This window comes from Natator depressus, chromosome 11 (assembly GCF_965152275.1).
Source record: "Natator depressus isolate rNatDep1 chromosome 11, rNatDep2.hap1, whole genome shotgun sequence".
Classification (NCBI taxonomy): Eukaryota; Metazoa; Chordata; order Testudines; family Cheloniidae; genus Natator; species Natator depressus.
The window spans coordinates 52,805,287-52,877,375 of record NC_134244.1 but is presented as its reverse complement, the minus strand read 5'-3'; the positions used below and the strand labels follow the sequence as shown (position 1 = coordinate 52,877,375).

General features: G+C 43.0%; 1 protein-coding gene across 1 annotated transcript; it reads left to right on the top strand.

Annotated features, from left to right (window-relative positions):
- The first annotated feature begins 24,990 nt into the window (after positions 1–24,990).
- Positions 24,991–38,790, top strand: CAVIN2 (caveolae associated protein 2). The gene is made up of 2 exons (XM_074967792.1): positions 24,991–25,485; positions 36,090–38,790. The coding sequence occupies exons 1-2, from the start codon at positions 25,006–25,008 to the stop codon at positions 36,879–36,881; spliced, it is 1,272 nt and encodes a 423-aa protein (XP_074823893.1). The 5' UTR covers positions 24,991–25,005; the 3' UTR covers positions 36,882–38,790.
- The last annotated feature ends 33,299 nt before the right edge of the window (positions 38,791–72,089 follow it).

The following is a 72,089-nucleotide window of genomic DNA, read 5'->3' as shown; positions in this document are numbered from 1 at the left end:
GATTTGGACCCAAGTCACTCAAAAAAAAAAGGACTTAGGAGCCTAAATCACTTAGGTACTTTTGCAAAATATGATTGTTAATCTCTTTGTACCAAATATGATTGTTAATCTCTTCCCGTCTGTAAAATGGGGATGCAAATATTTCCCTTCTCCTACTCTATTTAGATTGCAAGCTTTTCAGGGCAGCTACAGTCCCTTACTTTGTGATTGTACAAGGCCTAATGCTAATCTCAGTTGGGGACATTTATGTACTAAAGTAAGTAATACAAAAAGAAACAATGGGTGGAATTTTGAAATTCAATAAAGATTTGGGTGCCGAACTTCTAAGCGCCTTTGAAAATTCCAGTCTATAATAACAGGCTGCAGACAAACATACAATCAATAATGAAAAATCCCAGGTTAGACAAGGGAATGTTTAAACTCTTTGGGCATGCCTTCTTTTGTGTTTGGAAAGCATACTGTGGGCATGCCTGGAAATAAAGTAATAATAAATTATAATAATAATTTTATGTTAGAGGGATGCTATAAGAAAATAGGGTGGTACTTTCTTGCTGTATGAAGGAGTGCTAATATGAAAGGTTAAGAATTCCCTGTTGCTGGGAACTGGTTCGATTCATTCCAAGTTTTTTGTTTCTCTAAGTATGCCTGTTCAGTCAGCCAAATCTTCGATTTAGCTCTCTGCTTCTCACCAAAGACAACCTTATGTACCGGTGAAATTCATCGCTTTTTAGGCTCCTGGTTCCAAGGAGGAACTCTCCTCAGTCCAGTTTGTTTTGGTGTTTGTTTGTTTTTAATCTGGAAAACAAAAGGGAGAAGATCGTGTGCTTTGGGTTCACAGAAATTCCAGGCTGCATTCTCCCAATTTCAGCAACAATTTGTGCTCTATACCCACTTTCCTTCCCTCTCAGGCAGAATCAAAACACATTTTTCTTCCATGATGTCAGTGCACTCACAGTGATGGTGGGTTAAACAGTCAAGGAAAACTAAAAAGCAGGAAGGAGTACAGCAAAAACTGTATCTCAGAGCCCAGCTGTTCTCTGATGGTTACTGTTTCTTACAGGGCTGCAGAGCTTGGCCCCAAAAACTTTCCTTGATCACTTGCTTGAAAAAGTGCTCCAGGATATGTATTCAGAATCTGTTTTCCTTTCATCCCTCTTCATGCCATCTTCTCCCATCGTCTCTGTTAAGCAGAAATGGTAACTCAGGTTGACATCACTTCTACAAGAGATGTGGAGCTATTGAATTATCTAAGGACAATCCTAAATACCAGCTTTTAAAGGATAACTGATCCACTAAAAGCAAGAATTGTTTTAGACATGCCATGTCACATTTATAACGCTTCATTTTGCATTGCATTATGTTATGTCTTGCAATGTTATTTTAACAAATGTAAAGTGGCATCACACAACATGACAGGTGCCTCAGAGACTGAAGGAAAGCCACTATCCAGATCCAGTATCCATTATATCTTATTCTATATAAAGGATATAAGAGAAATAAACGGTAAGATATTTACAGGATATGCAGATTGAAAGAGGCCAGAGTCTTCCTCAATTACCTAATGAAAATGCATCTCTTACATTTTCTCTCTCTTTGCAGTTAATATTTTATTTGCATTGGTTAAATCCTCTCTTCTTTTCTTCTAAATTTGGTAACAAGATAAGATGAATCCCTTTGTTTAGCCTTTTAATTAGTACTGACAATCTTAGGGAATGTATGAAACCAGGACAGTTTCCTTAGCGTACCACTCTTAAAGAAAATAATTTCCCTGGATTATAGTAAAAAAACATTCTGTCTGTTCAAATAGACTTCAAATCAAGTAGCATCCCAAATGATACTACGGCAGCATTCTGCAAAAGTTGTCTGTCATGGTAGATCACCTTCCTTGCTCACTCCAGATATGAATCCCAGTTAGAACCGGTCTGAAAAAAAAGGTATTTTCCTTAAAAACCATTCACTCCCCCTTCCCCCCCCCCAAAAAAAAATTAAAGGTTTTGTTGGATTCAACAGTTTCCACAGAAGTTTCTAATTTTCATTTAATTTCAGATCAAAAAGTTTTGTTTCCGTTTCAAAATCCAAACCATTTTTGGTATAGAGAACTCTTTGTAGGGGGGGAATGGTTCTCCATTTCTCTCCCTCCTACACACACACACTTTTTCAGGAACACCTAAAAAAAACAAAACACAAAAATGTTTCGGTTTTGAATAGCAAAATTAAACAAATGCTTCTATTCAAAACTAAGTGAAAACTTTGCTTTCCTCAACAAAACTGGAATGTTTTGAAGGAATTGAAAATTGTTGGCACACATTTTCATTTTACTTCAAACAGGCTTTTTTCTGGTCAGAAAACCCTTTCCCCAACTCTAGGGAACCCCTGCAGCCTTACACAAAAAATGATTGGCTTCCTCTGGGCACAGGCATCCAATTGCACTGAATTCACTGCAGCTCAATCCCAGACCAGGGTCTCCATTCCAAAAGAGAAGCTAGGGTTCCCATGACTAGGATTATACTATACTAATATTTAATGGGTTTGCTTACCCAACTACCTGGTTCTCTGCATACTTACTGGATGAATATAATAATTGGCAAGTGATGTCTGACTAGCCATATGTTGTTCAATTTGTATCCATTGGTGCCCTGAACTTGCCATTGTCCAAGCTGCTAAATATTCTATCTGGGAGGCCTTTTTTATTTAATCAAAGGAAAATACTTTTTCTCTCTCTCATGGAAATTTCATTCATTTTTAGATGAAAAATGAGTTTTATTATTGTGCTCTTCAGATGTGTGAGGACAATACACTGGTAATGCCTGGCATGTATGTGGCTTATTTTTTATTTGGCTACAACTCTTCACAGAATTATTGCTGTTCAGAACACACCAAAAGGAAGTCTCGTGTGCAAAATAGGATTTAGGCTGGCTGATAAAGATGAAGTATTTCTTCTTTTAATATTAATTTCTACTGGATACCATTCTCACCAGAGTAGAATTGTAGCTTGATGTTCTTTTAGGGTCACACAGTTCCTGTCAGACCCTCCCATCTTTTTTTTTTTAATTCCCAAGTTTTCAATTTTCATTTAGTAGTGACACTACAGCTTTAGCTTTTAAAATATTGCTAGAGTATTGTTACTTCTTTTGGACCTGAACAGCTGGCCAAATTTGGGATCGTGTGGATTGTTTCCTCTAGTAGGAGGAGTTGATAATGGAGTCAGATATTTCTTTGATGCAATCCTGTTTATCTACAAAGAACGTACAAAGTCCTGTCTCCCTGAACACAGTAAGAATCAAACACCAGGAGTCAGTCTTTTTGCACACAGTCCCAAGCCTCTTTCCAGCCAGTGCTTTTCCCACCAGTTTTCTCTCTCCGCTATTCTTAAAATCACTCTACAAGTGCATTTCTGGCTGTGTCATGACTTCCTTGCTGCCCTCTCTGTGTGCTTCTCCGGAGTTTCTGCTGTTTGTCTCACTCACCCAAACACACATCTGCAATCCAATCAATTCCCTATTACTGCATTTGTTCTCAGACCTCCAGGGAACCCCTTGGACTGCATAGCCCAGCCACAGCCCAAGCTAGCATGTGGCCTAATCCTTGGTCAATGGTTTTCCATTGTTTCAGCTATCACTAAATAAGGGAGCACTTAAATGTTCCCTCATTTAACCTGCACAGAAGAAAGCTGTCACGCCCGGGAGCTTCAATGTGATTACCCAACCCCCAGTACAACAGCATTAATACAGATTTACAACCTGAATACGGGATCAGTTTTAGTGCATCAGAATATATAGCAGCTGTAGAAAGTTTAACTTAGTCCTATGACATTTCTAGATTATCAGTTTCCCAAATCTTACACAGTGAGAAATCTGGTTGATAGACAAGTGGCAACCATGCTGACAGTCTCGATTTGTAATCGTCAGCCAATAAAGGACACAGCTTTACAACCACTGCATCCAACTCAGGCCACAACTGCATTATGGCACAGGCACTATAGGCTCACACTTAGGACCCCCGCTGCCTGAGTCTGCAAAGAGGCTGAAGCGATAGCTCTGAGAGTTGTGAATGCACCCAGGTCTCTCAGTTTGTGTCCACTGGTGCCCTGAACTTGCTTTTGTCCAAGCTGCTAAATATTCTATCTGGGAGGCCCAAATACTAATCACATTAGTGTTAATCACAGCCAGGAATAGTGGGGGCCCTGACAATACTAGAGGACTGTGTGTAGGGCAGGAGGAGAAGAGTGCAGCAGGCCTCACCCAAGCATCTGAGCTAAGTCCTGAGGTGGGGAGAAAGGACCCATGCTGCCACCTCTGCTGCTCCTGAGGGGAGTAGAAGACCAGCTGCCCTTCCTGAGGACAGAAAGGGGCACTGCCCCTGCCTCTCAGGGATAGAAACCACCTGCCACACCAAGTTGGTGGCAATGCTCCCGGGGCAGCGCTATGGGGGGAACCTGTGTCATGGTGTGCCAAGGGCCCCAGATCGTCTTAATCCAGCCCTTAAACGGGGTCCATTTTTGCTGCAGCCGGTCCCTACAGCTGAGGTTTTTGTCTGTTTACACGGGTTAGGTGTTCTGTTATGACTTTGCTGTGAACTTCTGGTCTGAAATATCTCTTTGAGAGGGAGGCCCAGCGCTTCGCACACAGGATGGGGAGCACTGGCTTCTGTTTCTGACTCCACCACAGACTCTCCGGGTAAAACCCAGGCTGCACTGAAGTCAATGGAAGTTTTGTCAGCCATTTCACTGGGGCCAGGATTTCATCTTCTGGGTGACACTTGACTTCTCAGTGCAATTCATGCTACCTCTCTGTGCCTCGTCTCTAAACTGAGTGTACCGACAGCAAGGGGGGCAGGGAGGCTTCATGAATGAACAGCCGTAAGACTCAATGAAAGCCTTGGCTATAAGGCACCACAGAGGAGTCAAATATTATTAATAATTATGGCTATTCATAAAAAGAGACCAAAGCTGCACATGTTGGCACACCCAGAGTTTGCGAGTGTTTGGGCTCACACCCATGCCTGATGATTTGTCCTTGTTATTATTAATAACCCCCTCAACATTTATGCACATGCACTAAGCTCCATTGTACCAGCCTCCATCAAAGACTGCAAGGAGCTGGAGCTGGCCAACGGGGATTCCAGGAGCCAGCCTGGATTTTGCACCAGATACACATTGTTCTAGTGCAGGATGCAGAGTAAGAGACACGTCGCTGTTGTGGTTTTCCTGGGCCGGTTCGAAACCAAGAAATCTGTGAAAAATATTGGATCTGACCTAGTGGCAACTAGTGACCAAATGTAGGGGTAGGGTAGGGCTGCATATGCCAAAGTACCCCTTGCCCCTCTCCCCCAATCTCCCTCTCCTGTATCTCCCCACGCAGAGTGACATCCTCATTTAAATCCATCCTATTTGCATGCACACACACATCCTCTTTCGCCCACTCTCCAGTCCTGTCAGCCTACCCCTTCTAGCTCAGATCTCCTCAAGTTCCTCCTCCCCCTCTTTCCAACCCAACCTCCTCCTCAGAGACCCCTTCCATCCAATCTTTCAAGGGTCCTTCCCAACACCACTAGATGCTGAACCCCTCAGCTCAGAAACTCCCACCCCAGCCGAGTAGCACGGCCCCCTTTTCTCTCCAAAGCTCAGAACCTACAAACTGCTCAGTTTCCACGGCGCAGAACCCCCTCCTCTTTCGGCTGTCCCTGCTCAAAACCCTTCTGCTCCCACTTGATCCCCCTAAGATCCACCCCCACAGAACAATCCATCTTCAGACTCAGGGGGCTTCTCTCTTCCAGCTGAACCCCCAACCTGCCCACACAGAAGCCCTCCTCCCAGGCTCAGACTGAGCCCCTCTGCACCCACTAAAAAGCCTTCATCCTCCCACCTGACCTTCCCATTCCCAGACATACCTGCAGCACAGAAACCCACCCTACCTCTCGCTGGAACAGGAGAAGCAGGTGCAGAGGAGCAGGGAGTACAAGGGCAGACCAAGGAGCCCTATAGCCTGTGGTTGTGAGGCTGACCTGGATTAACTCCGCACAGGCTGGGAATCCCTGTTGAGTGAGTGCTCCCTCTGTTGTCTGCAGTGGAGGAGCCGTGCCCTCGAGCCTCCAGCAGCTGGAGAAGCTTCGCCCACCAGAAATCCCCCGCTGGCAGCAGAATGGTACTGCACTCAGCATTTCAGTAGCCAGCCCACTATAGCACCCAGCTAGCCTAATTCCACGCCACTGCACCCGCTATACACCAGAGTAACTCATTTGAATTCCAGGGCACCCAAGCTGGTGGAAGGGAGTGGCGATTCAGGCCCAAACACTACAGTGTGGCAGATACCTGCAGCTGGGACTTAGCCTGACCAGCACCTATTGACCTATTAGTCCTTGTGCGCTACAGTCCGGTGCCTTCCCCAGTGAGCATGAACTGACAGAAACTTATCAACCTTTTAAATGAGCTCTGACTCACCTCCAGGACATTTTGCCTATGTTCCATCCTGCCGCGGATATTAACTTTTAAAAATTTAATTATTAATATTTATCATTCAAGGGAGGTTTTATTTACCGGATCTCATGTGATGTGCTGAGATCTACAGCCATCTAATCTACTGGCACTTAAAACTGTCATTGCACCCCAAATGGTGCATGCACCCAAATGGAACCAGCAAGGACAACAGTTTCCTGAAGAACCCTGTAGCGCAATTGCCTCTCATTCTCCAAATATAGGTACTCTGCTCCGAATGGAGGTAAGGGTGAAACTCCCACTGACTTCAAGGGGAACGGAAATAGGGCAATGGTGAGTTCTTCTGAAAAGCCCACGCAACATCGTTATTAGTATTATTATTTAATACTTACATTGCAGTAGCACCCAGTACCCACGGCGAGGATTGGGTCCCAATTGTGCTAATCACTGTACAAACACAAAGACACAGACCCCGCCACGAATACTTACACTTTTTAAAAACAAGTGACATCCAAAGGCTGGGGATAGAGGAATACAATCAAATGTAGACACTGTTTCTTAACAGCATTTAAAACATGACGGTACCCAATGTTGGATTATTTACACTGTTTCAGAAGAAGTTGTGTTTTTCAGGCTAGACGCTCCGTTTTCCATAAGGTTTGGGGCCCAATTCTGGCTGTGATGTGTCTCAGCACATGCCAGAAAATCTGCAGCCACAATGGAAACACAGCAGTTTACTATCCTGACTCTGTTGAGAGGCCACTTCTCAGGCCCCTCGTCACAGAGAAAACTTCTGGGGAGAGGCCACGGTGTGATCTGCACACATATGCTTTGCCTGTCTTTATAATGGCAATTATACACCTCCCCTCACACAGCTTATTGCTGTTTCGAGCAGACTCAATCTGCTGGGGGTGTCTGCCTGAGGGCACTCTCCATGTGAGAATCTGTGCACACTGTAGCAGTCACAAACTTAAAATGCACCCATTTGGAGGCCATTTCTGCAGTGATCCAGAATTTGCCTCACTGAGTTGACGTAAAATCCCTTTCTACCTGTAATAACAAACAATGTTACAACATCTAATAAGCAATCATATGGCGGGCAGAATTCACAGAGTTCAGAAATAACTTCAGACTCACAAATCATGGGAAAGAAAGTTATTCCTGGAGACCAACAGTAGGCCAGACTCACCAATACAATCTGCCTGCTTTGTGCCATTCTGGCAATGCCACACTATTGTATACCCATTTAACTAGCCAGCTAATCCTATTTTTGCAGCTGCTTTGTATCAGCTGAGCAGCAAACAGTGGATGGTGCCAGTGATCATGGCCCAGAATGAATTCAAATTTGTAAAAATCAAAGGCAGCGTGTGGGACTGGCACATTAACTTCAAGCTATTTTTCTGTACCCTACTTAATGCCTCCTTCAAATTGGGACAAACCAAAATAGATTCTGACGTAGTGTGAAGAAAAAAAAACTCAACACCTTTCTATTTTGTAACTGTGGTGTTTCTTAAAGCATGAGGCTTTATACAAGTAGGTGATGTGTAAGCTCTCCACACGGAGCATTGTAGGTGACCCCCTGAGCAGTACAGCAGCAAATATTCTAGTCTAAGGGCCAGACCAGGACAGGGAGGAAGGCAAGGGGCTTTAATTGATATAGGTCTCTTCAATTTTTTTAAAATTCAGAACAGTTACTGGCTGACTTAACTCGTGACCAAGACCTGAATTGTTAGGAAGTTTTCTAATTATTTATAATTGGGGCTGCATAAAAACCATGCATCACGTAATCTCTTGGGGGCAGGGACTGTACCGTGTTTGTACAGCACCAACCCCAGTGGGGTTCTGATCGATGACTGGCGCTTCTACATGCTACCGCATTACAAATAAATAATAATTGTTATAATAATTTTAGGCTATTTCTTATTCTTCTACCTGAAGTTTTAACAAACAGTTCTAGCCATGATTACCGCATTTCTGTGGGCAAGATCTCTTCTCCAGATCTACACTTGGAAAGAACACTCATGCATAGATCTCCCCGGCTCACATTGAAGGGGACATTAGCCATCGTCATGGTATTCTCCCTTCTCTATTGGGAGCTCTTTGCCCCTGTCCCCCATATACATCCCTGCCTCAACTTTCATGAATTGTCCTACAGTTAGATGGCTTCAGATCGGCCCTGAACCTGCACCACTGAAGTCAATAGGAGTACGTCTAAACTTCAACGTAATCCCCGAGTCAGCTGACCTGTGTTAGGGAGCACTGGGCTTGAGTGTATACGTTGTATTTTGACCCTAGATTAAGAATTTTCTGACCTGTGCTCAAACCTAGGGCTCAGACATCGACATTGCAGTGTGCCACTCAAGTCAAAGCAACCATAGCCCAGAGTCCATTGACCGCCTATCCCTGCCCATCCTGGACCGTGATGCACTGTGGGAAAACTTTACTGCCCGCCCTGCACATTACCAGGAAGCAGCTCACTTCGCTCTCCATTGCGAACCCAGGAGGCTCTCTGAGACTGTGCTTTCAGATCTGTGCTTTCAGATCGGTGATCAGAACAGAATGGGTTAACGCTGAGCTGCTCTTGTTTGCCAACCAGAGTGGGGGGGCTTCCATTTTTAATAGAGTGGATTGCAGGTTGTTGCAATAGAGAGGACTAAAGAAGTTGTCCCATGGAATTGTGGGATACTTCCAGATGACTTCCGGGACCTGAGTCAAGCAGGGCTGTGGCTTCCCTGCAAAGCAATAGGACTCAGACCCTGAGTCCTACCTTGATTTGGGCTCAGACCCTCTAGCCCTGCAGGGTCCTGGGACCCTGGGTTTGTGCATTTGCAGTGTAGACACCAAGGGGGGAGGTTAGCCCTGAGGCTGGGCTCAAGCATGGGTTTACATGCAGTGGAGACATATCCTAGGAGTTTTATCATTAACTACAATGAAAATAGGGCGAAGCCCATAGTCGCTACAGCTCTTCTTTCCCCACTTAACACTCCCTCTTTTCCTTCCACATAATATCAGTTTACCTATTACTCCCTGCCTAATAAATCATCACTAATGCTCTGGCATAAAACATTTATTATCCTGAGCATCATGTGACCAATGAGCAACTGTACATTTCTGTCCATATAATTCTCACACATTGATTTCACATGAAAACAGCCCTTGACTTGTATTGCAGTGATCCTGATAAATTAAACATGTTTAATGACTTTAAAATATATATAAAAAATGTTTTCTAAAGCAAAATTTCTCACTGGTTAAAAAACCTGTTATGCCACTTAGTAAAAAAAATACAACAAAATTACTAAATAAAACTAAAAAAATAACGACATACAAAATATCTTCCTCAAATATCAGCCAGTGCAGCCAGGTGATAGCTTAAGTTACTGGTGCAATGTGCTGCCAAAGGAAATCACCAACTGGATTTCTGCTCCTGGATAGTTGGAAGCTGGAGGAAGTACTGTTTTTTGTCTCTGGGGAGAGATGCAAGGGTGCATATTTATCACTGCTATAAACCCGGGTCTGTATTACCTTTCTCCTGGAACTTCCTCCATGGTGCCAAAGGATCCACATTACCAGAGAGTGGAAGGGTCAGCAGCCCCCAAGCTGGCACAGAAGCAGAAAGCCCCTGAATGGATGATCCTGGGATCTGCACATATCTATACGGATTCTCCAAGCCTGTGGGTAGGCCTTGCAACTCATTCCTCACTGAGACTTCCTTTCCCTTGTCCTCTCCCAGGCGTTTTACCATGCTGGTGGACAGCAGATGAGATGATAGTTTTTATCTTACACTGGCTTCAATGGGACTTCAATTCGATTTCACAGGGTATAAATCAGGCTAGAGGTTTTTAAAAGCCCAAGGACTTTTCTCAGATCTGTGGCAGGTTCACAAGTACGCAGGCACAATATATGTAGCCTTTAAGAAATGGAAGAGAGAGGATCAAGGACTTTATTTTTTAAAACAATGGGCCACATTCTGGTTGGCCTTACCACTACGCAATCAAATCAGCATAAAAGAGTTAGACTCTTCAGTATTGATTTTGTTGGGATAAATGGGCCCAAAGCGTCAAAGGGGTTAGCATGACCCTGTCACTGTCCCACATTAAACCGTGTTAAACAAGCTTCAGGGGTTGTTATACAGAGACCTCAGCCTGCTTAGTCCCATAGCAAACACATCATTCAACTTTTTAACCTCGCATTTAAGCTTCAGCAAAAGGAGGGGAAAACAGTAAAAGCATTTGCAATATACAGTATTAAGTAAAGCTTTCGTTTTAACGCCATCTGTTGTTCCCTTTCTCTGTAGAGTCTTTAGAAGGAAAAAATACCTTGTCTGACAGTCTCTTAAATGGTAATAATGGTCCTTTGGGGGAAAAGAGAAAAATTTGGGCTGGAGCTGTTGTTAAAGTCCAGTCCCATTGCCCAGAAGCCAAAACAAGATAAACGTACGCAAGAGGGGAAACAAAAGAATAGCAAAGATAGAAAATGCAGCTTCTGTCTCTGGCGCTGACGTTCGCTGGCAGCCTTACTGATGGAGCAGCCACACACAGAGCACACAGTCTTATCCGCCACTCCAAGGCTTGGCAAACTCATACCAGCATCGGGCTGTTTAGGGCATTGCTTTTAGATGCCTCTGTCTGGTCACAAGATGCCAAAAATATTTAAATTATACAGTCTTGGCCAGCTAAGTCAGACTCTTATTAGACAAGAGGAAAAAAAGCTGATGGATAGGAAAGAGAAAAAGTAAGGTGGGGAAGGCAAAGGACAGCAAGTGGGTGGGGCTGGGAGCCGGGGACAAAGTCTCACATCCCACGTGGGGTTCGGGATTCAGGTAAGCCAGTAGAGGTGGCAATGTCATCTGTGTCCCGCTCTCTGGCTCAGTCTGCTCAGGACATTTCTCAGGATCAGGACCACAAAAGCCCAGTGATGTTATGGTAAATCCCGGGATCCAGGAAAAGGTGCGGGGGCACAGCCATGATGGTGGAAGTCACTCCTTCCCCTTATTTCAGTCAACAATAGTCATGCTTCACTTTACCTCTGCTAATTTTCCCCCCAAAGACAGTTATTTTTAAGGATCCCAAAAGGGAGTGGTAGGTGGAATAGCCCATCCCCTCATTATTTTGCACCCCCTGTGACAGCGTGCAAGGTGTGAACAGGCGTGCCTGCACTCTGATCACTCAGATGTTAATTAGTTCCCCTTGAGAATGCTGATGGGGGTAATTAGACAATCAGGCTGGCTGCATGGATGGTCTAAGGAGCCCATTACCACGTCAGCCCAAGGCTGATAAAGCAGCAGGAAGGAAGTACCATAGCAGGGAGGGGTGGGGAAGAGGGGACCAGGACTAGGTGAGCTCTGTTACACAGAGGCCTCAGGGGAGGAAGACCTCGGTTCCCCTCAGGTCCTGGCGAAAGGGCCAAAAAGTGCTGTTGGTGCAGTAAATAGCTTGTTGCATGGGGATTATTGTGGAAATGGTGACGGGAACTTAAAATAAAAAGGGTACAGTGAAGACACAACCACTGGAGTCGATGCAGTTTCTGCAGGAAGAAGGCAGGAGAGGAGCCACGCCCCGTAACACATCCGTTAACCTAATTTCTGGCACATCCATGTTGGCTCATTGATTTCCAGTCCAACATTTTTCTTGTTTAACAGGCATGATCTTAACACAGTCCTTGAATTATAGCAGCAGGTTTTTTTTTTTGTACTAACTCAGTCAGTCTGCCCAGTGATTTCAGCACAGGACTAGTCAGGGTTCCTGGGAGTCTACCTCCAACCCAGGCATTGCCAGGGCAGGGGTTAAAGAAAGAGCACCAGAAACTAAGCACCTCTCCTGCGTAGGTGAGGTGGGAGTTCTGCCTCCTGTTTCAACAGATTTTAACTCCTGCACAAGTCACTGAATTCCCCTAGGCTTCAATTTTGCTCTCTGTGAACTGGGTGTAATAACAACACAAGTGCTGTGAAGAGTTAATGAGCTTCACAGCAAGTTCAACACCTTAGATGAAAGACGGAATAGAAGTGCCATTGTTATTCTTTAGCTGAATGCTAACAGGGCACAGAAAAAAGTAACAAGGTATGGCATAAAACTCGGTGGGTTTGTGAAAAGGATGGTGAAATAGATCAGTGACAGAGACCTACATAAGGGGAAGAGCATGGGCAAGAGTTGGCTTATGAGAGTCAGCATATAGCCATGGGGTTAGGGATTAAACAAGCTAGGATATACTGTACCTTATGTGATTGCTGGAAATTGTCAGTCTATCTCCTGAATGAACTTCACTGGATTAAGTTAAACCTTATTGAATTACAGTTAACACCTTTGGGGTACTTTGAATAAAAATACAATTGTCTACATGTTATTGTATGTACCTTCTCTGGTGGGGAGAGGGGATGCTAATGTACTTCCTCCATTACCAACCCTTTGAAGCACTGCCCTGAAGAGGTTCACATATACTAGTTCAAACTGGATTCTCCAGGGACTAACAGACAAAGACAGGATTTTTGGATAAATAGCCTGGTTTTAAATTGGCCCAGGGCCTTCCCCCTGTTCCAGCACATGGACAGGACCTCTGGGTCCATGGAGGGTAAGGGTGGAATGACTGGGCCTACTAAGACCTCATAAGACTGAGTGCTAGATCTGAGCTGAGGCTGTGAAGAATTTGTGACCACAAAGAAGACCCTGGGGGTGGGGTGCTGAACGACTGTCCTGCTAGAGCCTATGTTAGAGTTGGGGCAATGTCTGATAAGCTTATAGCATGTGTGTAGGTTCAATTATTGTTTTCTCTGTAATACTTTTTACCTTAGGAATTGCAGTGCTGCATGGTACCTTATTACTGGAGCAATTACACCTGTTAACCATCTCTGAAGATGTCCTTGGGCAAAGCAAGCAGATGTCCTTGGGCAACCTGTCTGAGCTGGGAATAACACAGTGAAGGCAGGGAACTGTGCAGCCTGGAACTACCCTGGTCAGAAGGGGGAGAGACACTGGTCTCCACCCAGAAAGGCAGTGGCTTGGGAGCTGGAAGCTTGAGGATTGGTACCCTGGCTGGCCCACGGAGGGAAATATAGGTGCAGTTGCCCTGAACTGTGACACACCTTAAATAAGCAAACCCTACAGGAGACAAAGCAGAAGGGTCTGGGCCTGACAGCGGACACCATCAGGGAACCATTAGCACAAAGTGGCTGTAAGGTAAAAATGCAAAATGAATGTTGGGAATATGTCAGTAGAAACATGGGGTAAAAAAAAAAGAGAGAGAGACCTAGAACAGTTGTGGCCTGGAAGGGAACAGTGGATAATTAGTGTTGAATTCCAGCCAAGTCTCCCCAACAAACTATAATGTTCATACTCCATGACACTCCAGGGGGATCCCCTGCACTCTGACCTCCAGAGAGGCATTCCAGGCTGGGGCTAATAGATGGGTCGGGGTATATCTTTTCCTCCACAGCCGGGATAATTAAGGGGACCAGAGAAATAATTTATGTGGAAAGACTGTCAAAAGGGAGCCTCAGGGAGGAGTCTTGACCCCAGGAGAAGGGAGGGTAGAGAATGATCACTATTTTAAAAATCCAGTATCTATGATGTCAGTAATTGGACATTACGCAGCATTCTTCTAATGGCCACAGAAAGCAGACAAAGGCAGAACTGTATCATTTCTGTCACTTCTTTTAAAATATGTCCACTCCCATCTGAGTCTGCATATTTTACAGTCTCAGCATATTTTCCAGAAGTTTCAACGTTTGGCCGACGTGGTGAGATTTTTTTTCTTAAGTACATTTACTCACCACACAGATTACTCACATTCTCACAGCTCTACATCTTGAAAGTTTTCATCTGAGAAACAGAAAAGTAACAGCAAGTGTGGATATTATCAGTAACCCGCCAGAAAATGCAGGCACTTGAAACTGCTCTCTCAAATGTGTTGGATGTATTTAAGTCACTAATTCTCATGGGTTGTGTGATAACATTACTAACATTGTTTTCTGAAGAAGAAAAAATGGTAACAGCTACTTTGGCTCCAAATTTATTATTATTTCTAGAATGTAGGTAATGATTTACATGTATCTTATGAATGGAGCATCTGTATTTTAGCAAAAATTCTTCCACTATTCAGCACGGTTTATTGGTAAAGATGAAATATAGTGTTATACAAAAAGTCTTCTATGGGGGTTGCAAAATGTCATTTTATGGGTCCTGACCTAAAGTCTATGGGATTATTTTCACTGACTTCAGTGGGTGTTGGATCAGGTCCATGAAGCAGTATTATTAGAAAACAGAGTGCTGTTTAAAGAGTAGCTCTTGCTGGTACAATCTTACGGGAAAACTTGACAATATCTGATCTCCACAGTCACGCAGTTACCACTGTTGCTCCTGTTTGTTATTCTAGAAATAAAGACTTACATGGTGCTGAGAATCCATTAACACAATTATAATGCCCAATTAATCTTTGCAACTTGGGTGATGAATCATATCTCTAGGTGCACCTTTGACAGAGCAGAAATTCACTCCAGTTTTAGACTATCATTTTAATGCTTAATTTAACCTCTCCAGATTAAGCTGGAGGCGATACAGTGAAAGAGTTTAACTCAGATCCATATCCATAAATAACTTTCCCCAGGCATCAGTGTGAACGCCTTGGTACCCTGTGAGCCACATTTTATTACGAAGGCTCAGCAGGAAGAAAGTTATGTGCCTTCCTTTACATCTCCAATTGGATTTAGTGGTATCTCCTGCCATCTACTGATAGTTTAAATAAAAGAAAAAAAAAGAGCAGAGGCTGGCTTTTCTGATTCATTTGTCAGTTGAACAACACGGTCAATGATCATTAGATTTTGCTAAAATGCCATAAATAATCTATTGAAGCTGGAATCCATTAGCTTTTAAAATAACTAGCGTCTATTTTTAGTCTTTCATCTTTTCTTTTTTCATCACGGCCATTGCTGGGTTTCATCTGATCTCTCAAATCATTGTCTTTTTATATATTACATATTTTTTCACCTTAACTTGAAAATTGCTCAGCAAGGCCTACTAAGCATTAGTTAGTTTTAGTATTGTGCATGGTCTAAGTATAGCCTGCAGCCTTGGGGGAAGAACAATTGCCAGCTTAAGCCCCTAGAGAGAATGAAATACATGAGTATTTGCTATAGCTACAGATTTAAGGATCTGTTTGCTACAGTTCCTGTAAATCTCTCATTTTTCTTATTTGTAAATACAGCCTTTTAATAAAATAGTCAAAATTACTACAGTATGATGGATAAAATTCAAAGTGATCTTGATACTTCAACCTGGATTTCAACATTATACTTCCTGTTGTATACTCTTACAATGTCCTTTATCAGTCAGGTGGTTCCAATCCTGCCATCAAGTCAAATGCAGGACTCTTACAGAAGGTGATGGGAGTTTTTTGTGATGGCACATTTGGACGTAGTTGGGTAGTAATATCTGCAAGATCCTGGACTTCAAAGGCGCATTTTAAGGCAAGACAAATATTTTATAAGTGATGCACAGGCTTAAAAAATATCAAATATTTTGAAGAGAACTGAAGTAAAATAAACATGTAGCTGTTTCCTTGCAGTTTAATGTGTCCCTATTACTGCAGTTACTAGAGTCTAGAGACACACCCCAGGAGGAATTTGACCTATTCTGCATGGGTTGAAGCAAGTTTCCAATAGTAAGAGATGACTCACATCCCATAGTTCATACTGTGCAGTGGAAATATGCTCTGTTCCTCCAAATCACAAGCCCAGCATTCATTCTTTGCCTGTCATACAGTGATGATTATAAATCTAGTGTTTACAAACAAGTCGCAGTCAAATCAGGAGAACCATCCAAATCAGTTCCAATATACAATGAGGCATTCCTCCAGATTTCAATTACATGTGCTTGAAACAGAAGGGTCTTTCACACGATTCCAAAACTCACTGGGCCATATCCTGTAGTTCTTCCTCAGCGTCTTTTCCCGCTTACGCTTACACATAACAGTAGCCCTCACTGACATGATCCCAAGGGCTTCAAAGGGGTACTCACTAGGGCTGTAAGAATACAGTCTGCCCCGAGTAAGTAGCAACGTATAACTTTTGTACCCGGGAGCAGAAATGTAACTCAGAGAGTCATAGAAAGAGTCACTTTCCCCTGTGCCCCAGGAAATAAACTCAGGTCCACCAGCCCTTACCAGGCACAGATCACTTCCCCCTCACACCAGCACAGATGCACTGGCCACTATGTTGCTGGGACAGAGTCAAGGCTACACCCATTCACTGTTCCTACCTGCCCACTCTCCACCCTCCTGTAGAGACTGTTTCACCCATCCACCTCATGCTCCGACCTACAATGCAGGCTACCCTCCCCCGCAACCCCCAATTTTAGGGTTGCCAACATTGTATTTCAAAACTAAGGGACTGTTTTCTTAGCACCCCTGCCTCTCTCCCAATATTATCATCATCATTATTAATAATAATAAGCAGCACTCACCTACCTTCGCCAGGAGTATTTCTTGCTGCTTTTTGCAGCTCTCACCAACTCCTGATCTTATACGGAGATGAAAAAATAAGGGCTGTCCCTTGTAACAAGGGACTGTTGGCAACCCTAGCCCTCATCCAGCCCTGTGTGGGTACGTAGGACAAGCCATGATTTTGACCCGAGTAAGGGCTCCTCCTGTGCCTAAGTGTTTGCAGGATCAGGCTCCCCTCATCCTTACCTCGGGTCATTAGGAGAAATGGCATGAGCTCAATGGGCTTTTCGCCAAGGACTGAAGGATATGGCCCAATGCTTGGAAATCTTTCAAGGCAAAGTTTTTGTGACCTCCCCTCCCCCGCTTTCCCAACACGTACACACACATACACACACACAGGCAGCTTTGAAATCTGATGGTGGTATTGTTTCAGAACTTGAAACACATCCAATATTTGACCTTCATTTTCCAACTGTTGAGAAAACATTCCGTTCACACACCCTGATGCCTCTTCTCAAATGAGCACATGAAAATAGTAAGAAAGACGTTTAAACCAAAGTAATTCACTTTCTAAAATAAAAACCACAAGCACTGCTTTCTATTTGACAAGACAGCTCCTTAGTAACCGAAACAGAAAAATGTTCATGCTGCATTTGGGTTCTGTCGCAAAATTACTTATTTATTTGTTTGTTTGCAATAGCAGCCATGATGTGCTAGGCATTGCCCAGACATACAAGGGACAGTCCCTGCCCCAGGAAGCAAAATGTGCCTTGATCTAACCCCTTCAACACATAGGTGTATCTTAATACTCTAAAGGGGCCAGTTCTAAGTAATTTAAGCACTTTGGACCCAGCTGGGTCTTGAGGCTGATTCAAGGGCTGCTTGTGCATGACACCACAAAACTAGAGTATTGATGGTAGAACTGATCAGAAATTGTCAATGAAAAAAAGTTTTTCAAGGAAACTGAGGAGAAATTTTAAAAAAAGTCTTCTTGTGAAAATAAATTCACATTTTTGACCATCGCTAATCACTTGGCTATTTCACACATGCAATAACCTGGTACTTATATTCCAGACTAGAACAGACAATGCAAACAAAACCTCTGCAGCTGTGTAATCAATAGGGAACTGCACTGAACATGAGTACAGTCCTACCAAATTCACTGTCCATTCCGGTCAATTTCGTGGCCATAGGATTTGAAAATTAGTCAGTCTCACATTTTCAGGAGTTTACATCTGAAATTTCATGGTGTTGTAACGGGGGGTCCCAACCGAAAGGGAGGTCATGAGGGGGGTTGCAAAGCTCTCGGGGGGGGGTCGCGGGATTGCCACCCTCACTTCTGCGCTGCAGGAAGCTCCAGGGCTGCTGCCCAGTCACGGAGCTTCCGGCAGCCAGGGAAGGTACCCAGAGGTGGGTCTGATCTCCTCCTCCTCCTCCCCCGCCGCCGTGCGAGTGGCCTTGAACCTCTCCAGTCCAGCTGGGACTAGCAGCTAGGAACCCCCAGCTGCGGCATTCCCAGCAGCATGGGGGAGATCAGACCCACCTCTGCTTCCGGGAACCTCGTCTAGGGTTGCCATTATTGGTTGGAGGTATTCCTGGAGGTTTCATCACATGACATAATTTGTAATTAAATATTCATCTTTAATTCCTGGAGCCTCCAGGCCAATCCTGGAGAGTTGGCAACTCTAGAGCCTCCCCTGGCTGCAGGAAGCTCTGGAGTTGCTGCAGCCACAGAGCTTCTTGCAGCCGGGGGTGGTACCCAGAGGTGGGTCTGATCTTCCACCGAGAGCAGCTGTGCAGGGGAAGAGTAAGTTCCGTCCCACCCTAGCCTGGCAGGGACTAGTGGCTGGAGCCCGGGGCACAGTAGGAGCCCTCAACTGGGGCACCCCCAGCTCTGCCCCTGCCCTCCAATAGCTAGATTTCAAAGGGGGAAGTCTGATTTCACAGTCTGTGACATGTTTTTCACAGCCCTGAATTTGGTAAGGCCCTATACCGGAGATTTCACCCATTCTTCTGCTATCTTGGAGATCCATGCAAAAAGTCTACCATGCAGGGACAGTATATTCATCAATCAACATCCTGATTAGATGCAGAGCTTGGAAAATCCAGTTGCCAGTGGTGAGTGGAAAGCTTTCCCTGACAAGTGTTTCTCCTTGTGTTTCTCCTAAACACAACTATTTCCCCAGAGTTTAGGGGTTTGTTTTTCTATAAACAAACAAAAAAAGAAAAACAATTAAGCTTCTAGCGCATTAGCTTGTGAAAATAACCTTCCAACATGAACTAATGTCGTGTTGTGTTCCTGACTCTTCAGAAGGACCTTATGCTGCAGCTCCGAGCTTTGCCAAGTTGCAAATTGGAGTTATGAAAATAACCAGGACTCAAATTTAGTGTCACTTCCGCTACTCAGCACCCTGTGGGCAAGAATGACACAGGCCTTGGGCATTTCAGTTTCACACCTCTGGCTGGGAGAGGAATGATCCAAAAAGAAAAGAGGAGGAACAATGAGTTGTGTAGCAGCAACAAAGAGGCCCGTGCAGAGGAGCAGAATAGTAGAAATCTGATCCCGTGGCCGTAGCCAAGAGGTTTCTGAGGAGGGATAGAGTAGTGGGGACGCAGCCCCCAACATCTAGCAGCCAGGAGGCTCTTGGAGGAGGGGTGAAACATAAGACTATCCTCCCATCAGTAGGGAGAGGCACGTAAAGAAGGAAACAGACAGCACCTTCTCCCTTCTAGATGCTGGAGGGACACCTACTAGTCTGAGGCTGGTACACAAGTGGCAGTCCCCAGACAGGATCCAGGGACAGCAGCCTGATACAAATCCCAGCCCACTCTCTGAAGTTAGGATAAAAGAGCTGGGCTTCTCAGGAGTTTGTTGCCCCTAGACCCCGCTGGCAGAGGCTCCAACTTCGTGTTTGCCCTGCCGAGCAGGTTACTCCTCTGGCTAGTGAGTGTCCAGTACATTTTTCAAGCCCCAAGTACCCCTATCCATATGCTGTTTGGAAATTCTGATAAGACATAACATGAGCAGTAATCTTCACGTAGCCCATAAATATTTCAATAAAAGTTACTCATATTGTACAGAAACAATCATCATTGTAGCTAAGTTTTTTCACTTCACCTTGGATAACTGAACAAAACTGAATGGGAACTGTTTATGCAAACCTTGAAAGTCTGTGACATAACACGCCCTCCAGCAACGTGAAAGCAAGTCATACTCTAGTTTTCTAGACAGAGACATGCCATAGCCAAAACTCCAGTTGGTGATAGGACCTTCACTTCATCAAGAGGCACACTACACCTCACCAATCACTTCAATCATGACTAAAAACCACGGCAATCTGTGTTGGTTCAGGTACACTGGACACTCTAGTGCTGCTGGCCTCTATGAAGTCTGTGATTGCAACAGTCAGGAAAGTGGAGATATTTACATTGGCTTCAAGGGCAATATAAGCCCTTACTGTAAATGAGATTTAGGCCCACGTATGTTTTGGAGCCTGCATTTTCATTCACTATTATTACAGTCTTTCATGTCCTCTAACAAAATGGCCAGGAATAGGTGTAGGTCAGAGGCACGCACCACAGTGAGATACAAATATCACATGGCAACTAGTATGGTTAAACGCTGGCTACAGGGCAGATCCTGTAAGGTGCTGAAGCTCCTGTTAAAGTGTGCACAGCACAGGGTGCTCCTAGAAAGCACTCAGCACCTCACAGGATTGAGCCCTAAAGTCTTGCCCATGGGTTTGGTACAGACCTCAGTAGAAACAGGACTGGGTCCAATATATGCCAGAAATACAGATATGGAAACCCTACCCAGAATCAGATACTCATCCAGAGATCTGACATAACAAATCAGAATGCAGCACACTGTCAATTATCCAGCCCTTACAAAATACAGAATTGAATTAGATATTGTCTTGTAAATAAGTATGAGAATTTAGGGGAAGGTTTTCAAGTAAGTTAGGTGCCTAATTCCCATTTACTTTTAACAGAAGTTGGGTGCCCTAACACCCTTTTTAAAATCCCATCCTTAGCCTTTAATTTAGAGACGTTGACTCCCTTAGGGAACTGATGGGCAGGATCCCCTGGGAGGCTAATATGAGGGGGAAAGGAGTCCAGGAGAGCTGGCTGTATTTTAAAGAAGCCTTGTAGAGGGTGCAGGAACAAACCATCCAGATGTGCAGAAAGAATAGCAAAAATGGCAGGCGACCAGCTTGGCTCAATAGTGAAATCTTTGGTGAGCTTAAACTCAAAAAGGAAGCTTACAAGAAGTGGAAACTTGGTCAGATGACTACGGAAGAGTATAAAAATATTGCTCGAGCATGCAGGGGTGTAATCAGGAAGGCCAAAACACAACTGGAGTTGCAGCTAGCAAGGGATGTGAAGGGTACCAAGAAGGGTTTCTACAGGTATGTTAGCAACAAGAAGGAAGTCAGGGAAAACGTGGGATCTTTCTGAATGGGGGAGGCAACCTATTGACAGATGATGTGAAAAAAGCTGAAGTACTCAATGCTTTTTTTTGCCTCAGTCTTCACAGACAAGGTGAGTTCCCACACTACTGTCCTGGGCAACACAGTATGGGGAGAAGGCGAGCAGCCCTCAGTGGTGAAAGAACAGGTTAAGGACTGTTTAGAAAAGCTGGACATGCACAAGTCCATGGGTCCAGATCTAATGCATCCGAGGGTGCTGAGGAAATTGGCTGTGATTGCAGACCCACTGGCCATTATTTTTGAAAACTCGTGGCAATCGGGGGAGGTCCCGGACAATTGGAAAAAGGAAAATATAGTGCCCATCTTTAAAAAAGGGAAGGAGGAGAACCTGGGGAACTACAGAACGGTCAGCCTCACCTCGGTTCCTGGAAAAATCATGGAGCAGGTCCTCAAGGAAATCATTTTGAAGCACTTGGAGGAGGGGAAGGTGATCAGGAACAGTCAGCATGGATTCACCAAGGGCAAGTCATGCCTGACCAACCTGATTGCCTTCTATGATGAGATAATTGACTCTGTGGATATAGGGAAAGCAGTGGATGGGATACATCTTGACTTTAGCAAAGCTTTTGATACGGTCTTCCACAGTATTGCCAGCAAGTTAAAAAAGTATGGATTGGATGAATGGACTATAAGGTGGATAGAAAGCTGGCTAAATCGTTGGGCTTAACGGGTAGTGATCAACGGCTCAATGTATAGTTGGCAGCCAGTATCAAGAGGCGTGCCCCAGGGGTCAGTTTTGTTCAACATCTTTATTAATGATCTGGATGATGGGATAGATTGAACCCTCAGCAAGTTTGTGGATGACACTAAGCTGGGGGGAGAGGTAGATATGCTAGAGGGTAGGGATAGGGTCCAGAGTAACATAGACAAATCGGAGGATTGGGCCAAAAGAAATCTGATGAGGTTCAACAAGGACAAGTGCAGAGTTCTGCACTTCGGACGGAAGAATCCCAGGCACCGCTACAGGCTGGGGACCGACTGGCTAAGCAGCAGTTCTGCAGAAAAGGACCTGGGGATTACAGTGGACGAGAAGCTGGATACAAGTCAGCAGTGTGCCCTTGTTGCCAGGAAGGCTAATGGCATATTGGGCTGCATAAGTAGGAGCATTGCCAGCAGACTGAGGGAAGTGATTATTCCCCTATATTTGGCACTGGTATTGCATCCAGTTTCGGGCCCCACACTACAGAAAGGATGTGGCCAAATTGGAGAGAGTCCAGCGGAGGGCCCGGGGGCTAAGGCACATGACTTATGAGGAGACGCTGAGGGAACTGAGCTTGTTTAGTCTGCAGAAGAGGAGTGAGGGGGGATTTGATAGCAGCCTTCAACTACCTGAAGGGGAGTTCCACAAAGGATAGAGCTTGGCTGTTCTCGGTGTAGCAGATGACAGAACAAGGAGCAATGGTCTCAAGTTGCAGTGGGGGAGGTCTAGGTTTGATATTAGGTGGTGAAGCACTGGAATGGGTTACCTAGGGAGGTGGTGGAATCTCTATTCTTAGCGGTTTTTAAGGCCCGGCTTGACAAAGCCCTGGCTGGGATGATTTAGTTGGTGTTGGTCCTGCTTTGAGCAGGGGGCTGGACTAGATGACCTCCTGAGGTCTCTTCCAACCCTAATCTTCTGTGATTCTTCTACGATTGTATGATCCGCACACAACTCCAAATAAGCAAAATTTAGCCCTTAGTTAACTTTAAATAGTTTTTATTTAATATCTTCCTGCCTTTTGACACTAGTATAAACATTTAAAATGAGGGACAAAACAGTAAGAAAATCTTTCCGTAACATGGCTGTGTGAGTCCTTTTAAACAGTGTAAAAGCTTCTGTTAGCAGTGTATTGGTTCTTGTAAAAGTATTTTACCAGGTTATTGCAAAATCCTATATGAATACAAAGTTAAAACCAAAACTATTCAAATCCATTATAATGAAAATTTTAGTATGTCCCAGTGAAACCAACAAATGTTTGCATTTTATCCACATTGTGTCTATATTATATGACATTTAATTGATATTAAAAATTATTGTGAAGATCACAGATTTGTATGCAAAATAGGTGACTTTCAAAGTTGTTTACCTTGATCACTTACGTTTGAAAATATATACATCAGAACAGTACATATTTCCAAAGCCCGCTACAGGATTTTAGCTAAGTGATTTCTGCTAACTTTAATGAGAGGGCACAATGTCAGTGGAACTGCACAATATAGCTGAGACACCCCCTACAGGCATTCTGTCCGGGTCAGGTTGGGGATATATTTGAGGTTCAGTGGGAAGAAGTTTGCACTGTGACTTTCCAGTCTATGGCTCTCCTGGGGATACACAGAAGACCTCCAGGGCTGTCAAGCCAGCACCTGTCATAAACATTAAATTCATATAAAGCTCAAAGACCCAATTCTGAAAACACTGTCACACAAGAGCAGCCCCACTGAGTTCACATGCATAAAGCTAAGTATGCATGTAAGGCTCTAGGGTCCATGTATGTGGACCCCTGAGCTGAAGTCTTTTGCCTTCTGTGGGGCTGCAGGAGGGCCCAGGGATCTACTTGCATGCATTCCGTTGCAGGATCAAGGCCCATATATTTTTTAAAAGCCTTCAAGACAGCCTCTCATTTTGCCCTTCCAATTAACCCTGGGCACAAAAGATAAGACATTTAACTACTTGCTTTGAGAGCACAATCAAATAGCTACATGGTTAAATCCAACCACTTTTATCTGTAGGTGTGGACACAAAAATGCAGATGCAGCATTAGAGGCCACCTTTAAATGACTGACCCAAAAAGTTTTTAAAAATATTTTTAAAACATGATAGAAATGAGAATATTATGACGTTCTCTGAGTTACGCTTGACATATTTTTCACACAGCAGAGCTTGGTTATTTCAGTTGTAACTCAGAGAACTCAGTAGCAATTGTAATGTTAAAGGGCCTGATCCTGCAAACACAGTGACTGGTTTTCTTGCCTTTAGCTTCAGGCAATGGGTGTGGCTGGATTTTATTTACTTATGAACCCTTCCCCCGAGCGGCTTTCATAAGCCCATTGAGATATTGCTCTCAAAAAACAACAACAACTAAAGGTGGCTTAAACTTTGTTCCCCTTCCTTTCTCGGTTCAAGCCAGCCCAGAACAAAGGCAAACAATACTTTCTATCCAAATCATTCGGTATCCAGGAAAAAGGGCCGGCGGGGGGAGAAAAACACAAGCTCTTGTGTTGCCCCCGTCGCATAGCAGTCGGTAGAAGTTTACAGGCTGCAGCCAACGGCTGGCGATGGAACTGGGCCACGGCGGGCTGGTTTGCTCCGCCTTGCATGAAGTCATGGTTGAAATATGACATTCCACTTAAAGAGCGGGGGGGAAAGTTAAACCTGCAGCAGCAGGGGGAAGCTGGCGGGCCCGATCCTGCTCCCACTGAAGGCGAAGGCAACACACACACACACCCGGCTCCGGGATTGGTTTCCTCGCTGGGGAGGGGACTCGGAAGCGTGTGTGTGTCGTACAAAGTTGAGCGGAGCCCGGCGTTGGCGGACTCTCGCCTCCCACTGGGTGGGGAGCGGGGGAGCCTTTAAGAGAGGCTGGAAGCGCGGCGGGCAGATCGCGTCCAGCGGCGGCTGCCGGCGGGTCCCCACCAGGAGAGCGGCAGAGCAGGCCACCCGGGGCCCTCGCCATGGGCGAGGATGGGGTGCAGGCCGAGAGGAGCGGCGCCCACGCCCCGCCGAGCTCCGAGGAGCAGCTGGAGCCCAGCCCCAGCCCGGAGCCCTCGGGCAGCCCCAGCCCGCCGCCTGCAGCGCCGGGCGAGGCGATCCGGGACGGCTCGCAGGTGAACGCCATCACCGTGCTCACGCTGCTGGACAAGCTGGTGAACATGCTGGACTCGGTGCAGGAGAAGCAGCTCAGGATGGAGCAGCGGCAGATCGAGCTGGAGGGCTCGGTGAAGGGCATCCAGGGCGACCTGAGCAAGCTGTGCAAGCACCACACCTCCACCAGCAACGCGGTCAGCAAGCTGCTGGAGAAGTCGCGCAAGGTCAGCGCGCACACCCGCGAGGTGCGGGAGCGCATGGAGCGCCAGTGCGCGCAGGTCCGGCGGCTGGAGAGCAACCACGCGCAGCTGCTGCGCCGCAACCACTTCAAGGTGCTCATCTTCCAGGTGAGTCCGGCGGGGCAGGCTGGACCCTACTGCTCCCCACCCACCGCTCGCCTGCCTTGGCCCCGTTATCCACCCTTCCCCCGCCCGAGGGGGTGCATGGCGCCTGCCTTCCTCTCCCTCTTGCCCCTGGCCCTGGGGGCAGGTGGTTGGAGCCGCTCAGCCACCTCCGCTCTTTCTCCCATCGCCACTCCGGCCAGGGCTGGTGGAGAGCCCAGTGCCTTCATCTACCCTTGGGCCGCTGAAAAGGCGAGGCCCGCTCCAGCGGCGGGGCTCCAAGGCGTGGCCTCTTACCACTGCTCCCACTGTGCAGCGGAGATGAGTTCCCTTCGCTCCCTGCTGAGAAATGTCACACACGGCGCTGTACAGAACTTCTCAACTCTCCGCCAGGCATGGACACACCCGCTCCTCGCCCTTGTGCGATGCATGGGCTTCCCCCTAGCCGTGCCTTTGCCAGACACTTCAGAGCTGCAGGTGCGCCCACCGGGAGAACACCCTACTGAATTAAATGTGTGTAACCTATGCAGTTTCCCTTGGAGCTCCATGCATGGGCCAGGGCAGTGCTGCCCAAGGGTGCGGCGCTCCATGCATGGGCCAGGGCAGTGCTGCCCAAGGGTGCGGCGCTCCATGCATGGGCCAGGGCAGTGCTGCCCAAGGGTGCGGCGCTCCATGCATGGGCCAGGGCAGTGCTGCCCAAGGATGGCTCTTAGGAGAGACTTGGCTTTCTCATGGAAATACACTGTTCATCTCAATCTTCCTAGGGCCACACACAAAGAATGCTCAAATTCATCATCTGTAGAACACAAGTCCTTTTTACATGGATACAAATACTTTCCAGACCAGTGCTGTGGTGAACTATGCTCACTTCCCTTGTACAAAACATGCACTGTCCCCCCCCCCCCCTCGCGCAATATATATTCTCTATCACTACTATTGGTGCTTAACTAGCAAGAACACTCCGATTCACTCACCCATGAAAGTAGGGGGCTCTTTATACATTTTGCATCTCTGTGCCACACCTAACACAAGTCACAGATTCATTACCTTTCTGCAATACCACTTCATTATCATGCATACGCACATTTTCCACTTCAGAATTACTAGCACCACCGCAGTGTGGGCACACATTCATGGCCAATAAGTCTGTGTATTTTAGCATGGACAGTCTGTAACTTTTATGCATGCAACGGTTCTTAAGAAAGCATGCACAGAAAACTCTGCATTTCACCAACCAGTTTATATTTGCTTCCCCGCAGGAAGGGGAAGGAATCCATTGCTGCTGTTACGGTTTCATTGCAGCACAAGAGGAGCTAGTGGAAACTTTCAGAGAGAGCGCACAATACAATCATTAACTCTTTGAGGGCACAACTGGGAAAAAGTAACCTTCCCATTTTGATCAAGGAAGTAGAATGCTTAGAACATTAATAGTTCTTGTTGCCCTCAACAAAATGCCAACTTTGATTTTTAGGTTGACCCCAGCATATTCCGCAGTCTATTAAAAACACAGTTGTTAAACTCAGCTTTCTGTTTGTCAGCCTTTCGGTGGTATGAACGAACAGTTTGCATATTTTCTCCTTTTTAAGCAATGATGTGGATTGTACGCAACATGAATTTTAACCAAATATGGGACATGCCTTTTACTTCTAAAAAGTGTCATTGAAATTTTGTTTCAGGAAAATCCCATTTGACTTCAGCTAGTTAAATGCTGAAGTGTAAATTTATCTTTTATGCTGTTAAATATCATGTTAGATTATATATTCCACTTTCATATATATATAGATTTTTTTTTTTAATCAGGGTAGTACTAGATTTAAAGATTTGGCAGGCTTAATTAATCTACAGCCCATTCCCTTAGGAAAGACCCCACCTTGCTGCTTATTATTCTCTTGAAGCTATAAGTTAGTATTTTAAAGACAGATGAGGAAGAGATCATGGCACATATAGACATATATGGTCTCTTCCACCTCAAAAGCAACTAAAAAGCTGACCATGTACCAGATGTATTAAAAGAGATGCAGTACCTGGGTTTTTAAAAAGAATTTCAGATATTTTATCGAAATTTAAAATAGTACTATTTCAGGGATCAGATACCAAAAGATGGGTTTGAGATACAGAATTTAGATTTTAAACCTTTAAATTTGGGGTGGGGTTGGCTCTAAAGTTTTTTGATTTGATCCAGATGTTTATTATTATTTATATTACAGTAGCATCCAGAGATCTGTCAGAATCAGGGCATCATTATGCTAGGGGCTATACAATTTTTTTCAAAAAACAGACATCTTTCTCTAGAGAATGTGCATTCTAGGATTATGAAAAGACACAACAGGTGGAAGAAACAGACAAAAGGACGGAGTAAGGGTGAGATACTGGCTCAGTTCACTTCTTGTCTTGCTGTGCACTGCTGGTAGTGCTTTTTAGGCATCATGGTAAAAGTTAGTCTTGAGGGATTTGAAGGAGGACAAGCCGGTGGCTTAAGAGAAATATTTGCCAAATCAAATCCTCTGAAAAGTTCAGGAACCTTCAAAGTGGAGGTTTTGGCCTGGGCCTTTCTTTAATACCAGGTTCCAAAATGCATGATTGGTCACAAAAGCAAACCAAACAATGTAGCCCCATTTTTGTGAGCGACGGCAGAAGGAAATTCAGCTTGTACAGTTCCATCACTCAAAGAGATACTTTCGTACAGAAGGGTGGCTGTGTCCTAAATCTCTCTACGGATACAGAGGACCTGACTCTCCTCTCACTTACATGAACCAACCCATAGTTGACCCCAATGTAAATCAGTGGAGCTAACCTGCTGTAAAGCTGGTGTACATAATAGGAAAATCAGGTCTAAGGCCCTTATTTAGCAAAGAAAAAAAAATCACATTTAACTTCAGTAAATGTATTGCCAAGAGAACAGAGAGACAAGGTAGGTAATATCTTTTATTGGATCAACTTCTACTGATGGAAGGGACAAGTTTTTGAGTTTCGCAGAGCTCTTCTTCAGATCTGGGGATTGTAACTAGGGTGAATAAGCTAAATAAAAGTTAGGACAAATGCTTAAGCATAAGGAGTTCACACATACTTCAGGGAGACCATTTAGTTTAAATTGAAGTGGGCAATTGAGGGTTAGATTGATAAGCATACAGGGCACTCCATATCTGACCTCTCAATCCCCATCCTCAAAGGAAACCTGCACACCACTTTCAAAAGACAAGTTTGGAAACTGAAATTCATAGACACTAGAATTGTGCTAGATACTAAAATCCATGGACTAAGCGGAGACACTGGTCTTATGGTTCATTACAAGAATTTGTTACACACTCTGCTGCCTGCTCACCTTTAGTTGCCCACTTTATTTTAAGTGGTCTTCTGCAGCATGCGTGAACCTCTGGTGCCTAACTATCTGGCCTGAGGTTAGCTCGGACACTCTGGTTACCTTCCCCAGATCAGAGAAAGTGCTCTGTGAAACTTGAAAGCTTGACCCTTCCAAAACAGAAATTGGTCCAATAAAAGATATTACCTCAGCCACCTTGTATCTTTCTCTCATCCTGGGAGCAACATAGACACAACAACATTGCCAAGAGATTGCAATACTACTTGTCAGTAACACAAACCAGCTATTAAAGAGAAACTTGGGTGTCTTGTGGACTGAAGTCCCAGACAAAGGTCTTCTGGCCTGTCACATTTGAGTGGTTGGTGTGGAAGAGCTGTTTGGAGAGGTTGGAATTCTCTCCCAGGAGTGAAGATGGGAGGGGCTGGGATTTTCCACCCCAGAGGCTGTGCTGTTCTCTTTGCCAGCTTGTACTCTGCTCAAGGGAGCACACTGACCACACCCTGGCAAGGATCCCAAATGTTGGTCATGATGCTTTTCTGTTGCCTTTCTTTCCTTCTGCATACGCCTGCTAATAACTGTGTTACCTGGCTTCAGATCTCCATAAAAGCTGTATGGTGTCTTTAAGAGACATTTAATATGGAAAAGACCTATTAGTCCTCTAGACCAGGGGTGGGCAAACTTTGTATGCAGGGCCAGTTAGGGGAGTCTGCCTCCCCAAACAGCCAGACATGGCCCAGCCCCTGCCCCTTATCTCCTCCCCCCCCCCCTGGGACTCCTGCCCCATCCAACCCCCCTTGTTCCCTGATGGCCCCCTCGGGACCCCTGCCCCATCCATCCCCCCCCCCCCACCACTCCCTGTACCCTGACTGCCCCCCTGACCCCTGCCCCATCCAACCCCTCCTCTCATTCCTGACTGCCCCCTGCCACCCCATCCAACCCCCCCCCCCAACTGCACCCCCAGGACCCCTGTCCCCATTCAACTCCCCTGTTCCCCAACCCCTATCCACACCCGTGCCCCCTGACAACCCCCCCCACCCCCAAACTCCCCTGACCTCTATCCAACCTCCCCGCTTCCTGCCTCCTTATCGCACTGCCTGGAGCACCGGTGACTGGCGTCGCGACAGCCGCACTGCCTGGCTGGAGCCAGCTATGCCACCGCATAGCACAGAGCACCAGGTCAGGCCGGGGTCTGCAGCTGCACTGCGCCAGGAGCTCACAGCCCTGCCGCCCAGAGCATTGCGCCGGCGGTGCAGTGAACTGAGGCTGCCGGGGGCGGGGGGGAGACAGTGGGGGAGGAGCTGGGGGCTAGCCTCCCGGGCCAGGAGCTCAGGCAGGAGGGTCCCACGGGCCGTAGTTTGCCCACCTCTGCTCTAGATTGTCCCCCCAGCAAAAGAATTAAACACAGGAAAAAGCTCAAAAGGATGGATGGATTTGTGTACGACACTGGGCAGGGACCTCTGGGCGAAAGAAGCAACTGCTGCTATGATACAGTATTAATATCAGATTTGTTTTGAAAATGGAATTTGGATATAGGGCAATTTTGTTTAGTTTAGGTTTTATTTTCTGCCACTTAAAAACAAATTTAACTTTCATGCTGTGCGTTTCTCATTAAGGACTCTGTCTCCTGTTTTAGGAAAAACAACTTCATGTGAAAATAAAAGCAAAGATTAGGGACTCAATTCTGAATTTGAGTTTGCTCCCTGTTGTTGCTTTAACAGGAGCATTGGGTGTGTAAGGAAGACATGATTGAGCTCAGGGTTTGTATTTTCGGAGGACAGGCTGAGAGTTGTTTGCATCGGATTTCCCTCAATGTATACGCTCAATATGAAAACACAGTGAGAAAACTATCAATTTGCATATTTTGTATTCAAATGTTTAGGGGTTTTTTCTCCCGAGATGTCCTGTATTGTTCCTAGTTTGCATATTTCTTTAATTGATGCCATATTTTAATGTTGTCACATCTAAACATGTAAGGCTTTAAAAATTATTACAAATACCATAAGTGGTGCAGCAGTCTAAAACACTGAAGTGACTGTTTTTAAATCCTTGTTAAGCTTTGGCATTGTTCCTGTCTGTTTTGTTGCAACCGCATGACCAGCACGATTTTGGACTGCATGGATTCAGAACAAATTTCATGCAGTCACACATATATTAAGACAGAGTGAAGGGGGGTGATGTAGTAAAATCCAAAATAAAGAGGAATACAGACTAGTGTTTCAATAAAAATCTCTCATTTACTATTGGATGGGACAGAAAAATATGCTAAATTATAGCTAGGGGTCAGTAAAGTGGTATTCAGGCCCCTTCTAGGCACTGCAGTTAGTGAATATTTGATCCTGAAATGAAGTGAGCAGAGAAAGCCACAGGAAATTAACTATGTGTTTGCATTTTGTTGCATCAACCAGCATAACAAACAGCCTTTTGAAAAAGCATCTTCATCTTCAAAAGTAAAGAAAATGGGAAAGTAAGCGAGTTATGGCTGATGTGCTGAAAATTATTAACTTATTAGAGAATTTGCCTCTACAACGTCCTGTTTGGTACTGTGCCCACATCCATTTACAAACTCAAGGCTTGTCTACACTACCGCGCGGGGTCGATCTAAGATACACAACTTCAGTTACGTGAATAGCGTAGCTGAAGTCAACGTACTTAGATCTACTTACCGCGGTGTCTTCACTGCAGTGAGTCGACAGCTGACGCTCTCCTGTCAACTCTGCTTGCACTCCTCGTTTTGGTGGAGTACCAGAGTTGACGGGAGAGTGCTCAGCAGTTGATTTGTGTCAGACACGATAAATCAACTCCCGTTGGATCAGTCGCTGCCCGCTGAGCCGGTGGGTAGTGTAGACAAGCTCTTAAAGAGCAGGTGTGGTCTAAGAAAAAGTGGAGGGAGTTAAGGCTGTTCTGACCAGTAGTAAACTTACTCGACAGAAATCTGCTCTGCATTTGGCAAAACATTCATTTAGAATATTAGATGGTTAAGCATCTAACGGCCCTCTGAAAAATAACAAGGGAGGGGGGCTTGAGAAAAGTTTTTCTGTATGTGACATGTCCTTTTATTACATAGTCTACTCTAGATGTAGCCAGTTAAATGCTCCTATCTTCCCCAACACAGCGGCTGCAGGGATGTTTGTCTTCAGTGGTGATTCTAGCCATTCCAGGGGTAGGTGATTTAAAAAAAAAATTCTCACTGTTTGTTATAAATACTCACTCACATAGTTCAATTTTTATAGTACGTTATGAATGTGAGGCCTTTCCATAGCTTTTACTACAGAGGAGAAGTATATATCCCCATAAACAAGAGCCCCCAAAACGACTGCGTAAAACCTCTATGCTGACCAAGGAGCTGATCTTGCAGAAACTACTCAGGTCAAATTCCTGTTGACTTTAGTGGGAGTTCCACACTCATGGAGCACTTGCAGGATTGTGTCCCAGCTGATGACATTAGAAACAGAATACAGAAAGGCTGCTCCTTAGTTGTGTACAGTAATGACTGATCTGGAAAAATGCAAGCCTTGTTTTAGCTTTCTAAAGGTGGGGGATGGAAGGAAGATATATTCTGATCCCATCTCAGAATTGGTTAGCATATTTCTCCTGGTTTTGATCTAGTCCAAGAGATCAGATGCTTAAATTTTATCTGGAAAAATTAATAGACGGTACTTACATGCTGGAGTTTTAAAGTGAACTACAGTCCTGCAACCTACCTAGCACAACCAAATGTAACAATGGAATTCAGAAGGACTTCTGGGTAGACTGCAGTCAAAGTTCCTGATACCGCATTTAACAACATGCTCATAGTAATGATTTTTAAAACAGTATTAGCAACAAAGCAGATTTCATTCTAGAGATTTTATTCTATTATAATAATTTCCATTTTTGTTGTAACTGCTATCTAAGGATCCCATAATGCTTTACAAACATGAATGAGCCAAATCTCAACACCCACTGAGAGAGGAAAATACCTCCATTTTACAGGTGGAAAAACTGAGACACAAAGGTTGATTTACACATGAAATCGGTGACAGTGGTGCAAATACAAGCCAGACTTCCTGATTCCCACACTTGTGCTTCAGCCACAAGTACATCCCACCTCTGTAACTCTAAATGAATAATTAGCTGATTATTATGGAGCATTATAGAGGGTTATGAATTTTTATCTGTACTGAAAACTGGATGTTCCAGCCTCCCCACAAATGGTTTTTAATATTAAAATAAAATGTTTATAGTAATGTTTTTAGAATTTGCAGTACTTCGATTTAACAGTTTAGAAGTGTCACTGAATTGATCTTGAACTGAGCAGTGTTGGTTCATCTCTGGATCAGACTCAGTATATGATCAATTTCATGTGAAACCATTTTTCTATATTAAGATCCCACTCATCCTTCCTCAGACAGAATTCCCAATAAAGTCAAAGGGAGTTCTATCTGAGTAAGGATGGCAGGATTTGGGCCTTTTATTTCATATAGTTCAGCTGTTAAAGCAAATCTTAATAAATCCTAATCAATGTAATTTACAAGTGATTACAAGGTTTCAGACAATCTGTTCTATTCACATTCTTATGCTTGAATATTGGATCATACAGAATTGTACACAAATTCTAATTGTCCAGATTTGGAAAGAATCTGGACAGTTAGGCCAGTAAACTTGTATACTTGATGTCTTATACTTGATTCTGCAAATAGTTGTATTGGGGTCAAATGAGCAATTGTGTCTGCTCATATAGTCCATATTTCAGTAATCAAATTGGAGAACATTATAAATATTTGAATTGCAGTAAGGGCTTTTTTGGATCATTAAAGCTGCTGTGATAAATAGTTGCTTTCTGGTCACCGTAAACCAAGTTAAAAATCACAAGACTATATACTGTGCCCATTTACTTACAGTGCTCAGCACCAGAACAAAATCTTTATATGTAAACATGTAGCAAGGGTGACAGTTTTATTAGGATTCCACTGTGGGAAAGGTACAGAGCATTTTGGGAGCGTCATTTGTCCAAGTTTATTATTTGTTAGTTCAAGGTCAATAGAATAGTAAAACGTACAAATATCTCAAAAGTGTTTTCCATCCTTTTTCTTTTGTAACCTTGAAGAATATTCCTCACACACCAAGCACACTTGTTTAAAATTCTGTTCGTAGGCGTATGGATAATTTGTTTCCAGGAACGCTCTGTAGTGGACTAGCAGCAAAGGAATGTGACTTTTTATTTTAAAAAACCAAGCCGCATACAAAACGTAGTTTGGTGTTTGCAGTGCATTCATCCAGTCATTCCTGTGCAGCCTCACCAGAAATCTTAACCCCAGAGACCATTTTCTCTAGGGATCACACCCTGTGCTAATGAACAGAGGTTTTGAATTGCATATGGTATTTTTTCCCTTAAATGTTGTCTCTAGCCCACTAAGGACAGACCTGAGGCCATCACATCTGGCACGCAGCCCTTTCTATATCTAAAAGAGATGTTTTGAATTCTTTCCCCACAGTCTGTAGCTCTGAACGAGGTGACTGGGGTATCTCCTAAGCTTTGCCAAGTTAAAAATGATAAACTAAGTAATATGAATGCAGAACATGCAGCTATTACAAGGATAGGAAAAGAAATAAAGGAAGTATTGTAGGTTTGCTTGCTTTTCTGTCTTAGGACAAACCCTGCAGAAACTTACTACCTAACATAGTGCTTACTACTAGATGTCCCCTTTGAACTCCTCATGGCTGCAAGTGTTGTACTCAGTAGTAACTATTTGCAGGAGGCCAGTTCCAGCTCTTTCCCCAGTTGCCAGTTCCAGCTCTTTCCCCTGCTCAGCCTGCTCTTTATTTAGAGACTTCTTCTGGAATACATCCCTCCCTGGCCTTTTTTGGTTCTAAAAAATAATATGCAGCTGTTGTCCAGCTCAACTGCTTGATGCAAAGAACTACTGTTATTCCCTGGGGCATGGAACATTAGCCGCCTTTCATTTTTGCATGATTTTTCACTTTCATTTTTTTTAGACGTTTCATAGATGTTTAGTTTATATGTCCCATCCTCCATTATCCCCACCCCCCAAATAAAAAAGAAAATCAGTACCATTCCTTCGATCTTGGAAACGCAACATATTCTAATCATCATGCGCTGGATCGCCTCTCCTACCATAAAACCCACAGGAGAAGGAGAAGGGAAACCTGTGCAAAGTTCTTGAGAGTTTTTCCCATGATATTCCATCCAGGGAAAGGAGAGGCTGGGTTCTGACCCACCCAGAAAGGGTTTGGGGTTAGACTTCATACAGCTGCCTGAGGAATCTGCAGGAGGCCTGCGCTACCCACGTGGAAACTCTGTGCACCCTCACTAGCTCTGGAGCACTTGTGGCTGCCCATAGGGCCTCCTTTAAAAGCCAAGCCTCTCCCCCTTCTGCTGTTTCTTCCTCTCCTCCCAGAGCTCAACCCTGCAGAGCACTGTTCCATCCAGAGGAAGCGGGGACATGGGCAGGGTGAGAGCAACGTGCCAAAGGTCTCATCCTCGTGTGAATCAAGGTGGTCAAAATCTGGCTCCATCAAACAGTTCCAGCAGTGTTCAAGCTACTGCAATCAAAGTTCAACAGAACTAAAAATATTGGACATATTGTCAGTGGCAGTAAAACTTAATGAAATCAATGAGGCTTAACCATTTACACCAGCTAAGGATTTGGTCCGTTCTTTACAAACATACTTTACCAACTTTTAGCAACCTCTCAAACACAATTAATCCTACTTTCCATGCGTATTGCACTTTCCAGCTGAGGATCTCAAAACACATATTTTAAGGAAATAAGACTCGCTATACCTGTGTCATAGGTCAGCAGTATATCCCTATTTTATAGACAGGGAAACTGAAGCACAGAGAGGTTATATGACTTGCCTGAGGTCATGTGGTGAGTGTGACGGAACCAAGAATTGAACCCAAACTTCCCAGTGCTCAGTCTCATGCCTTAACCACAACCCTACCCTTTTTCTCTAACATTAGATTTACAGTTTTGTAGTTAAACCCTTATTAGTAATATCTAATTTAAATGACAGAATAGGATTGATTCATATTCTATATCTATATATTCTGAGCCCTCTGAAACTGGAATATCACAGTTGGCCCCTCATTTGCCTCAAGCTGTACAACGGAATGGCTGAGAGGGTTTTGAGTGGCTTCTTGCTGGCTAAATATACCAAAACAATAAAAAATGCTCAGCTTCCTTCATCTCATTGTAAAAAAACAATGTAACATTGTGCAAGGTTATGCTTTGTTTATCAAATTTGTGTCCTGTGAACTATGAAACTCAAATATTGTCCTCTCTTTCAGGAGGAAAATGAGATTCCTGCCAACGTGTTTGTGAAAGAACCAGTTCCCAGTATTACAGAAGGAAAGGAAGAGTCTGTGGATGAGAACAAAACTCTGGAAGAAACCTTGCATACGGTGGAGCTGTCGTCCGATGATGAAATGCCTCATGACGAAGATGGTCTGGATGACAGTGTAGAGGAAAAAATGGGAGAATCAAGAGCGGAGAAGATAAAAAGATCAAGCCTCAAGAAAGTGGACAGCCTCAAGAAAGCATTTTCTCGCCAAAATATCGAGAAAAAGATGAACAAGATCAGCACAAAAATTGTCTCAGTTGAACGACGGGAGAAGATTAAGAAATCGCTCACTCCACATCATCAGAAATCCTCCTCATCAAAAAGCTCCTCTTTCAAAGTGTCTCCCCTCACACTGAACATGAAGAAAGTCCATGAAGGAGAGACCCCTGCTGAAGATGAAGACAAACCAACAGAAACTACAAGCAGTGAGCAGGCAGTGAATGACGAGACCACCTCATTTACTGAGGGGCTCTCAGATATCTCACCTCCAACTTCTCTAATTGAGGAAGGCAAAGCAATAGCTGATTCTCTAGAGAAAGAAAGCAGAGAAGGGGACGCGATGATAAACAGCAACATTGAGCTCTCAATTGTTGAAGATGATGAAGAATATGGGACAGCACTAGAAGTTTCTAGCCAGAGACTGTATGATGAAAGAAACAAACCAACCACTGGGGAAACAGAACAATCTGATGAAGAATCAACTCAAGCAGCTGTTCTCCAGATAGACCAAACTGCATAATAAATCTGAGCCGTCCTTTGTGTTCAGAAATGCAAAAAGGTTTAGTTAAGCGAAGAAGCAGTGTATATTTCTGTTACACATACAACGTATCGGGTGACAACGATTAAGTTTGTTGTTTTCTATGCAATGCTAATGTATTGCATAGTATTGAGATGCAGAGTGAACAAGGTCTACTATGCAGGCAACCTACAAGGTGCTCCACTCCTATACTAGGTCAAACAGCTGGTAATATTAATTTAGAGTTGCTGCAGTCGGTTGCAATTGGAGATATCAGGAAAAGAACCTGACCAGGGGAGGCAGGCTGGTCAGCTGGATTTTTAAGTTAGATCAGGGAAGTGCTTGGATAGTAGTCAAGAAATATTTTTTTCCCTCTTATTGCAGTATTTTGTAGCTGTGTAGTAGTTTTTATATAAACAATGTCACTGAACACTCTAGCTTAGCTTAGCATATCCGGGACATGGCAAGGCAAGGTAATAGACTCAGTAACTGTTGTATATACACATGTATATTTTATTTTGGGCATGGCTCCATTTTACATTCTGACTAGAAGAGCAGACTATGCAAAGGGTGAAATCCTGCCTCCTGAAATCAGTGGGAGTTTTGCCATTGAGTCAGTGGGGCCAGGATTTCACCCAGAGTCTTTTGTTAGTCATTTAATAGAAACAACTGTGTTTATATGGCAAAGGGAGACATGGTTTTGTAATTTACAGCAGTTTATAGAAATAGATGACTTCAAGGATGAATGTGTAACTAGCTACAGTACTTACCGTGAGATCTTAGGTAATGCTTGGCATGTTGGCAAAAACAGTGACGGACATAGAAGCAAGGGATGATGATAGAAACTTAGAGGCAATATGATGAAAGAGCAGAAGGGGAGAATGTGAAAAAGAAAAGGAAAAAAATCTCTACTGCCAGCATAAAGAATATACACTCAAATAACAATTAAATTTCTACTTATTCCTTAGCAGTATATTTTTCATCTTTGCACCTGTACCTAATAATATTTTGAAAATAGCATAACTTATCTATATAAAGACTTTCATATATGTAATGCTATACCTACAGAATAGTTACATAGTTACAGGGATGTAAGGACAATTTTTGTAAAAAGGTAAAGTTTTGTGTTTCTGGTCAGGATGTTGAAGGATAACAATGTGTTGTGGTTTTAACTGTTTGGCAAAGAGGCCAATTTATACCAGCCATGGGGTTGGACTCTCCACTAATGTTACAACTTTCACACACAAAAATTACTACATATTCTCAAATTACAGGTTTCAAATTGAGAAAAGGCATTAAAAATGAGGGGTTAAAGAAATTTCATTCTCTTTGAATTTTCATTCCAGCTACTTATAAATGGAAAAAAAGAAAAGGATAAAACCCTTAGTTGCCTTACATCCATGTTATTTTTATGCATTTTTGTTTGTTTTCTGTTTCCTTTTGAATACTGAATTCTTGTTACATAACATTGCACTAACATGTTGCTTCCTTCCTTGTATTTAAAATTACAAATCATTTAAAGTTTTCTAAGAAAAAAATACACATTACAGTATGCTTACCAGAGATCACACGATGGACGTGAGCACTCTCTTGAACCAGTAAATCATGCTGGAAATTAGCCTGGAAGCATAGCGGATTTTAAACAGGCACTGTTAAAAGTTAAGCTCTTTATTATATAGTATCATACAAGAACTATCACCTGTAAGAAGAATGATGACATAAATCCATGCAGCTACATTATTTTGTATTAACTAAAATGTAACTCAGTTATTCAATACTTGTAACTAACTACAGATGTGATGAAGTAAATAAAAAAGAAATAATCAAACTAATACAACCATGTCAGTGTTTGGGCAAAGAAATTTTAGAGGTTGGTAAAAACAAAATTAAAGACTAAACATTTACTACTTGAGTTTATGTCCCAATTACATTTATTTCTTGTTCCCTTGTTCTTATTTAGAAATCCAAGAACCATTTCTCAAATTTAACTCTTCAGATATCACCTTGCCAGATTGCTAAAGCATCTGAATATTTTCAGACAGCTTGGTGAATTTGATAGTTCCATCTGCATTTTTATTGCATTGTACTAGACTTTTAATACTTTAAATACTCCTACAGGCATAATTGTATTGAACTGTACATTTTGTTTAGTCACACAGATGAATTTGTGTCTTCTAGAATGCCACATAGCCTTACTAGACTTAATTTTACAGACAGGCCAAAGCATACATGTTTAACCTTTATGGAACAATTGTCAACTTCTTGCAGCCATGAAATGCTAGCCAGGGAACCTAACAATGTCTGTTTTGTTCCTCCCTATAAGCTTTAATTCAGATAGTACTACTGAAAAAATTAGCAGTCAGACATGTTTTGTCATGTTTTACAGACACTAGACTTAATTACATGCTTGGTGTTCTAAGAGCTTTAAAACCCCCTACAATAGGAACTGCAGGTGTTCAAAATCAGCCCAATAGAGAATTAGTACAAATAATTACTTTAAGAAACATCGTATGCACAGGGATTAGTTGTAGGGCCAGAATTTAACTTATTTCTAAGATTATATATTTATACATTTACAAGGACTAACAGGTCTGTAATCCTAGCAACATAAAATTATCTTTGTATAAAATTCATAAGTTTATTCTGTTGTCTGCTATCTGCTGTACTGCATCCCATAACAGAGAGAAATTCCTTTGTTCCAAGCTATCTTAAAGTTCCTGTCTGTCTTTGAGTTCCATGACTCCTGAAAATGAATATTAGTCCCTATAATATACTTTCATGGCCAAATGTCTGCAGTGGCAGCATATTTTTTTTCCAAAAAAAAAAAAAACCCCAAACATTAAAATATGTGATGGCCAACCTGACAACTTACAGATTTCACCCAGGGGCATGATTATTCTTTTTTGTGATGACAGGTATTTATATATTTAAGCAAAGGTGCAGCTACTTCTCTGGACACCCTTGATATCATGCAAAATATGTAGGTCTCTTAACGTGAGTTTTGTGCAAAGATTAAGTACAGTAAGGACCATATGGCAGAAATACTTATGTTAGTGGCAGCCTATAGCTGCTGGTGCTTCTATTTCCAGTTCCATAAAAACTGCTCACTTTCCTATCCACTTCTCGGTGAAAAGGCAAGGAGCATCCCTTTGACCTTCATATGCTATCTCTGGCACTGGACACTATAAGAAGACACCTCTGTGAAAAGACATGGGAATATGGGCCTTCTCTATCCTTTTATTATCAAATAAGGAGATCTGGATTGATGGCTTGCACTACAAAAGCTTTGTTGATCAAAAAGAAAGAACATATACATGCCAGAAGTTATGGTATTTTTACACTGTTTAAATTGAAGAAATTAAAATACAGTTTTCCATCTGGCCTGGTCACCTCTATGGTGATAAAATTAATTGATGGCCATACAAGTTATAGCGTGGGTATGCTCAGAAAAGCTAGTGCAAAAATGCCCCCTTGTTAATGAACATACCTGCTGACAATGGGACCAGTCCAACAGCCACTAATGTCAGTGGAAAGACTCCCATTGACTTCAGTGGGTTTAGATTGGGCTCTGAGAATCACATTATGCCCCAGAGCCATACATACAATTCCCATTGATAGGAGGACATGATATGGCTCTGTATCTCCCTAATCCTATTCGCTTAGTTCATCGACAGAATAAATAGTTTTACCGCTGTCAGCAGCGCAGAGCCAACACAGCTGCAGAAAAGCAAGCTCTATTCTGCTTTGACTGCTGCATCATTAGCAAAATTTCTAGCTAAGTTCTGATTCCAGGGTCTTTACTGTTGCTAATTACATACAAAGGAGAGAACACAGCTCGATTTTCAGATACATTGAGGTTGCAGTTGGGGGAAAAAAAAAAATCTTGTTTTGAACCTGTAACCTGAGCAAACATGCTGCAGAAGGCATTGATGGAGCATGAACATGAAATGGCAAACGGTCATTTTCCCAGCCAATTTTCCTACCATACCTCATCATTGAAAGTGCTGGAGGGCAACTGTGGTTTGCAAACCCATCCCTTCTAATTATGTTTTCCCCTAAAGGTGAGTAAGATAAGATGGGCTAGATTCAGGGGTGTACAGTTTGCACTTCTCTGTGCCACCTCAATCCCCTGCTTGCTAGTGGGAAGATTAATCTCAAAGAAGGCCACCTACCTGTGTTAGTGCTTGGCTTATGTTCATAGCTGGAGCTCCTTAGGAGACTGCAAATGCTGAATCTACAGGGGCTACACTCTGCTTCTGATCCCTGCCCCTCTCATTCCCAGGCAGCGGAAGAGAGGCTGCTGCTTTGGAGTTTCTATTGCTGGAGTCCTGTGCCAGCATCAACCCCAGGTGGAATCTAACTGTATGTGTGTAGAATCTTTAAGACATTTATGCCTCTTTTTCTGATTTCTCTGCCCTTTTTTTCAACCATGTCCCCTTCCTTTTCCCCTCCCACTCATGCTGCTGTTTGAGGTACACACTAAATTCACTCTAACTTTTCTAATTGTGTATGTTTTGATTTAACCATCAGTGTCTCTTGTGTGGGCATCCCACATACTGAATTACATTGTTCTAACACAAAATGAATCTGGTAGAGTTTGCTATTTATCTTTCTTTCAGATGACCTTTGGCACTAACCTCCTTTTCCATAGCAACACAAAAGGGAACAAACTATGAGTCATAATTTCTCTGGAGGAGACTCTTTTTGGGGGGGTAATTTTAATCATTCTGTCGTTCCTAAAATATATTAGCTGATTTATAGTTCTGGCATGCCAGCTTTTGATTCTCTTTCTTCTTTCTGTATGTTCAGATGAGGTCTCAGTTACTCTTTTTTGCTGTGTGATTGTGACAAGACTGAGCTAGACATTAAACAATAATACATTTGACCCTAATTGTAATTCTCTGGGTCTTTAAGCTCCCATAGCATTCAGTTTTCCGACCAAAAAATAGTCGTTTGCCTGAGTTTTAATAATTTTAAATGATACTGACCTGCATTAAAAAAAAAATGTACCTTTCAACGTGCTTTGTAAATCAGGTTCTGCCAGCTGGATTGGATCCCATCTGAAAACCACTACATATCATACTTCATGGCTGTTAACCAGTAGGCATGCTATGCTGTCAGGAAGTAGCTTTACATTCTCCCACATTTCTGCTCACATGTAACGGTGGCAAAATACAGCCTGAAATAAACTATATCTGTCTCAGAGCAAGAGGAGTAGAGCACTCTGTGCTTCCATGAGTGGGGACCTGGCTTAGGAACAACGTGTTGTAAACAGTACACTCCTTGGGGCACCTCTGTGGAGTGGAGGTATCAAAGAGATGATATGACTGTGTGTGAGGGAGTCTAACTGCCAGCTACATTCCACTTCCAGCATAATCTGCTATGGCCTGGAGTGAAGGATTCAAGACGCCCTGCGGTGCAATCCACCCATTTACTTCAATAGGAGTAGGACTGGAGGCCTAGAGGGAAAGTGGATTGGTAACAGAAAAACAAAATTGGTCAACGGCCATAACCTCGAACGAAGAGGCGGATAGGAGTGTAAACCAAGCTTTCGTACCACGCCAAAATCCTAGCACCAACATTTACAATGTATTCATTACCCAAAAGACTTCATTAACACAGAGTTAAGATTACCCAGTTCTGCCTCGTGCCTTTCCAGAATATGGAAGCACCCACCAACTCAGACCTGTCACAAATGGGCCACACCCACCCACAACTAAATACATAGCTAGGTTAGAAAACCAGAATGGCACAGTCAACGTAATGCCAACTGCACCGCACACCCTTCACTCCTCCCCCTTTAGGCTAAACTCAAACCTCTGCAAAACAGGAAATAGGGGGTCAAGATAATGCCCCCCACACCACACCTCCACACTGCCCCCTTTGATGGAGGCCTGGAAGGGAGATCACAGGACCATAATCATGCCAAAGATATGGAGGAGAGTGAAGAAGAGTACTTTGGGGAACGCTTAAGGACTTCAAAGTTGTCCAAGCTTTATTAATTGTCAAAGACATCACCTTAGCTTATCCCTCAATGACCCTGGTGGTCCAGTGATGTGTAAACAAACGTTATTTCTCTCCAGAGCAACGGTGCAGCACAGAGGACAGGAAGGTTCATGGGAGTGTGGATAGCAGTGCAGATCTGGAGTTGTGGGCACTGAGAATAAGCAAGGGATTGTTAGGACAGGGTAAAGTATTCCTATATTGCCTGTCCCACTTGCCATCCCTCGTGGGATGGTTCTTGAGGCGCTAATGTGGGCTGTGGTAGCCAGCATCGAGGACTCTCCAAATCATTACTGCTCAACATAGCACAGTGAGGCATAGTAGAAATGTCTGACTAGGGGTGGTGAAGTGGATTTGTGGCAAATACATATAACTCTTCTTTATTCACAGTGCCTATTGCCATCTCCACAGGGGCAGAGTTAAGGTGGTGTCGTGTCTAACTAATACCCCTGCTATTTCTAGATCACTTCTTAAAGTGTAAGAAACACTAAAACCAAACATTTCAAATTGGGGTGCCTAAATCCATCTGAAGGCACCCAGAGAGACATGGCCTGATTTCCAGAGGTGCTAAGCAACGGCAGCTTCCATAGAGTTCAGCAGCAGCTCGGGTTGCTGTGAACTTCTGAAGATCAGGCTCTTGGTACTTGGGTACCCACAGACTACCTGGATTTAGGAGCCTAAGTTTAAGGCATCCGGATTGAACATTTTGAACTAATTTTATAGGAAGGTGACTTCAGCACTCAGATGGAGTGATGGAGATACAAAGCCGTGAGTCAGAGAGGAGGTTACCCTGATGACAAAGTCTTAAGAGATGATAGGTCATCTAAGACCTTTGTGCATATTATTCCTATGTACATTTTAAAGAAGGGATTTTCTGTTCCCATACCCTGCAGCATGCTTTTTCAAAGAATGGCTGCTCTGAGGCTTAGAATTTGTGTGTGGAGTATTCATGCATGCTGCTGTACATGCCCTTAAAATAACAACTAAACATGCTACATGAGAGAGAGGGGTGGAAAGGCTACATTTTTGTTTTAGTGGATATCCTCATGTTATTAATATCTAAAACAAATTCATGAGCTATGTAATAGTTTTAATATATCCCATATATGTGCCACCCATTTTAAAGTAGGGGAGCTCCTGGAAAAATGTTTGTGTTTTTCTGTAGAATCACAAAAGTCCCTCATAAAACAATACTGAAGAGACTTGTGGGATCTTATAAATCTGCTAGATGTTTTTGTGTGTTCTCATTACTTCTCAGATTTATGACAGCACAGATTGGGGGGAATGGAGAGAGGGAGAGACAGGGAGAAGTATGAGAGAGAGAAAATAGGATAGTAAGAAAAGCCCTTATGAGAGAATGGACGCGTGTGTGTATGTAAGAGGCGGGACGTGTGTTTGAGATATGGAAGTGTGTGTCTGCCTGTGGGAGAGAGAACAGGGGGCATTGTTAGGAAGGAAACAACACAGAGGTCACTGAATAGGGAATGGAGCACAAAACGAGACAGGGTGTAGGGAAGGAAAACAATATGGAGACCTAAAAAGGGGGGGGGGAGAGAGAGAAACTAGAAAATAGATTATGACGACAATAAAAACAGAGAAAACACAAAAGAAAAGAAGAGACGGTAGGAGCTAGATTAGAAAAATAAAAGGATGGAACTGGGAACTTGAGAATAAAGGAAATAAAGCAGCTGAAAAGGGATGTGGGGGCAACTCTAAGGTAAAAAACTAGAATGAAGTAAGAATTGTATTTGTTTATTTATGCCTATCCCTGCATGGTAAGCTGTATTTTAGAGATAACTCTTAGGAAATGGGTCTGAAAACTACTTTTTTAAATTATGGAATATTAGTCTCACACACTTCTCACCTACCAAGGGCATCAAAATATTTGAATCTGATCCTGCTGTGACCCAGAATAAAGAAAGCCCCAACACAGGGCAACTGATGGTGCAGCAGAGGAAGAAAAACGACTCTGCCCTCAGTTATATATCCATGCAACCCCACTGAGATTTCAAGAATGTTTACTTCAAATGCTGCTAAGAGCAGGAATTGGCTTCCTATTTTTGAGACATTTAAACTTATTCCACACACTGAGTACAGAAGAACTCCAACGGGAAAGTGTGAGATCCCCAAAAAGCGTGGGGAAGAGAGACACGCCTCAAATAGCTAGAAATTGTCACTGGGTCGCTGAGCGGTGCCATGGTCCCATCAGGTGACTGAAATGGGGCCAAAGGGAATTAATTGCAAGTAAAAATAAGTACAGTAAATAAAATGTAAAACCCAAAATCCATCGAGTCTTAATTCTCTCTTCCTTTCTCAGCCCCTTTGACACCCACCTTCCCTAAGAAATCTGATGTATGAGACTATAAAGCATCCATGTCTGCTGAAACCATTTCCCTCACATGTCTGGCCTCCCTCGGGTGCTGTTCCGCTCCCACATATTTGCTAAAAAACATTGTTTGTTCTGGCTTCTCTCCATTGCTGTTTTTACTTGCTCCTTTCCCTACTGAGGAATATATAGGACACTTTGGTTTATACAGAATAAATCCTGATTCTGCTCTTGCTTTGACACCGGCATAGCTCCATTCACTTGTGAAGTCACTCCTGAAACACATGGGATCTGAAACAACCCCTACTCCACTCCAACCCCTCCACCCCCATTTTTAATATTTCCGAGTTTATCCCTGGAATTTACTGTGCTTTTCCTTAAGCCCTTTGGTCCAGCATAGCTCTCTCCTGAAATGAAGGATGGTAGTGCATTCTCTAATTCTAAAAACAGCTCACAGAATGCTGGCTAGTAATAAGGCTTTATTACACATACAGTACTGGCCATTTTTTTCTGTGTAAGAATGGGCTCTGTAGGTGGCATGTCATGAAGAGGAGGGAAGTTCTGTAGCCACTGGGAGGAAAAGTTAGGGTTGGACTCTTGGAAAGGAAACCTGCTCCTTATCGACCTGCCCAGTGCTGTCAAGTCCCAGCCCCTTCCTTATATGGGGAAGCTAGAGACTCCTGGCATAGTGTCCAAAAGAACATTCATGCTGAAACCATGACTAATGAGAAAGATGGTAGGCATGAAGCCCATCCAATGGGAGGAAATTCTCTTTCAGCACTTCTGCGGGAGCGATCTCATTGTACCACAGAAAGGAATGGGGAAGTGTAAAGAGATTATGGTGGAGGACAGAGGAAGGAGATAAGTTTACTCACATGCTGACCTTCACTGCAGACCTCTAAGGATACATGTGTCCTCAGTGTTATAAGGACTAAGTTCCTCAAATGTGCTTAGTAGCCACTCCTACTGACAAAGGTAAAACAAACATTTGTGTCTGTGTATCTTTTCTTAGTCTGCCGATATCACCACAGTACCTCACTGTCCTTCCCAACATAGTACAATAGGCAGTCCCCGTTTCCTGACTAGGTTAAAAAGCCAAATTGGACACTGGCAGTGTGATATTCAGCTGCGTGATTGTAGCCCCTGCAGCAAAATCCAAAAGCATTTATCAAAATCAAGATCAAATGAATATTGATCTCAAATGGCTCTCGCTTCCTTAAAACATCAGCCCCTTCAGGCCAAGGTGGACATAGATTTGGATATGTGGCTACCTACATTGTATAACCAGTTCTCTTATAACTTTAGTGACAAAAGGTCTTAGATTTGGGCAAAACTATTGAGTTTCACATTGTGAAAATTTCACAGAAAATAAAGGGGCAAGTCCTCCATATTAATCTCAAATGAGAATTTTGCCTGTGTTTAGATTGCAGGATTTCATGTTGCTTTTACACCAATATAATTCCATTAACTGTGTGGAGATACTCCTGATATACCCCGATGTAACAGACCAGAATCAGAGCCAGATTTTTAAGGAGAGCGAATTGTTTTACCTTTAGTAAATACTTGTGAAATTGGGGAAACAAAAACTGTTGCCTTTGCTTAACTTTTCTAGTGGTCTCCTTGTGTTGCTAGATCTAACAGAAAACCTGACAAAATGAAAGAAAAGTTTCAGATAGGCCTTGTGCCCCTTGTGAAGAATTCACTTTAGCCTCCAAAACAACTGAGAAATTTTAGAAAACAAAGCTTGAGATACACAAAGAGCACTAAATTACATCTGATTTCAAACCAGAGAAGTCCATCTACTACAGAAAGGGTCAAATTAATCCCTGAAGGCACTCCAGTGAAGCTGCTGGAGCAACACTAGGGATGATTTGGGCCTTATGCAACTTGGTCTTCCTCATGGAATGTAGTTTTCAGTAGAAAGACCACGTCCCTTAGGGACATATTCTGTTCTCCTTGGGGTTGCACTGGGTGGGCAGAGAAGGAGTGGGCTGAGGAGGGATCACCCAAGCTCCACAGGGTTCTTCTCCAATCCTAAACCCCCGGAGTGGGAGGGGGGGTAAGGTAGCGTAAGTTACTGAACACAGAATCAGCAGAAAATTATGCGGCTTCCCTTCCACCATTTGGAAGGCCCACCTAAGGAGGTTTCTGGCAAAGCCGCCAGTGGGGCTAGCCCCCAGCAGCATGGCTCCTATGATAGCCACGTTGTAAAGAGGATGAAAGGACCTGGATGGCATCAGTGCAGAGGCAAAGGGCCTATCAGATGCCCTGGGATCCTTGGGTTTAGGGAAGTACTGGAAATTTAGCAAGTAACTACTTGTATGGGGAAAATAGGGACCTTAGGCTGCTTCAGTATTCCCAAAGTAAATGCGGCATTTCCATTTGTTAGTATTAGAGCTCATTATAAATCATTCAATGCATTTTGCTATGATTCTCCACATAATGTATTCAACTTGCTGTAGAGCTGGTCAAATACTGGAAAATTGAATAAAATATTTATCAAAAAATGGAAAATGTTGCCAAGAAATTTATTCAAACTGTGAACACTCTCACCAGTAGATGTGACCTGGCCGTGTAGATGGTGTGCTAGACAAGATTCTGCAAAAAGCTATCCAGTAAAAAAAAAAAGTTGATTAAAATGCTTGTGGTAAGTAAACTTAAACTTCCCTATTGTTCTCAGCTGCCTAATGAAACGTTTCCTACTGGTAAGAAGTGGATCAAAAGCTGTCTGGTTAATGAAAATCCACCATATACACGATACACTATAGTTTCATGCCTCACAAAAGTTTCTCTTGTAGTACTGGGTAGCTGTAGCTCTTTCTTGTTTGTTTACCATTCCTTGTATCGTTACCAAACGTATTTCACCACCACCACGCTGCTTCTTATACACCTTATTTTACTGGCTTTGTAAACAATTTTGACATGCATGCAGAGCTACCCATTCACTTCTTCCATTTTCTTCTCTTGTATGTATCTGCACTGGCATTCCAGCGGAGAGAATCATCCCATGCACTTTAAGTTATGCCATCTAGGCCACAAGGTCCATCAGTTACTAACAGTTATTAACATCAGTTAAAAACACTAGTTTTTCCTGCAAGACTCTCAAGCTGCCTTTCTCAAAATAATGACACTCTCATCACCAAGGTTCAAATTAGTGGGAGCCAGAGAGGGAAGACAAGATTCTGCTCTCATATATGCAAGTGTAAATCTGGAATAAGTCTATTTAAGCTAATGGCGTCAACCCAACTTTACATTTGTGTAAATGAGAGCAAAATTTGGTCCAAAGCCTTTTGGCAGACAGATGGTGATGGCAGAACTCCCTCCTGCAGAAGTTAAGAATGACCAAGTCTGTCTGCCTTCAGGACTAAAGGCCTGATTCGAAGACCTTTGAAGTCAATGGAAAGACTCCCATTGACTTTAGTGAGCTTTGGGTCAGGCTCAAAATGAGAGCACGCACTCGGTTTCTCTGTGCTAAACAACTGTCCCAGAATACATTCGCTGTGTAAACTTGCTTTAAAAGAGCTCTTCTTGTACACACAAAGGAGGGAGAGAATATAGAATTCTAGATCAGCAAAGAGTCTGCCTGTTTGGATTTACAGTAAAGCATTAATACTATGGCAAGGAATGCACTATAAATACTTTCATTCTTCTTCAAATGTTTACAGTTAGTCTTCCATGGAGGAACATCACCATCTGTTTCATTATTTAAATTGAGAGTACATGCCAGATAGTTTGAGTAAAAAATGTTCTAGGCCCTTTCTACCACATCTTGCCTTAAGGCAAAACATACCTAAACAAGACCTCTTATTTTGGGTCCAGGAATCTGGCAGTCCAAATATATCTATAGGGACTATGTAATTTAAATGGCCCTCTCTCATTGCTTCACTGACACTCCTCTACATTATTTTGACTAACCCAAAAACTACTTTTGGGTTTCATAATAGGCACCTGACAAGGTTCCTTCCCCACTCTGAACTCTAGGGTACAGATGTGGGGACCTGCATGAAAAACCCCCTAAGTTTATTTTTACCAGCTGAGGTTAAAACTTCCCCAAGGTATAAACTATTTTACCTTTTGCCCTTGGACTTTATTGCTGCCACCACCAAGTGTCTAACAAATACATAACAGGGAAAGAGCCCGCTTGGAAACGTCTTTCCCCCCAAAATCCTCCCAAACCCTACACCCCCTTTGCTGGGGAAGGCTTGATAAAAATCCTCACCAATTTGCATCGGTGAACACAGACCCAAACCCTTGGATCTTAAGAACAATGAAAAAGCAATCAGGTTCTTAAAAGAAGAATTTTAAATTGAAGAAAAAGTAAAAGAATCACCTCTGTAAAATCAGGATGGTAAATACCTTACAGCGTAATCAGATTTAAAACATAGAGAATCCCTCTAGGCAAAACCTTAAGTTACAAAAAGACACAAAAACAGGAATCTACATGCTATTCAGCACAACTTATTTTATCAGCCATTTAAACAAAACAGAATCTAACGCATACCTAGCTAGATTACTTACTAAGTTCTAAGACTCCATTCCTTTTTTGTTCCTGGCAAAAGCATCACACAGACAGACAAGACCTTTGTTTCTCCCCCAGCTCCAGCTTTGAAAGTATCTTGTCTCCTCATTGGTCATTTTGGTCAGGTGCCAGCGAGATTATCCTAGCTTCTTAACCCTTTACAGGTGAAAGGGTTTTTCCTCTGGCCAGGAGGGATTTAAAGGTGTTTACCCTTCCCTTTATATTTATGACAGCACCATTAGGAGCAAACTCTAACTCCTTTATCATAGAAGATCTAATTCTCCAAAACATTAGCCAGGCATTGATTTTGGGTGGTATTCCACAAGTTAGCCACTATTATTTAATCTTCAGTAGCTTTGACAGTTTTTCTACAGACTGCGACCTTTTTCAGAAATCCATCGGACTACCTAATAGAGCAGTTTAAGGGAAATTTCAGTGATCAAGGCATGGTGTCCTAGTGGATGGAGCTCTGGATTTAGACTCAGGAGACCTGGGTTCTCTTCCCAGCTCTAACACTGATGTGCTGAGTGACCCCGGGGAAAGCTCTCTGTGCCTCAGTTTCACTATCTATAAAATAGGGATAATGATACTTACCTCCTTTGTAAAGCACTTCAAGATCTACCGATGAAAAGTGCTATATAAGAGCTAGGAATAATAATTATTATTATTATTATATAGCTAAACTATCCAGATAGGATTTATTACAATATTTCATACTTATATAGCATTTCTTTACCTCTTGAAAACTCTGTACAACCTTTACGTATGATTCACCATTTTGTTACTCCAGATTTACAGCAGTGTAACTCAGTGTTGAAACAGCCTTTTAATTATTTTTTACAAAAAAATACTTAGTTACCTGCAAAGTAAATAAATATTATTCCCATTTTAAAACTGGGATAACTGTCATCTGATGGAAGACAATTAAATAGGACCAATATGCATACATATTTCCCTTTTCAGTGACCATTTTAAACCAGGAGGACATTGCTCAGAAACTGTTTGTGCATCAGTAATGAAAAGAGTAAAATGCAGTAGTATTTGATGCCTAGACATTTTCCAAAATAAGTATAAATGCATTAGTTTTACTAATGACCCCCTTCTGCTATCCTTACTCACACTGAGTAGTTTCTTGAAATTAATGGAACTGCCCATGGAGTAAGGTACAACTCAGCAGGAATAAGGATGGCCAAAAAATTATAGTAATTCTAAAAAAAAAACAACCCACAAGTGTTTGGAATATTTCAAAAGTAGATTGCAAATTTCCAAAGGAGAATTTTCTGATTTCAGCCTTGACAGCGATGATGTTTGTTGGTAATAAGAACTAACAAGGGCAGTGAAGGTCACTACAGATAACTGATATGAAGATAGTTGAATGTTTTCATAGCCACTTGCTGCCTTCCTTCTTCAGCTCCAAAGCACATATTTACAGAGAAACTCTTACCCGACACACTGACGTATGGGAAGAAGTTTCCCCCAGAGGATTATCATCTTTCCCATTTAACCAAACGCATTTGGTTAGTTTTACCTCAACACTTTCTAAACCTTAAATCACAAAGTAAAACTCTCAGACTTCCATACAAGTGCAATGTCTATGCAATGAGCCTTTTGGAGTTTGAGAGTAGCAGCCATGTTAGTCTGTATTCGCAAAAAGAAAAGAAGTACTTGTGGCACCTTAGAGACTAACAAATTTATTTGAGCATAAGCTTTCGTGAGCTACAGCTCACTTCATCGGATGCATGTAGTGGAAAATACAGTGGGGAGATTTTATATACACAGAGAACATGAAACAATGGGTGTTACCATACAGACTGTAACAAGAGTGATCAGATAAGGTGAGCTATTACCAGCAGGAGAGCAGGGGGGAAGGGGAGGAACCTTTTGCAGTGATAATCAAGGTGGGCCATTTCCAGCAGTTGACAAGAACATGTGAGGAACAGTGGGGGGGGGGGGGGAAGGGGGGAAATAAACATGGGGAAATAGTTTTACTTTGTGTAATGACACATCCACTCCCAGTCTTTATTCAAACCTAAGTTAATTGTATCCCGTTTGCAAATTAATTCCAATTCAGCAGTCTCTCGTTGGAGTCTGTTTTTGAAGTATTTTTGTTGAAGAATTGCCACAGACCTAGAAGTGGCATAACTCTTCTAACTCAATTAGAAGGCCCAGTGGTATAGCCTGTTCAAGGATATATTGCCTAGTGAATACAGTTCCCCAAATTTTAAATTCATGCTGCTCCACGGGAAGGAGTAACTTGTCAATGAGCTCCCTACAGCCTAAGCAGCACCACTCCCAATTCCAGGTGCTATTCTACTGGAGCCATCCAGGAAGAAACTGTTATGCTTCAAGAAGAGCCTCTGTCTCACAGGAGAATTTCTCTCCCTGCTTAAGGAAGCTGAGCAGTTTGGGTTTGTCTTTCATTGCTGCCTCAGGGGAGAATCGCTGTGGGTGAGTTTCTTGCCTCATTTAGAGAAGATGAATAGCTAGTTGTGTCTGCCACAGCCCCAGAAAAAGATGACACTGCCTCGTTCTACTGGATTAACAGAGGTTCCCCTCAGTGAGGGAGGACTGCAGGACCCCATGGGAAAGCATTAGCAAAAGAGGGACCGTGCAGATGGCTTGTTTTACTTTGTTTGCTCTGGCTTTCTCAGCTCAAGAGACAAAATGGAAGCCAGACACGGCCGTGGAGGTTGCCTTCATGGGTGAGGCAGGAATCAAACTGAAGAAACACAGGAGAAAGCCCTGGAGAGTGAAAACCCTGAGTGGAGAGACTCTGTCATCCCGCCTGTCAGAAAGAGCGAGGAGCAGGGACCCAGTGACTGAACCCTGAACATTCTCAACAAAGCAGGCCAGCATTCTGAAGACCATTCTCAAAATCTCTGCACTGCATATATGTCCCACATCTGTGTGCATTCACATCTTAGACCCATTCTTGTGAGGCCTATCTTTAAACCTGTCTGCGTACACCCTTAAAAACAGGCATTTTCCCAGGAGCACAGACGAAGGCGTGCACAGAAGAGGGCATACACATAGTGGGCATCTTAAAATAAGATTATAAACCAAAGTTTCAAGGGCAAGAGCCTTAATAACCCTGATTCGGTGCTATAGCCCATGGTCGAGGATGCTAATACTGCTTTGCATTGTCTTTCCAAAAGTAGACCAGCCTTTTAGCATTGAAGGGATTCCTGCAGCCTTGTTGACTTGCATATGGACAAAAACTATTCGTTTGGCTCCCGATGTGGGAGCTACACTTCTCAGCATGAACAGAATGCCACACTAAAATTTTTAAGTTGGAGTTTGTCTGCTCTGAGCCACCTGCTGAAAAGTCACGCTGCTTGTGATGTTTGCTGGTTGTATTCAGACCAGACTGTTAAATAAAGGCCCTGATTTAACACTTGGGACAAAAAGGGGAAAGCTTTAAAAACTCATCTTTAAGGCCTTACCTAATTCCATCCCTCCCTATTTATCCAACTTTGCCTTTTACTGCCTTGCTCTCACCTTCCTCGCTCTACCAATGATGTCAGCCCTGGGCCGCTCTACACAGTTCTCACAAGCATCTCTTCACCTCTTTTCACATTACCTTGTATGCATGAAACATACTTCCTGTGCCGGTTTGCCAAACCACTACCTTGTTCTCATTTAAATCCCTCCTGAAAACTCCCTCTTCCTCAACGCCCTCAGTAAATAGGTCAAGAATATTCATTTTTCTTATATCTTCCTCAATTTTCATATATATTAAGCAAACAAAAAGAACTGAAGTACTGTGTGAATGTGCGCATTCCCGACCCACGTAATTACATTACTGTAACCTTCACCCTTCCTCACCCAAAGCCTCCTGTTAGTCCCTACCACTCATTGCCACGGCTTTTACTTTGGACCCAAGTCTGTCATCATTACTCAAGATAAGTGGTACCTTATAAACCAGTGGGACTACTCAGGAGTAGGACACTACCCACCATGAATAAGGGAGCCAAACCTGGGCCCTTACTTAGTAAAGTCCATGAGGGCAGAGATTGTGTATTTCTGTTTTCGGCAAAGGGCCTAGAATGCCTTTTTGGTGCTGTAAAATACTAAATAAGGCTTAAATACTTCATTTAAGCATTAAGGGCCAGAGCCTCAGATGGTATAAATGGATATAGCTCTGCTGATACCAATGGTGTTAGACAAGTTTACACCAGCTGAGGGTCTGGCCTTAAATGTGTTTAGAGTAACATTAGTATTTCATAATTTGGGACTTATAAGATCTGTGGATACTTTTAAGACTCTAATGTTTTTGCACTCATGTGGCAAGTTACCAAAAGAATGTAAGTTCCTTTATAATGGAGCAGAGAAGCAGTATTGTCTTATCACCAAGTCTCAACAATCGGTTCTTATTTTAAGAGCTGGACGTGTCAAATGGAATACAACCAGCAGATAAATGCCTATGAAATCAAAAAGCAGATTAGAGGGGTAGTACCAGCAGCAGAGAGAACCATCTGGCACAGCTGCAAAGGGATCAAAGGGAGCTGAGGAAACCTAAGTACAGTTTCAAACTTTAAAAGTCACTAAATGTATTATATAAATAAATAGGACATTACGTGGCTGAATTGGAAACATTGATTTTCTTTTCTGCTTGTTAGCCGTGGACTCTGACATCGCTCATGGATGCATCTGCCAATCATGCTGTTAGAGGGCATGAATGAGTGTAAAAATAAATCCAATTCTTCCCAACAGCTTAGAGGGTATTATTCACATATCTGTGTTTGTGAAGTTGTGTATTTGTTTTACAAAAACTGCCACAGCAGAATTAAAAACTATTAATATAGGAGTGTGATTCAAAGAGATGCATGGCTTATAAATCTCCACAGCCAACATATGCATTTCATTGGAGCTAGTACAGGCAAAGCAACAGCATAAAGCAGCATCTCACTTGCAGATCCATGTATGGGGTTTATGTCATTCAGTGTCAGTGTTAATGCAAGAAAAATACATTGGCAAGACCTGCAGTAATCTCCATAGTTTTAAAAATCACAAGTCAGCTCTTATTAATGGATCTGCCTGTGGCCCAGACACTCCCACAACAATAAGCGAAGCCTATCAGATTTGAAAATTGTCCCGAATGAAAGCATGTCAACGCCTGAAAAGGTCAATGAAACAGAATTTCTGCTTCCGTTGTCTTCAAACACTAGGAATCCAATTATGCAAGCCTTACTCAAACTGGCGAGCATTTGAGGATTACTCATGTTAGTGAGTATAGAAAGAGTTGCACACTTCAACCCTGTACCATTCAGGAGAATACTTCCCCCGTGAGTAGCACACGTCACTGCTGCCCCTGGAATTATTTGGCTATTCCATGGAACACATACTGTACATCTGTTCTTTTTTGTGTATGTTTTCTCCATCATAGACAGATGTCTTTTACCAATTGAAAAACTGAATACCCATTGCAGAATTATGGGGAGGCCGTATAGGACGCTGAAGGATGGGTGGGATAATAAAAGGGGAGGGGGGAATGGGCTGCCTTGGAGTCCCACAGTAGAAGGGACGGAGCTGAGCACCTCCACAAAGATGCAGGGGGCCTTCAACTCCCACAGGTCAATGGGAATTGAGTGTGTTCAGCCGTTCCCAGAAGGCACTCAGCACGTCTACTGTTACCATGTCTCAGTGAGACAGAAAAATCAGTAGTGATGTCAAACCCCCCCCCCCCCGCCTGCAAAGTGATCTCAAATAGCATTTATATTTTTAAAAAATCATAATTTTTTATGTACCTTGAGACCAGCAAGTGTATTTTGTATACCACTAGAAAAGAAGGATTCCCAACTCTCCAATGGGATACAGCAAGTATTTCTAATTTGATGCATTGCAAGATTCATCCCGTAAAATATTTGGCAGCTCCAGGATTGATGTATCAGTTTTGGATCTTGGACCAATGCAATTCGTGGGGAGAATTCACAGACTGGGGGGAGGAGGGGAGTTTGTTTTTACAATTTAAAAAAACTGAAAAGTGCTCAGAGATCTGGAATGTCGGTCCCAGTAGATGCAGATCAGTGGGACAGAATAAAGGTGAAGCAGTTAAAAGGGGAAAAATAAAAGTAATTTATCTTATAGTTGTGGAAATAATGTGATTGTTTTCATATCAATAGAGTAAATTGTGTTGCTTCCTGGGGGTATGCAGGGTTGTGAGGCACCTTGCTACCCCCTGCCCTTAGCATGAGGAAACCTTGTCTGTGCCTGCTGTGGGTCAGCTCCCCAACTCCATTAGCCACATTCAACACAAGCCCTCCCCTCCAAGCTTATGCAGGCCCTGCTCTCCCTAGGTTAGTTATAGGCACACTCCAAACCCTGAACCCCCCAAGCATCCTCCTGGAGCATCCAGCCACTGGTTCACTGGACACTCACAGAATTTACAAAAAGAAAAGGAGTACTTATGGCACCTTAGAGACTAACAAATTTATTTGAGTGTAAGCTTTCGTGAGCTACAGCTCACTGCATCCGATGAAGTGAGCTGTAGCTCATGGAAGCTTATGCTCAAATAAATTTGTTAGTCTCTAAGGTGCAACAAGTATTCCTTTTCTTTTTGCAGATACAGACTAACAGCTGCTACTCTGAAACCTGTCACAGAATTTACATATTCTTTGTTCCCAAAGGAACAGTACACACCAGCTTACCAGTTTCACCTTAGATCCCCATTCCACCTAACACATAGCACTCGGATATGTTCATAGTGAAAACAAGTAAAGGTTTATTTAACAAAGTATTGAAAACAAGTGGCTACATGTAAAATAGAATCATAACATGCATTCTAGAGCCTAGACTTTAACAACAAGATACTTTCCTCTCTAATGAAGTTGGCTCACCCAAAGTCTTTGCAATGTTTTCCATACAGGTTGGTTGTTACCCTCCTTTCCTAATGCAGAACATGCTGACAGTTCATCTCGGTGAAGGATCCTGGGTGTACCTCAGTACCCCCAGATATAGCCCAAAAATCCATTGTCTTTGCTCCTAAACAGGACACCCCACTTTTGTCTGTGGTTTTCCTACCAATCTTTTCTCATGTGAATTCACAATTTTTTCATCAGCATCAAGCTCAGAAATGCAAATAGACTTACATTGTGAGACACAAAATATATGATGACCAGACAAAGAGGTAATCTACTACTACAGTGGTTTTCAACCTTTTTTCATTTGTGGACCCCTAAAAAATTTCAAATGGAGGTGCGGACCCTTTTGGAAATATTAGACACTCTGCGGACCCCAGTGCTCCATGCACCACAGATTGAAAAGCACTGTTCTCCAGTAACAACAATCTTTTGCAGACCCCTTCGACATAGTGTGCAGATCCCCGGGGTTCCATGGACCAGAGGTTGAAAATCACTGGTCTATACCACCTGCTTGAACAGAACCAGTTTATCATTTTCTGATGACCTGTCTTAACTTACATACCCTAAGAACAGTTTTCAATACAGATATGTAACTCTTCAAATACTATCTGTACATATATTTCACAATGATTACGATGACTAGTAAGCTACTGGCTCTGGGTAGCAGCTTAACATGCCACCTTTCGGCATATTATTATGTAGACATCAGAACCAGGGGATCCCTGTAAACTCCTATGCACCTGTTATGTCCTCTGCCAATTGGCACCAAAGAGTCCCTGGGTCACAGTGATTCATGAGAATTTGGAGGGCTGGGTCCATAGTTTTTACCTCCTACTTTTTTGTAACACTCTCTTTTTCATTCTGCCTATGCCCCTAAGCTGCTGCTCCTTGAAATGGTGAATCAGCAATTCATGACACAGGTAGTGACCCAGACACAGCACTGGAAGATCTTGGAAAGCCATGAATTTAGTGCCAGTATGGGTATTTCACAAAGCAATTTTAAGGGACCCCTTCAAATCCATAGTAGTCAGGGTGCTGATATAAGTACTGAGCCCTTCATTTTTAAAAAAAAAAAGGTTCTTATTGAAAAGAGTGCAGGTATGCACAAAAGGAAGAAAACATATGAACGCAATCCTGATTCACCAGTCAACAGAACAGAAGTGATTTAAATGGGAACAGAATCAAATCTTTAATCAGCATTATTTATTTAGGGTGCTCAGTGCTAAGCAAAACAAACTTACTTGTTGTTAGTCTTACCGTGCACAAGAGTGATATGGTACATTAAAGTCCCATAATGCTCATTACAAAACTGACCCTCTTTGCAAGATTTGAAATGTTGAGCTTCCAAGGATTTCTCTCTCTTGCTCTCTTTTTATTTTTCCCTTCTATAAACTGCCAAAAATGGGTTTGAACAAATTGCCAAAATGTAAAGGAAAGGTGGAGCTCAATTTTACGAGTTCAAATATCTAACCATTTTCAGCTCTGTCTCAATGCCATTCAAGCATCCTTCTGTTGTCTGATGGAACTAGCACAATGCATACACAGTAGAAAAGCTACGAAAAACAGTAGCTGTGTTATTAAGAGTCAGTAGAAAACCCTACAGCACTTAAATTCTCTAGCTATTTTTACCTGGGATTCTGATGATTAGCAAGCCATGACTGTCAGTGCTGTCTAAATCACCATAAAAACACAGGAGAGGGAACCCAGGCAGCAGGTCCTTAGCACCACTTATGGAAACAATAAAACATAAGATTTATTATTGTTGTTAGTTCAAGTATTGCACTTACAATTCCACTGACAATATTGCCCTCCAATAGCATGTGGCTGAGTCAAAAGCCTCAGAAGATGAAGCAACCAACGTTACTCCCCAGCTGAGCATACTGTTACATAGTACCTTGTAAGATAAGCTCAACCACCAGTATTCTCCACCTTTTGGTATTCTTGACATACGCTGGTGCTTTTAATTCATAGTTGTGCCTTCTATCCCCCATGAAGACTCTCAGCTTTATGAATAATCAGCTGAGAGAGGGTAGGTTGCAGAATGCTAGCATTCAACTCCAAGTCCTGTAAACAAAGAGCAGGCTGTCCATGCTGAATATCATACTGAAGGGGGAGAGCATCAGTTTAGGAGGAAAAGTTTACAGTCAGGTGTCAGCTTCCAGTGGAAAAATTGTAATCTCGGAAGACTTATTTACACTCCGTGGTTCCCATTAGAAGCAAATAATTTTCAGGGCCTGAAACCTGTCCCTGTGCTACATTCCAAGTCCTTTGCGTTCTCAATCATTACAACTATAAATGAAAACAGAATGAAGCCTGTCTGTCTCCCACCTTTATTTCCTAGTTATCTAGAGGCAACACTTACCAAACACTTAGGATATGCTGAGCTTTCTCTTAACAAAGTTAGGTGGTGGATGCCTGGTAGGTAGGTGAAGAATAAGAGAGCCGGGACACTGGTTAGAGATGAATTGAATATAATTCACAACTGTAATTTATATAGGACATTACATGGCTCAGACACGTATGTGTTTAAGTTTACCTGCAAACTTTCATTCTCTACTGTCAGGCGGGGTTTAGTTCACAGGATTGTCCTGTCAGCTACGAACTCAGATCTTTAGATGCTTTCTGCTCTGGCTGCTCAAAGTCACTTGGCCCAGCATAGGCTTGCCAATTTTGCTTGGGCGTATTCCTGGAGGTTTCATCACATGACAAATCTTTAATTAAAGGATAATCTTTAATTCCTGGAAACTCTGGGACAATCCTGGAGGGTTGGCAACCGTAACCCAGCAGGAAGCATGTGTCAGAATTGCCTTGAACAAAGGCAAAGCTTTGAGAGACGGTCTCCCTTCAAGGGGCAGGTGCCAAGGTCCCTAGGCGTATAGGCACTATGTACCAAAAGTCAGATTCTACTATTAAGACGTAAGCAGGTGGTGTCGCAGAGCATCTTTGGAGCAGGGTAGGTCAGAGGGATATATACCTCCCACAGTTCCTGGGAGCACAGCTGTTGCACCTCCCCATAGCAGTCTGTGGTGTGCAGTCCACTTCTCAAGGGTGGCCATGGCCTCCTCCCCTACCCCGTTTGGGGTGGCTCGTACCTGTGGGAGCATAGAGGGCAGTACTCCTTGACTTTCTGCACCTTTCCCCTCTTGCACATCTGCTCAAGAGCCAGGCTCAAGCTGGCCATACGCTGGGGATCGAAGGCCCATTGTATACACACTGCACCCTGGGGATTGAAATGATGTATTATATATGCATTCCATTATCTTGGAGTGTGGGAGACTGAGAAATAGAAACACCTCCTTTGATAAAATCTCCCCACACTGGAATGCCAAAGTCGAAATCTGTGTGAGAAATACACATACATGTTAAAGCTGTCAGAGTACTTTTGCATAAAGTGAATTTAGTGCTAGTGAAAGGGCTGACAGCCCCACAGACTAAAATCCTCTATGCCCAGTACAATATGGGAACAACTTGAGAGGTAAGAAGGCAGGTTAGTCTCCATGGCCATTTGACATCTGTCTTCTTTAAAGAGCATAATAAAAAACTGATGCATTTTCAGATTTGCCTGGGATTTGACTACACAGCTTCCATTAAAGGCAAGGGGACACCTGTGGCTATATCTCACAGAATTTTCTGGAAGGGTATACTTTGGAGAAACTTCTGTATGATACGTGGTTGGCACTTGCTCTAACTCCTTCTGATGAGCACTTTTCCCATCCCCACCCCTTTGTCCATTTTCTTTGGTTATCACAATTGGCATAAACACCTGTAGTGAAATCCTGGCCCCACTGAAGTTAATAACAAACTCCAATTGACTTCACTGCACATGGGTAACTGAATTTTAGCTAAGCAACACAAAGATGAACCGTAAGAGCTTAGCCTGGTGCCGTGAAACTAAACATTTAGTTAAGGGGATGGCTATTTATTTTGAGAGAAAACTTTAATATTGCTGTTGGGAATCAATAGCAAAGCCATTTGCACAGGGTTTAGTACCCAAGGAATTGCATTTTCTTGTCACTTAGAATGCTGTGTCTTTACGAAATCATTCTTGATCTCATTGGTACTCTGCCAGAGTCATAAAACTGGAAACTTGCATAACTGACAAGAAGATCCCTGAGGGCACCAAGAGAACTGGGCATATTGAAGCAGACAGTTAATTTATAGCTGTAAAAAAATAATGATATCGCCATAAAACTGCTCTGTAAAAAATGAGATTCCACTCTAACACTCTAAACCCACAGGATATATGTGCAGACCGTATCTGAGATATGTAGTCGAGAGATACCTAAAAACCCCAACCTATGCAGGCTTAATGGTTTTTCCATAGTACACTAGCACCATCTGCTGGAGATGGACAATCAAATCCCTCTGGCAACGAAGGCCCTGGAATATTCCATTCAAATAAGAAAATCCTCCCGTGGCGGCGGCTGCTGTCAAGACTATTAGAACCTAATTAGAACCAAAACGGAAACATTTTTAACTTCCCGCTGCTGTCGAAATTGTCCTGATAATGCAAATCTGCCCAGGCCAGAGTAGCCTCAATGCTCCAAACAAACATGTAATGCAAGCAAGCAGGTGTTCGCAGGAACAGTATCAAAAGCCTTGCTTTTCCCAGGGACTTAGCTACACTTGCTAGATGAACATAAACCCATTTTCTTTCCATTCCTTAATTTCCCCATCACTTTTTATTTCCTGTTGCTTTCTATCATGCTACATATGACAGCTACAGTGACATGCAAAGCCAAATCCCATCCCATTGCTCAGGCTGAAAAACAATCCTGTCCCTTGGATCATCTAGAAAGAGGACACCTTGCCACACACAGACAGGGTGCATTGCCACCCTGTAAGAGACTCAAAACTGCCATACTGTCACTGGCAGCACACAGAGCAAGTACTTTACCCACCCACCTAGTTCCACCCTGCCGGGGAAGCAGCAACAATCCCTGACACAGATGGGAGCGTCCCCTGCTCCATATCCAAAAGGAATCAGGGTTGGATCAGCTCCCTGCATTCTACCTCTCCTAACCTGGAGCAGTGACTGTGTGCTTGGCTGTCCTTTTCTTCAAGAAGGAAAGTGGGTTTGTTGTAATGGGTAGTAATTGACTAGTGGCCTCTTCTATAACAGAGCATCTAGTCTGAAGCAGTAAGGGGTGGGCATTCTGCTTTCAAAGGCAGTGACATTGCTAATCAACATACGGTGAGGTACATTAAAAGTTAAAAGGAAACCTCAACAAGTACAAAAATGCTCATCAGAACTTCCCCAGGTACCACAGAGAGAAATATAGATTTGTATAGGAGTCACTCACTAACTGCCAGCGGTTAAAACAAGCTTCCCCTAGGGGCAGCTACAGAATTGTCCACTCTGGCATTTCCTGCACTTTCCTCTGAGACAGGAGACTGGACTAGAAAGGCCTCGGGTCTGATCTAGTCTGGCATTTCCTACGTTCCGAAGTATGCCACACGTCAACAAAAATATCATCGGGCTAAACAGCAACGAGCTGCAGGGCTGCGCAGGCAGACGCAATATGGGATGATGGTAAAACAGAACTGGGAGAGTTTACACAGTTTGCCACATACATAAAAATTTGTATTAAATTAAGATGAAGACAAGGGATCAAAAAATATCTCCCTCTCCCTCCCCCTCCCCACAAAAAAACCCCCAAAAAAGCCTCTGGTAAATGATGACCATGCAATGTGTCATCTTAGGCAGGGGCTACAGCACTGGAGGAAATAGCCACCAAAAACCACTAGGAACCCCTCCCTGATTTTCCCTTCTGGGGGCAGGACACCCAGACGTGTGTATCCCAGCAAGTCAGCAGGAGATCCGGCCATGCAAAGTTCCGCACCCACACCCTCTCTTCTCCCTCCCAGTGTGGCTACATTGGAGCCAGGCTCCAAGTGCTCCTCCCCGGCTGTGTTCCCTAGGGGTCCCTTTAAAAGTGGATCTCTGCTGGTGGGCGCTACCTGCCCAGATGTGCATCCCACCTGCCCCACACAACCAAATCATGGCTGATCCCTTCCAACTCCAGTCTGCCCAATCCCTCCTCCCTACATCCCACAAACCCCACCCAAAAAACAACCTTCCACAGAGTCCCGGGAAGATGCAGGGAATGGTACGCTAGAGGCAGCCTGCCTCCCTTGTCATATCTAGATACAATCAGGCCCCTTTCTTTCCAGCTTGCATCCTTTTCTACAGCTTTTGTCTGCATCTTGCCTAATTTGATTGCAAGCACTTTGGGGCAAGGACCTATCTTCCTACATGCTGATGATAGATAAATAGTAACAACAACAATTGTAACACTCCAGCAGCTGCTCCTCAGTGGTTTCCTAGTCAGTGGCAACATTCCCATCATTAATTCTCTTTTTAACACTACCATGCTGAGGCGGCAACTCTCAGAGGCTGTGCATTTGCTGGCTACATTTCAAATTCTGTTTGAAAGTGACTAAAACTACTAGTGTAGTGCTGGGTTCCCAGGGGCCCTGGCCCTGTTTAATAGGGTAAGATGTATAGGGTGTGTTCAAGCAGCCAACACATTAATACCTTGGATCTTTATAAAAGATCTCGGTCACCACATAGTGATGACTATTAAGATTAAACCCCTGCCTCACTCACAAGAAGAAACACAGAAGCATGTACGTGCAGATAAACATGGGAATTTGTTTTCTTGTCCAGGGCTCGGATCATCCCGTCCCGTAGTAAACTCACAGGAAAGGTTTTGAGGGGAGAGAAAGGGGAATCTTCTGGAGGATCCGATGAAGAATTCCTCCTTGGTTATTCTCTCCGGAGACAGGGTTTACCCCACACCTCCCCAGATCAGGCCACGGAGGTGGCCCCTGCATCTGGTGAATCCTGTGGGACCCATAAAAGGCCTCCATGTTGGCTCTCACCCCTCCCCTAATCCTGGGCAGAGTGACTCCAATAGGGCCACATTAGCAGACACTGCCCTTGGCCATGGCTGCTCTTGAGAATCCTGTTTGGGGGGCAGGGCTCCACAGAAAGGATAACAGAGACCCAAGTTGTACTTCCTTTTGCACCTAAATTTTGAGGGTCTTAAGAGGCCCTGCGCCTTCCCAATACTCATCTGGCCTGCTCAACCTCTGCCACCTCCCCCTGCATGGACCCTGGATTCATGGAATGCCCTCCGCAGGGTCCAGAGGTGGGGGTGGGGATGGAAGGTGCCATTGAGTTGGTTGATCTTCCTCCTATGCAGCGGAGGTGAGACCCGTATCCTTTGCACCACAAGTAAAGTAAGTTCTAGAAGAAAATGAATGAGATTGGCACCTGCTCTCCCCAGAAGGTCTCAAAGAGCTTCCCAGACACTGAGCACAAGATCCATTTTACAACTGCTCAAGTTCAGCCATGGTGTACAGTATGTGCTGCCCAACCACAATGTAAGAGCTAGGAGTAGAGAAAGGGAATCATCAAATTGCTATTACACAGGCCTGAATAGAGAGAACTATATGATCCAGACCTCTACTGAGCTGTGCACCAGAGATTTGCATGCCGATGCATCCTGGGATCTTTAGCGACTCATTTTACAGAGTATAGCGGAGCTTCAGTTTTATAGAGTAGTAAGAATTTAGATTTAAATTTGTGGGTACCCAGGCCTGAAGAACTCTGGGCACCATAAATATACAATAGCAATCCCAGAATCAGTGCACTTAATGGACTGCCACCCTGTCACAACAGCTAAAATCAGAGCATGAACTAGAGGAAGGGCATCTGCCAGGACTGGGAGCACATGGCTCTGGAAATCTCTTCCCATCCAGGTACATCAAAGTTCATCTCCAGGTAATCCCATCTTTAGGTCAAAGTTCCAGAACTTCTTGTTTCTCTTTTAATTACCTGATTTGCTTTGCATGCCCATCAAATATCGCTTGTTACTTTAGTTGCTCTAGGCCACACTGAGTCTCTATGGCAAAGCTGGGATTAGGGAATTGAAGCCTCTGAACAAGGGAGGAGAGAGACAGAGACAAGAAGTGAGTTTCTCTGAAGTTGGGAGGCAGTGGTCTGTGGGGAAAGGGGCACAGGAAATGTAGGTTGCCTGAACTCCCAACCTTGCAGACCCAGGAACTCTACAAAGGATGGGAACCCCGCATTGTTTCTCTGCCATTCATCACCTGGCTGCAAAAGCTCCTGCAGAACCCCTCTGTCATTGGACAGGCCGCCTGTTCCAGATCCCACCATGAACTGGCATGCAAATCCCTGGTGCATGGCTACGTACCAGTCTATATCACAGTTCTGCATATTCAAGCCTATCTAAATTCCCTCTCAGAGCCATTTGATGTTTTCCTTTCTCTGCCTCTAGCTTTTACACAGTGGATGGCGACCATATACTGTACATCACGTCAGGCTGCTAAATCCTTGTTTAAGAGCCTAAATGAATGATTTGATTTTCAAATGTATCAAGTACTCTGCAGCTCCCACTAAGTGCAGGAGAGCTGGAGGGTGGTCAGCAATTTTGAAAATCCATGTAAGCTAAAAAATAAGGCCTTGGCAGCCTAACTTTATGCCCCAATCTTTTGAATAGCTTGGCCCTTATGTCTTGCAAAGGTTTTTTCCTATTTGTTCCACACCATTATTCTCATTACTAAATGAATCATAACTACTACAGATATTATGGTAACACCTGAAGACCCAACCCCAGAAATCTAAACATTTTTCAAAATTTAGAGTTAATGGACCACAAATCATGGGATTTGGCCAAAGCAGGTTTTTAAAGTTGTTTTAAAGTGCCCCCCCTTCCCCCCGCACACACACACAAATTAAGAATTGCAACCAGAGTCAGAACTTCATGCACTGAGAACCCCATGGTCACAGACCAGGCTGTAACTTCCCATACTGAGCACACATCAAATATTTGTGACTATCTACAGCCATAACCAAGGAACCAATTCAGTATTTTCCTGCATGCTCCCAACTCCAAACTTGCTTCATTTGGAGTTTTGGCTGAGCCAGGGATATAGGGTTGGACCCTAACCATTTTCTGCAATGATCTGGTAAATTTACATCCAGAATTAATGGAGGGATTTTGTTATTGTTTTGAAATAAGATGTATTTTAAATTGCTGATTCTTTATATGGCTTTGTCTATTTTATATATTGTCCTTAAGAGTTTCTTATTTGTTTTTTTTTTAGCAGATGGAACATCTCAAGCTGGTATCTATGAGTCACACAGCAACCTGGAAACCTCGCCAGCAGAAACCCCGCTTTGCCAATGTCTGTCAGTTAGGAAGGTTGCAGCTTCTGTTACTTCAGATGAAAAAAACCCACTCTTAATCACAGCCAAGACATGGGGTTTCACATTCTGTTCACATTTTAAAAAAACCCAGTAACAACCTATCCCCAAACCAAGAATCCTGCCAGTCTACTCGAGGAATAATCCCTGCATTAACAGAGACACCGCCAAAATGATGGTGATCCATTTCCCTTATCCCAAAGTAACAACTCCAGCTGACCCAGGAGGGACATTACCAACCTAACATCCACTCAGCAATCTCAGTCAGACAGGGCTCAGATGGAATCACCACGATTGGATGAGACAGAAATCTAAAGCTAGGTATTCATTAGTATGTAGAGGATACCTAGGGACAGTCACCCTATATCAGTTCTTCAAGCAGCATCACATATACGCTAAATAATGTTGACTGAACTGACCCCTGCAGCACTCCATATGGGAATGGGCCTCAGAGCTACTGAGCAATTACTCGTTACCACAGACATGAAATGGAGCCACTCTAAATCACACCATCCAGTCTACTCAGCTGAGTCATATTGTGGTCAACAGTATCTCATATGCCACTTAACACACTAGGACACCAATATAGCACAGGTGTAGAGTGGCCCCTGCTAAGCCACTAGATGACATTTCCTGCAGCATCTAATGTTCTTCAAAGAAACCCAAGCAACTGTTGGACAAGTGTGATCCTGGTTAGCATTTTTAAACTATTTTGTTTTATTATACTTTAAAAGTTAATGAACAGTCAGAGTAGCCACAGAAGGAAGCCAAGAGAAGCTGGGTCTGCTGTCCTACTATTGCAGGTTAACATTCAATTTCTAACCAAAAGTAGTATAAGTAATTACATATATTGTAAGAAACTATTCTGAAGGCTTTGGCTTGTAGAAGGATCCCTGTATTGTAATTATGTTGTTGTGAAGTTGTTTATCTGAAAAGGTGTAATTACTTGTGCTCAAGGAAGACTGAGCTGCCAGTGGGGTTTCCGTTCACATGATTTCTGAGGTACTTCAATTCCTTAAAAAAATGTGAAAATAAATTCCCAACAGACTTTGTAGACTGAATTGTCTATTCCATTTAGTTCTGTCCATAGCAGTGTATACTCTGTTCTCTTAGAAATACGACTATAAAGTAATAAATGCTCTCTGATTAGGAATAATGTGCCTATTATGTTTACCCTAAAAAGCAATTATATGAAGCTTCACCCTTGGTCTTGAATGCTGACTATGACCAGCAAGAAGTTCTGCCAAGTGGAAGAGCTATATTAGGATGCAGCCTCAGAATGGTGAAGGATACAGGTGTCCTACAAATGGACCTCAGTACAGTTATTATATAGCCCTCTTGAAGTCGCCATTGTCAGCCACAGGAGGGCGAAGTGAGCGTAGCCAAATGAAAGGAGCTGAGCAGAGTCAGGATTACAATGTAGGGATGGAGGGGAGAATGGCAGAACCAAATAAAGGAAATATGGAAAATTCTACAAGTCCATCCATTTTTCCACATTCCCTACACTGTGATGGGAGTCAACGAAGGGGATCTTTGGCAGAAGTCTCCAAACTGAGCAGGAAGGAAACGCCCATACTTGGATAACGATTGTACCAGCAACTGCAAACAAACACAAAGAGCACAATTCTCCACTGTGTTACTCCAATTTTACACTAATGTAAAGCAACCAGCATAAAACCACAGTCACACAGTGAAGAATCAGGTCCTAAACCTCTAACTAAGCTGTTAAGAGCACTTTGCCAATCAGAGAGCACTGAGCAACAATTTCAGGAGCAGGCTTTATTTTACCCATCTCAAATGCTGTGTAGCCATTCATAATTACCCCTCAATCAGGAGCAATTTTGTGATTTAAAATAGTACTTAATTTCAAAAGAGCTGGCATTGCACCAACAGCCAGTGAACATGCTGGCAACCATTCAGACAGCATCCACTGACACGTGCAATAATTCCTTCTCGTAACAACATTTACATGGAAATAAATCTGAATCAGGTGAATTTACAATATGCAGTGAAGAGACATGTATCACAGGCAGTCAATTGTCAGAAATGTTATGATAAAGATGCTTTTCAATAGTACATAATTCATTGTAAGATGACAATATTCCAAATTTACAGTTCAAGGCTTTTCAGTTTCCATAACTCATTGCTAAGTTTGTTAGGCCTTAACTTTTCACCTTATCCACAAGTTTTGCTTTAATTTTCATAACATTAATATTAAAAGGTAACCCATACCTTTTTTTTTATTGGATGTATGCTCTTTTAAGTATGTGTAAAGAAGGCCTGAAAGGTGTGTTGAGGGGAAGGAGGGATATCTTGAAGTTTTTATTAAGGCTTGTTTTTTTACCTTAGAAATATCAGATAAAGTCTGATCTTCTCTGACTTTCCTGAAGGACTTGTGGAAAATAGAAGGGAGTTTATTATGAATACTCAGCATCTCAATCGAGAGAGCTGAATCTCTAACAAAGGCTTCCTCAATTCAAAATGTTAATTATTCAAGTTCAAATTAGTTTTACCAAAGATAAACCAGAAGAAAAAGTTTGAAACAGTCTGACTAAAAGCCCATCGCTCTTTCAGCCTTGACAATACTTGAATTTCTAATTTAAAAAACATGCAGAATTTTTTTAAAAAATGTTTAAAAAACCTCTTTCATATCTTTATACATCAAAAACAGGCAAAGAAGGGCACAGCCCAATTTATTTCCTTTAGAGATCATCTTAAGAAAAGTATCAGCTGTTAAGAGTATTATCAACCTCAAATGCTCAAAAATCATGAATCAAGGAACCAAAAATCATGAGATTGGCTTAAAATTAATGAGTTTTTTTTAAAACGTGGAGTTATTTCTATTTTCCTTCTGATGTTTGAGCCTTTAGGGTTACATTTTTAAGTTTTTCTCCACAGCAAGGCTTGGAAGCTTTTTTTAATAAAAAGTAGAGATTCTTACATAATCACATGACTCCAGGAGCTGGGGCTTTAAGGAAAATACCAAATATGAGAATTCTCATGAAATCATGAGAGTTGGCAACATGGTGCTGCACAGTGGGAAAACTGAAGATGATTACTTAGAGAGCTTTTCTGTATGTGCAGCTAGCATGCTTGTGTATCTAACTAATGTAGGTTTTGCTTTTTAGGGTAGCATATAAATACTTAGGTTCTCCCTTTTAGGACTGAGCCTGCAATTCCTAGTGCATTTCAAAAGGAATTTGACAAAGATATTCCCCTTGTCTGCATGTATTTCAATCCCATCATTCAAGCCGGAACTGAACAGCTGCTACATCTAAGAGAAAGCCCATGGGTCATAAGCAGAATGGAGAAAAACGTAACAAGTAGACCTGGGCAAAAGGCAGCTTATGATTAAGTCATGAAATTGTAATTAGAGGTACAAGAGCACCAAATTATCCCTTCTAATGTGTATTTTCCTTGAGACCTCCATCTTGGCAAAGAAGCATGCTTTGTCACAAAGGCATGAAAGATATAGGTCAGGTATTCTTTGTCAAAGATCACTGTTTATTCTCATAGTGCTTTTACAGAGAGTCAGACTATTACAGGGAGTACTGAAGGAAATCAGCAGTACTGTGTCACGTCCAGTAAAATCCTCGCTACAGATGCCCAACCATGAACGCTGAAATTTTACCATATTTGGGAAACAATATCAGGAATTTTACTCAAATAGCTCAAGTGGCTCATTCGGACACATTCAGGTCTGCTATGAAGTTTCCTCAGTAAAGTCTTTTCAGAGTAGAATTTTTAGACCACGGCTGAACGGAATGTAAACTGAGAGTAGACAGCCTGCTCAAGAATGTGAGACAAAATAGGAAGTGGAGACATGCCAGGATTCAGAGAGACAGAAGAGTCAAGGGAAGTTCTCTCTAGACAGAGGGAAAGGAGTTGGGGGAGAGAACATACATTCAGAGTTAAGGGAGAGGTAGGAATCACAGAAGGAGCCAGGGGGAGAGGAGACAGCAAGGGATAAGGTTTTTTGCAGATAGAAGTAGGGAGACAGAAGTGAGTGGGATTGGTAAACTGGAAATCATGAAAGGAAAGCGTGTCAAGGCAGTCGGGGGAGAATGAGCGATGTTGAAGGAGAGGAAATAGTGGTCAGAGAGAGGGAATTCAAGATTATTTGATAAGACTTGGGGAAAAGGTATGTTCCCTGGTATGCAGTGGGGAGGGGAAGGGAGTGTTCAGAGCACTGTTTTGGTGCTTTGATTTATTGGCCAGTGCTGGAGTTAATTCCCCGTTTGCGTATAGTTACTTTTTGCTGATGAGTGGCCATCATTTGCCATTGTAAATCTAACCATTGAGGCCTCTGTAGAGACACTTATTTGATATTTAAATCTAAAGAGATAAAAAGAAGACAGCAAGACTGGAAAGAGCAATGCTGGGTGCACAGTTTTTAGCATACCGAAGTTGCACGTTCAAAATGCCTAGTGATGTGCAGCCCCATGATTTGCCTATCAAGTGTTTTGCGCAGCCCTCTTAGGTGTGCATGTTTAAAAACTTGAGACAAAATTTATTTTAGGTCTCTTTGCACTAAACCATCAATTTTGCACAGAAAAAGATTTTTTTAAACTACACACAGCGTGTTTTCTGAGGAAGGGTCTACACATTTTATAAGCTCACCCTCTGCTCCCAGTTCCTTAGTACAAAGCTTTGATTGGTCAAAAGGATTTCTCATAGTAAGAAAGTGTTTTGGTGTTAGTATCAAGCCTGGCATGATTCAGATTTAGAATAATCTAATCTTCCCCATGGACTGAATGGGTCAGGAGGAGACTTAATAAGGGGAAAATGAGCCTAAGGTTGCTGGTTCAAATTTAGCCTAGTTTTAAAATGAACACAACGTGCTATCCTCTAAAAGTTACAGTGGCTGTTCAGTGGCCTTTGGTAGTCTCACTCCAGTTCCTAGTGGACCAGTGTGCCAAAATATAAAGACAACACCATCCCTAGTGACCCAGATTAACACCCTTCTTGGTAGGCTCAGCAGCAAGCAAAGGAACGAAAGAGCACAGTGACTGAAAAACTACTTTCCCATCACGGTGAATCCTTTCAGAGCAGTAATGAGGCACTTTAGTGGGGCCCTGTGGAGAAACCTGCACTGCCACTGGTCATTTGGCACCCCACATACGCTTGAATATATATATTTTAAAAACTTGCAATGTCAAAGTCTGTCCGGCATCAAACTTTACAATAAAGTCATAAGTCTTCCTGAGCCTCCTGAATATGAGGGGCAATGCATCCGCTCATTAAAATAGCAGGAGCAAATGTGGAAAATTTATCCCAGTTGTAGCTCCCCACTGCACCAAGGATGAGTTTAGCCTATTATCTTTCTGAGAATATTTTAAATAGATTGGGTTTCATTTTTAATTAACCTGGTCAAAACAAGAGCAGCCTAGCCCTGCAAAGAAAGGTTTTTTCATGTGAAGATTAAAGGTTACGAGCAGCAGCAATATGTTTCCATAGGCCATTTCCAAAAGGATAGCTTGAAACCATCTTGCAAACAAATTATGTCACAGGACCGAATGATGAGATATGGGAAGATTACTCACAGACAATCTTGTTGGTCATTGTCCTCTCTTCCCTGATCCTGTCCAACAGCAGCCTCTTAACAGCAACATTATGGCTCAACCAATCAAGGACTATTAAACCACCACCACCACCTCCTCTCACACAGCCCTTTTCATCTGTAGAGCTCAGAACCATAAAGTACCATCGGCCCCACTTCACAGATGAGAAAATACAGACCCAAAGATTATGGTCTTGAGCAATTCCCTTTAAGCAGGTCGGTAGCAGAGGTGGGAATAGGACCTAGTTCTTCAACTTCTTAGACCAGTGCTCCGTTCACTGGATCATGAAGCACAAAACAAGGCCTATCATACAGCTGCAATAATTAAGCACCACTTGCACTCCATTCCCTCAGTCTTCCAAAGCAAAAAGAACTGACATTCTACTCCAAATAATGCAGGAGAGGGCAGGTGAGATGGGAGAATAAATGACTATAACGAACAATTAACAGAGAAATCCTCTCGTCATATGTTCCTCTTTTCTCATCCCACGTCACAAAAGCCTTTATGATCAGTGAACTTAGCAAGTATGATGATTTGGTGGTGAAGATGCCTGAGCCTCAAATACACAATGGTCTCTACTATTGCTACCACCAGTGAAATTGCACCCAATTATAGCTCTCAAAATCTTAAGGTAGATACCCCTTTCAGAGCTTTGGTTTTTGGCATGAAATGCACCTCTAAGTTTCTCTCTTCCAGGTTCCCTAAAC

Coding starts and splice junctions, on each gene's coding strand:
- CAVIN2 (XM_074967792.1), top strand. CDS start 25,006: ATGGGCGAGGATGGGGTGCAGGCCGAGAGGAGCGGCGCCCACGCCCCG. Junction 25,486..36,089: donor TCAAGGTGCTCATCTTCCAG/GTGAGTCCGGCG, acceptor CCTCTCTTTCAG/GAGGAAAATGAGATTCCTGC.